Source organism: Mercenaria mercenaria, chromosome 9 (genome assembly GCF_021730395.1).
Source record: "Mercenaria mercenaria strain notata chromosome 9, MADL_Memer_1, whole genome shotgun sequence".
Taxonomy (NCBI): domain Eukaryota; kingdom Metazoa; phylum Mollusca; class Bivalvia; order Venerida; family Veneridae; genus Mercenaria; species Mercenaria mercenaria.
In genome coordinates, this window is record NC_069369.1 from 26,403,113 (window position 1) to 26,475,201 (window position 72,089).

General features: G+C 36.1%; 2 protein-coding genes across 5 annotated transcripts; both read left to right on the plus strand.

The window, feature by feature from the left end:
• Positions 1-1,934: 1,934 nt before the first annotated feature.
• LOC123547837 (zinc finger protein 37-like) lies at positions 1,935-49,395 on the plus strand. 4 transcript variants are annotated; one of them, XR_008372358.1, is made up of 5 exons: positions 1,935-2,074; positions 7,535-7,665; positions 19,095-19,669; positions 41,851-43,018; positions 48,047-48,171. XR_008372358.1 is itself a non-coding variant. In XM_053551068.1 (4 exons), exons 2-4 carry the CDS (start codon positions 7,569-7,571, stop codon positions 49,034-49,036), a joined length of 1,662 nt encoding a protein of 553 aa, XP_053407043.1. In that variant the 5' UTR covers positions 1,935-2,074; positions 7,535-7,568; the 3' UTR covers positions 49,037-49,395. The 4 variants fall into 4 exon arrangements, 3 of the variants coding, with proteins under 3 accessions (XP_053407043.1, XP_053407044.1, XP_053407042.1); XM_053551068.1 differs by lacking the exon at positions 41,851-43,018 and having other exon boundaries at positions 48,047-49,395; XM_053551069.1 differs by lacking the exon at positions 48,047-48,171 and having other exon boundaries at positions 41,851-43,182.
• An 8,316-nt stretch (positions 49,396-57,711) lies between these two features.
• Positions 57,712-65,230, plus strand: LOC123546064 (uncharacterized). The gene is made up of 3 exons (XM_053550473.1): positions 57,712-58,922; positions 61,729-61,831; positions 64,679-65,230. Exons 1-3 carry the CDS (start codon positions 57,760-57,762, stop codon positions 65,213-65,215), a joined length of 1,803 nt encoding a protein of 600 aa, XP_053406448.1. The 5' UTR covers positions 57,712-57,759; the 3' UTR covers positions 65,216-65,230.
• The last annotated feature ends 6,859 nt before the right edge of the window (positions 65,231-72,089 follow it).

The window sequence follows — 72,089 nt, forward strand, 5'->3', positions numbered from 1 at the left end:
TCTTGATGATCTATAGGTCATGTTCAAATCTGGGTCAAGTGGGGTCAAAATCTAGGTCACCGGGTCAAATCAAAGGAAAAGCTTGTTAACACTCTAGAGGCCACATTTATGACTGTATCTTTATGAAACTTAGTCAGAATGTTAATCTTGATGATCTTTAGGTCAAATTCGAATCTGGGTCATGTGGGGTCAAAAACTAGGTCACTGGGTCAAATCAGAGGAAAAGCTTGTTAACACTAGAGAGGCCACATTTATGACTGTATCTTCATGAAACTTAGTCAGAGTGTTAATCTTGATGATCTTTAGGTCAAGTTCGAATGTGGGCCATATGGGGTCAAAAACTAGGTCACCAGGTCAAATCAAAGGAAAAGTTAGTTTACACTTTAGAGGCCACATTTATGGCCATATCTTAATGAAACTACCTTGATGATCTTTAGGTCAGTAGGTCAGGTGAGTAATACAGGGCCTTCATGACCCTCTTGTTTTATTTTTAATCCCCCGTCACGATATGAATGGTCTCCGTCCATCTGTAACATTTTGTGTCTGCTCTGTATCTCCTAAACCCCTTGAAGGATTTTCATTACACTTGGGTCAAACAATCACCTCATCAAGACGATGTGCAGAACTTATGATTCATCCATGTAGGCTCAAGATCACAACTCAAGGTCAAAGGTTTGAGCCTTGCCTTCCATTTTGTGTCCGCTTTGTATCTCCTAAACCCCTTGAAGGATTTTCATGAAACTTTGGTAAAATGATCACCTTATTAAGTCGATGTGCAGAACTTATGAGTCAGAAATGTCAACTCAAGGTCAAGGTCACAACTCAAGCTCAAATGTTTGAGGCTTCCATTTTTGTCTGTTCTTCATGTTTATAGTCATTCTTTTCATTAAACCTCTACTTTTTAATGATTTAATCGCCCCATATGGTTCTGGGATGATTTGTGTATGAAAAGAATTGAAACCACTGCCTTACCCTTGCATGATCGTAAGAGGCGACTAATAGGGTCTTACCACTTGGTTTTGCTGTAACTCCGTGATTCCAGCAGGTATGCAAATTTTGATTCCATACCTCGTGTTTTTATTTCGATGTAAATGAGATGTGAAACCAAAATTTGTAGTCGTGTTTGGTGCCATATAACCTGTACTGTGTTGGTGCGCCGTAAAACCCGGATAAATAAATAATAATTTAATCTTAAACTTCAACTTAAATTAATCATGCTATTCATATTCATTTGGGGGGGGGGGGGGGGGGGGGGGGGGGGGGTTAGGAGGGGGTGTGAAAACAACTAGGGTTTTGAAGGTGATATAACTAGGATGAAACATCCAGGGGGTGTGAAACGACATAGTGTAGGATCCAGCATGGGAGCCATCTGGTTGCGTAGTTGTGAACAGGTTTTTGAACACTCATTTTTCACTTGGCATGGCAGCAGAGGTCTAAATTAAAGCTGGTTTCTGTTTAAATTTTATTGCGGATGTATTTTTGACATTTTGGTAGAGAAAATGGGAGAGGAGGTTGCATTTGGTGAAGTGAAACTCAATTTTAGTGTGATTGAATAGAACTGGGTTCAAATCCATGAGAGGGTTAGAGAAGACTGATGCCACCCTAGCAACAAATGTAACATAATGTTATATGTAAGAACAGTACTTCCAGGTCACAGCAGTGTTATTTTGATGAGACTTCACAGTAAGCAAAAATGACAAGAGAAATCTCTGTTAGAAGATAAATGGCCACTACTTTTCTCTTAATCCATTTTATATCAGTTTTATCATAACTCTTTAAAATGAGGTAAGGATTTGTTGTCTGAAATTGGTCCAGTTATATTTGGTAGCTCTTAAAAAGTCAGTTTTATATAGAATATATAGGGAATACTATTTACTGGTGACCATAAAGGACAGCAAGATTTAGTGGTGTTCAGCCTAATCTCCGTTTTTATGCTTTGCGATTTTCACAATGATTTATTTTATCGTGTAACCGCAAAGCGTCGGATCTGAAAATTGAAATTCGATAACAACAACAACAACAACAATATTTTTCAAATTTACAGATAATTAGCCTTACTACAGGCACAGTAAAAGTAATTTATTTCCTTGGCTGCTTTATAAAATTGTTAGAAGTTTATGTATTTATCATAAACATGGTGTTATACAATGTTACACAGTGACTGACTGTCCCTCTCCACTAGCACATTTGTGACTTCCGTTTGCATGTTTTTTTGCAGTTTTGTTTGTTTGCACGAGACTGATTAACTGCATTGCGAATGTCAAATGATTTAAGTTTGTTCAATTATCTTCAGTTACCCTCTAACTCTTAGGCGTAAAAGAAAAAATTGTTTGTTTCCGGTGGCCCGACCTACCCTATTTTTTTACCGCCGACCCTAAACTTTTTTAGCTGTAAAATCAGGCCGCATAGTTTTGCAAATAAGTATATTATTATTTGTATAGCTCTTTTGCATGAAAGGCTACTCCACGATGGGCGAGTGGTTTTTACGTAGTAACTTTACAAATGAGAAATTAATACATTCAGGCAAAAATTACCTGGGATTGACAGGAATTTACCCGCGAATTCGTAAATATTATCCAGAACGTCATGCTGGTAATTTTCCATTCCACTAACACGTGCGCCTCCTAATCGTTATATCTTATTACATCGCGGTTACTTTGACACAATAAACGCGCATGGTAAAATTTCATTTTTTCAATGTTAATCGCTTCAAATTTTCAATCACCGCTTGAGAACTAATACAGTTTGAGTTCTATAACAATTTTAATAAGATATCGACAGGAATGTAGGCAAATCTTTTATATAAACGTTCTGATTTCATATAATGTTTTGTAAAAATTCAAACAGCATGATCTTGATTATTTACTTCTTTCTTAAAGTAAATAAACTGGGACTTACTATGGTAATAAAATTCAGACTCTTGACCAGAATGTACAAAAAACACCAATTAAAAAATCTTAAATAATGAAAAAGCGGCAGCAATTGTAAAATACTTGGGTAAACCGATTTTGGCAAACTGATTTCTGTTTTAGCACGGCCAGAATAGGTTACTGTGACCTTGGAACGTAAATAGAATTGTGGTTTTAAATAAAGTAGTATGATGTTGTTGCGGATTTTAATAGTTTTAAGTTATTCATAGTACATGTATTTTTTGACACAACCACTTGTTAGAATATCTTTTCAAACACTAATGTATAAACATTCCTTGAGGGCAAATAAGGTCACAGAGGAAGGGCTATCCACTATCATGTTCAGGACACCATTTTACATGTCAGTTTTCGGGATATTGCACATCGCTTTTAAAAAAAGATAAAGAAAAAAACTTTTTTTATTGATTTCTTCTCGACATTTAGGAATCGAGAAGTATGATCAGAACAGGGATGTGTCACATGGCGCGAAACATGAGTAATGCCATGACAATCTCGGGCAAAACTAACCGCCTGTGATCTCACTTCAGATGCCATAATAACAGACACACTTCTTTTAGCTCTTTGAGGGGGTGTTAAGTGATGATGAAAACAAGGCTTATGTACTTAGTTTTTCATCATGAATAATTACCGATAATTATTAATGATTTTTTTTTTTTTTTCACTTTCAACACGGGTGACGTCGGGTTGGATGATGATTTATTGTTGTCCATATTTGGGGACACTTTTCAAAATTATTATTTTTCGGGATAACAGCTTGTAAGTCTTCCATATTAATTTTTTTAGAAATAAGTTCCAGTGTCTTTGAGTCATATGAAGTTATGACGTCTACAACATCACAATTTAGTGATAGAATTGGAGGGTTCACTAAAGTTTGAGCAGCTTTCCTAGATTTCAGCAGTTGGTGGACTGCTTGAAAAAGTTAGGTCGAGGCCTGCAGAGTCTTGAATGTCAGGTTTTAGATGGGATTTACGGGTTTTTTCCCTAGCCCCAAAAAATGGATGTAAAGTTACCACTTTTCGAGGGGTCTCGTCCCCCTTTTCTTAGCAAAGGGGGGCATGATTTTCCCAAAAATTCAATTTTTTCAAATTAATTTAAAAAGTTAATTTCAATCAATTTTATAAAAACTATTAAAAGCCCTAAAGAGTAGCAAATGATTCAAGGCTAATCTTAACATGTTCCCCCAAATAGTCTCTTTTCCAGAAAAATAAAATTTGGGGGGACATGATGTCCTGTAAAAATATATTTCTAGGGATTACCCTGGGTTTTCATTGTAGTATTAGTAAGACGTTGATACAACCACTTGCTGCTTTATTTATCTCAATTTGGGCATACACGGTCAAAACTCCATTGTCTAGCATTTCCAGTTAATCCAGAATTTTTGACTGGGGTAGGGGTGATGTATTAATCTCAATGCAGATCAAAGATGCATATCATATTCCTGGCCAGTGTGCTTTTACTCTTGGTTTTTTTAGTTTGTATATAAATGTTGGTTGTTGAATAATATTCAATATTAAATTTTTATTTAAAGAAGAGAATCCACAGCATGAATTCATTCAAAAGTTTTCATGTTAATCCAAACTATAAACCATGTTCTCCGCAAGAGTAAGTGCCAACTTCTCCACATGGAATTAGCGGCGGAGAATGGAATGATATAGGACACACTGGATCCTATGACCACTTGATCCGTAGATCGGATGCTCTACCTGTTGAGCTAATCGGATGGGCTACTCTGGAAATGAAAAAACAACAACAACAAAACACAAACATAAAGCATATATTTATTTCATAATATTCTATATACACTATCAATGGCATTTTATATTGCTTAAAACATCATCAAAAGTCATTGTACATTCAGGTGTAAAATCAACATAACAATAGGATGCATGTTATATAGTTTATAATCTCCCTGTTTGAAACTTAGGTGGTGTTAGGTTTAAAAAAAAGAAAAATGCCTACCTACCTACCCTATTTTTTTGGCCATGGTCACTGGAAAACAAACAATTTTTTTTAGTTAGGCCTTACATATCTCGGAAAGCTCTGTCGGAGAAGAATAGGTGTATTTTGTCCGTCTCGCTCTAGCTAAGATACATTTCTGTCCATGTTGACAGCCGTTTAACTGTTGATGAAACTGGTTTTCTGAGTGGATGACCTATACAAAAAAATGATTGTGTGACCTTTCTTGCGTCATGGCCAGAAAAGAACTAATGTTTGTCAGTTTAACTTAGATAATAATAAGCTTTTTCTTTTTTTTTGAGCAGACCAACTGATTAGCCATTCTTGGGCATGTCGGGGGAGCAATTTGTCACCAAGTACTGACAGCTCTGTTTTTTTAGCTCACCTGTGCTTTGAAGGTGCTCAAGTGAGCTTTTGTGATCGCCCTGTGTCCGTCGTTGTCAGTCATCAACTATTTGACTGTTAACACTCTAGAGGTCACAATTTCGGCCCAGTCTTAATGAAAACTGTGGTCATAATGTTACCTTCATAAAATCTTGGATGAGTTTTGATATTGGGTCTTCTGGGGTCCAAAAAACTAGGTCGACCGGGGATATCAAAGGAAAAGTTTGTAACAACTCCAGCAAATCACATTTTTGGCTCTCTAAAGACCCTTGGTCAGTATGTCACTCAAGAAAATCTTTGAAGAGTTCGGTATGTGCGGTCATCTGAGGGTCAAAAACTAGGTCACAGTGTCAAATCAAAGGAAAAGTTTGTTAACACTTAGAGGTCCAAAATTTTGGCCTGTCTTCTAATGAAACTTGGTCAGAATGTTACCCTCTATAAAACCTTGGACGAGTTAGTTATTGGCGTCATCTGGGGTCAAAAAAACTAGGTCACAGGGTAAATCAAAGAAAAGTCTTGTTAACACTCTAGAGGTCCACAATTTTGGCCAGTCTTATTGAAACTTGGTCAATTGTGACCCTCATTAAAATCTTGGACAGTTCGATTTGGGTGTCAACTGGGTTGATGAACTGTTTAGGTGTACAAGGTCATTCAAAGGTAAAAAGTTTGTTAACATGTAGGAGGCCACATTTATCACTGTATCTTCATGAAACTTGGTCAGAATGTTATCAGTTGATTTCCAAGTCCAGTTTGATCTGGGTCATGTTGGGTCAAAAAAACTGATACCGGGTCAAATCAAAGGAAAAAAAATAAAAAAAAGGGGCCTTTTTTTTTTTTTAGTTAACACTCTAGAGGCCACATTATTGACCGTATCTTTATGAAACTTGGTCAGAATGTTAATCTTTATGATCTGTAAATTATGTTCAAATTTGGGTCAGGTGGGTTCAAAAACTAGGTTACTGGGTCAAATCAAAGGAGTATCTTGTTAACACTCTAGAGGCCACATTTGTGACTGTATCTTCATGAAACTTAGTCAGAATGTTAATCTTGATATTATTTAGGTCAAGTTTGAATCTTGGTCATGTGGGGTCAAAAACTAGGTCACCGGGTCAAATCAAAGGAAAAGCTTGTTAACACTCTAGAGGCCACTTTTATGATTGTATCTTCATGAAACTTTTTCAGAATGTTAATCTTAATTGATCTTTAGGTCAGGTTCGGATCGGGTCATATGGGGTCCAATAACTAGGTCACCTGTAAAATCAAAGGAAAAGTTTAAACATCAATGAGGCCAAATTTATGACCATATCTTAATGAAACTATCTTGATGATCTTGAATTTATTATGCTTGATGATCTAGAATTTATTATGCTAGCGTTTATGTTACACACCCCCGTTCTTGTTTCAAAATTTTGGAAAAACACATACATTGGACTCACTATAATACTCATTGAAAATCAGTTCAAGATCTGTTTACAATTGGCCATTTGCGGCTCGCGTAACAATTACTTCACAGTATTGATCAGTGATAATTGGCTTGGAATAAAAAAATAACAAACAAACCATTTTGATTGCAATTTATTTAAACAGCATGCTGAAAGAAAATGTTTTCTAATTGTCAGAATGTTTGTCTCTGTAAAATATAGGTCAAAATTAGACTTTGTTACCTGAGATCTTAAACTAAGTAACTGTGTTCAAATCATAGAAAAACTTTGTTAACACTCAAGAGGCCACATTTTCTACTCTATCTTCATAAAATTTTGTCATAAGGTTTGTCAAGTTTGAAACTTGATTATCTTTGTCAAAAACTAGACATAGAAAGACATTGTTAACATTCAAAAGGTCAAATTGTTGATAATAATTCTTTGTCAGATGTCAGTCTGTATGAAATCGAGGTCAAGTTCAGAGGTGGGGTACCTGAGGTCAGAAACTATGTCACTAGGTCAAATCAATGAAAAACTTGGTTGATGAACTACCTGATTTACATGAAACATGGTCAAAGTGTTTGTCTAGAGCTGTGAAATCTGGGCTGAATTAAATACCAGTATTAGGTTATCTAGGGTAAGAATTAGGTCAGATGAGCAATAAAGGGCCTTCAGGGCTCTCTTGTTAATACAGTTCAGATGCTGTCCAGTTTCACAGTATACCTTATTTATTTAAAATAGCCTTAATATCATGTAACTTAAACCTAGGCAATAGTTAATATTGTTCTAAAAAGGCCTAGCCATTATTACAATATTTTAGTTACCTTTTTGCATATTTTACAGCTCTACATGATACTGTGAATGTAACTTAAACACCATGGAGACCTACCTCACTCTACTGTATGTTACACTGGAGCAGGAGTTAGCTCTCAAAGATTTCTTCAGCGAGAAGGGATGGACTTATTGTAAACCAGGTACCATTGATTCCATTAATTTGCTTACCGTCTATATTAGCGTATAAGACGCATGTTTTGGGGTTCATATATTCGTTTCCTAAAGGGATGCGTCTTATAAAGCGCATACTACAAGGATAAATTAAGTGAAAAAAATTGTAAGAAGTCACGAGTTTACAGCTCAGGGCATCTCATTTCGCGTTGCAGACATGTACTTTCGTTTTTCCGGCAGCCATTGCGATATAGCAGTGCTATAAACTTGACGGAACCACGTACCGTATTGCGGGCTCCGCTATAAAAGAGGTTATTATTTACCTATTTTACGATTTGATAGATTATATCGAAAGTTTATTTTATTTATATATGTATTTTTTGCCGATTCTGCAACCCGCTTCTTACGTTTTGCGTCAGCCTTCATCAGCATTGCATTCGGTTTAAAATCTAAAGGGACACGCAACGTGTTTCAGTCCTCAATACGATCTATATTTACTTACTTTACGATTTGGTGTAGTTTAATATCTGAAGTATTTTTCATTACAATGTATTTTTTTTTTCTATTTAAATCAAAATTTCTTTCAGAAAATCTGACGAATTAGCTTTACTTAAATGGGAAATGACTGATATATTGAGCAAAGAATTACTTTTGCACCCGCCGCAATACAGAGAGTTATTAAAAAGATAATTATCCTATTGCATATGATACGGTACCTATAATTGTTGCAATTGTAAACTGTTAAAACGCACCCATTATAAATCATCTGACACGGTGGCTAACAAAAATAGTTAAATAAACACGTGTATAGAAATAGATGTATCTTAAACACTGATTGTGTTAAATTGGCGATCTTTCATAGAATAGTCGGCTGCAATATTTTAATTCTGCCTTAGTCAAAATGAAGGTACAGTAGAGATGGTTAGCTGCTCGGACTGGAATCTGATTGGATAACATTTCATCTGCAAAGTGGGCATATCCATATGTGATGACAATTGTGTCAGTTTTACTGCCTTAAATAAAGGACATGTATCCTAATCTCGCCACCTTTTTGCTATCTTATCAGTATCAATCGATGAGTTATTGTCAGTCTTAATCGCCGGAATACCACAATGAAACGCAAAAAGAATTCTTATGATTGTGACATTTAATCTTAAATTTGTGGAATATGCAAAAGCAATTTCAAAAACCGCACTGCGAAAGAGAATTCGGTATCTGTGACAGAAAATAATTGTTGAGAGACTGGCGAAATAAAGAAAGCAAAAATGTTAAACGTGATTCTAGATCTGTGAAAAAAATGAGATCTGTGAATTCGCCGTTTATGATGATATTGTGGGAAAGATGAAAGGACTGGATATAGATCACGCGCAACAATGGATATATTGTTACACGTGCTGCCACGATCCTTTTCGTGCGTTACAAAACTTGCAAAGGAAAATGGATATACAGGAATTTAAAGCTCAGAGTGGTTGTGCTCGCGATTCATGAAAAGACATGATCTGGTATGAGACAGAAAACCCACATTCGCGCAGTAAATTTGCCAACGATTAGACAATAGGTTGACTCTTTCCTAAGTTGTGATTGATTTGAGAAAGGGACTGATTTTGGTTGGGTGTGTGCTATAGGAAATATGGGATGCCAAACGCGTGTTTCATATGCCGGGCAATCGAACAGTTGATTATAAAGGGACTAAATCAGTTAACTGTGAAACGTCGAGGCAGTGAAAAGCCCATTTTACGGTAGTGGTTATCGTGTCTGGCCGTGACGGATCAAAGCTGAAACCCGCAGTAGTTGTTTAAGCGTAAAACCAGGCCGAAAGAAAAGTTTACGTCTGACATCGTGGTGTTTTGTGCAGGAGAAAGGATTGGGTAGATGAATGTTGTTTTAGAAATGCTTTGGAAGAAGTTTGGTTCACGTCCTGGCGCTTGTTGAATCATAATTACATTGTTAGTGTGGGACTATGTTTAGGGCGCATCTTCTTGAAAAAAAAGTGAAGAAATAAATTGAAAATCGCGTCGCTCATATCAGTGTGTGATCCCAGGCGGAGGTACTTTGTGTTACAACCTTTGGATGTATGTTTGACCAACCGTTTTCCCCCCCAGTGAACATGAGAAACAAAAGGAATGGAATGATGGTTAATGGCGGAACAGAAGCAGCTTTACGAAGGCTGGCAATCGTAAGCGTCCAGATTCTTGCATTAGTGTTGCCAGTGAGGTGATAGATTCGTGGAATGAAATTCCCGTGAAATGGTAATCAAATCCTTCCTCAAATGTGGAATCTCGAACTCAATGGACGGTACACAAGATGATGAACTATTCAGTGACTTAGTGCGCAGACGCGAAAGAAGCCAGGATTGCTGGTACAGATGATATCGTGATGATGAATGTGGATGATCAGTGGATATATGAGGAAAACATTACAATGTGAAACAATTTGAGGAATTATTTGGTGATAGCGATGATGAGGAATTTGAGGTGTTTTGATGATGTGATGTCAGATTTGATGCATGAAAATAACTGTGATTAACGGTGATGACGTTATCAAATTCATTGATTTTATGACTGTTCGTGGTTGTTAATGTCATTTAAATTTGCAATAATGTGATATGAAAAACTGATGAAATGAATGGGATGTTAAAATTTTGTTGAAGATATAAAGCGTCGATAAACTTATATGTCAGTTTGTTTGCAAATAATATAAGTCGTACACACATGCTTTAGAATTATATGATTTATTTTGTGTGTTTTTGAAATTATGTGATAAATTAATGCATTATTCCGGTAGTTACCGTTGATGTCACATAAAATTTAAAATATGTAATATGCTTTGTTTGTTGTTTGCTTTTTCGAACGTGCGTTATTACTGTGGTGGGAGGAGAATGTGGTGGACGGTTTTTTATGCCTCATTAATTTTCTCTTTGTATTGTGCCAGCGCATGTTTGAATGCAAAATCCTAAACATGTCTGGAGATCCTTTGAAAGCAATTTAAAATTGCGTATCCTCGAATCATTGCAAGAAAACATATTATTTTTCTAAACATTCTGTGTTATGTTTATGGAAACATGGGCCGAACATTCTCGTTTCTAGCATTTATGAGGTATAATGGTCGATTATCGTCAAATTTCTAGACGTATTTCTCCCGTTGCGGTGAAAATTTTTGTGCATATTATCACCAATGAAAGTGGATTTTGGGAATACTTTATATTATTCAAACATATATATGAAACAGATTTTCAAGTTCCTTCAAAAATAAAATCGGCGAAAATCGTCAATTTTCCGCCGTTTTCTAGACGTCATTTCGCCGTTTGAAGTTATTTACATTGCTTTTTTAAACGCACGAATTGATTTCAAAATAATTTATTTTATTTAACATAATATAAAACAAGTCTGCAAGTTCTTTAAAAATAAAATCGGCGAATATTGTAAAAATTTCGGCCTTTCTTTAAACCTTTTTCCGCTGTTACTAATTCTTTAAATTCCCGCATTTTTACAATAAATTGTCCATTTTCTATTGCAAATCATAGAATGTGGGGAAAATAATGCAAATTTTTGATGTAGTCTGTATAAAAATATGACTGCGTCTTATACGAGGGTCAGTGCAAAACCTCCCCGATCGATAGTCCAATATCAGGATGCGTCTTATAAGCGAGGGCGCCTTATACGCGAGTATATACGGTATTTCTTTGCCTTCTGTCTGTAAAAAAGTTTGTAACAGTTTTTAACTGCAAAGGTAGCTGAAAAGTTGCAATATGCACTTCTCTGTTACTGAAACAAATCACTATGTCTCCCTGATTTTGTGCTGTCTATCTGTCACATTTTTTTCTCAGACCTCTGAAATTGGCTTGTTTAAATAGAACCTGTTGGCCTGATGCAAAGTTCGAAAACCTGGTTTTTGTGGAATTTCCATATTTCTTGTTTTATGGGTGTTTTGTTAAATGAGTTTTTGTTGGACTTCTGGTACTTTGAAATAAAAAGCAGTATTTTGTTTCATGTAATGAGTTTTTAGCTCGACTTTTCGAATAAAATGTAGAGCTGTTGCACTCGCCCCGGCGTCGGTGTTGGTTAAAGTTTTTGATAAAGTCAAATATCTCTGTTACTATCAAAGCTATTGACTTGAAACTTAAAATAGTTATTTACCATCAAAGTCTACACCAGGAGAAACAATCCCCCTAACTCCGGTTTGAATTTTGACAGAATTATGCCCCTTTTAACTTAGAAATTGTGTTGAAATTTTTGATAAAGTCAAATATATCTGTTATTATTAAAGCTTTTGACTTAAACTCAAAATAGTTATTTACTATCAAAATCTGCACCAGGAGACACAATTCCTATAACTGGTTTGAATTTTGACAGAATTTTGCCCCTTTTTAACTTAGAATTTTTAGCTCACCTGTCACAAAGTGACAAGGTGAGCTTTTTTTGATCGCGCGTGTCCGTCGTCCGTCGTCCGTCCGTCCGTTTCGTCCGTAAACTTTTGCTTGTGACCACTCTAGAGGTCACTTTTTCATGGGATCTTTATGAAAGTTGGTCAGAATGTTCATCTTGATGAAATTTTTAGGTCAAGTTCGAAAAATGGGTCACGTGCCTTCAAAAACTAGGTCAGTAGGTCTAAAAATAGAAAAACCTTGTGACCTCTCTAGAGGGCCATATATATCACAGATCTTCATGAAAATTGGTCAGAATGTTCACCTTGATGATATCTAGGTCAAGTTCGAAACTGGGTTACGTGGGGGCAAAAAACTAGGTCAGTAGGTCTAAAAATAGAAAAACCTTTGACCTTTTCTAGAGGCCAAATTTTTCATGAGATCTTCATGAATATGGTCAGAATGTTCACCTTGATGATATCTAGGTCAGGTTCGAAACTGGGTCACGTGGGGTCAAAAACTAGGTCATTAGGTCTAAAAATAGTAAAACCTTGTGACCTCTCTAGAGGCCATATTTTTCAATGGATCTTCATAAAAATTGTTCAGAATGTTCACCTCGATGATTCTAGGTCAAGTTCGAAACTGGGTCACGTGGGTTTAAAAACTAGGTCGTAGATCTAAAAATAGAAAAACCTTGTGACCTCTCTAGAGGCCATATTTTTCATGAGATCTTCATGAATATTGGTCAGAATGTTCACCTTGATGATATCTAGGTCAAGTTTGAAACTGGGTCACGTGGGGTCAAAAACTAGGTCAGTAGATCTAAAAATAGAAAAACCTTGTGACCTCTCTAGAGGACATATTTTTCATAAGATCTTCATGAATATTGGTCAGAAAGCTTGATGATATCTAGGTCAAGTTTGAAACTGGGTCATGTGGGGTCAAAAACTAGGTCAGTAGGTCTAAAAATAGAAAAACCTTGTGACCTCTCTAGAGGCCATATTTCTCAATGGATCTTCATGAAAATTGGTCAGAATGTTCACCTTGATAATATCTAGGTCAAGTTCGAAACTGGGTCACTTGTGGTCAAAAACTAGGTCAGTAGGTCTAAAAATAGAAAAACCTTGTGACCTCTCTAGAGATCATATTTTTCAATGGATCTTCATGAAAATTGGTCAGAATGTTTACCTTGATGATATCTAGGTTAAGTTCGAAACTGGGTCACGTGGGGTTAAAAACTAGGTCAGTAGATCTAAAAATAGAAAAACCTTGTGACCTCTCTAGAGGCAATATTTTTCATGAGATCTTCATGAATGTTGGTCAGAATGTTCACCTTGATGATATCTAGGTCAGGTTCGAAACTGGGTCACGTGGGGTCAAAAACTAGGTCAGTAGATCTAAAAAATAAAAAACCTTGTGACCTCTCTAGAGGGCCAAATTTTTCATGAGATCTTCATGAATGTTGGTCAGAATGTTCACCTTGATGATATCTAGGTCAGGTTCGAAACTGGGTCACCGTGGGGTCAAAAACTAGGTCAGTAGGTCAAAAAATAGAAAAACCTTGTGACCTCTCTAGAGGCCATATTTCTCAATGGATCTTCATGAAAATTGTTGAGAATGTTCAGTTTGATGATATCTAGAACAGGTTCATAACTGGGTCATGTGCGGTCAAAAACTAGGTCAGTAGATTGAAAAATAGAAAAACCTTGTGACCTCTCTAGAGGCCATATTTTTTACAAGATCTTCATGAAAATTTGTGAGAATGTGCATCTTGATGATATCTAGGTCAAGTTTAAAAGTGGGTCATGTGCCTTCAAAAACTAGGTCATTAGGTCAAATAATAGAAAAACCTTGTGACCTCTCTAGAGGCCATATTTTTCAATGGATTTTCATGAAAATTGGTCAGAATTTTTTATCTTGATGATATCTAGGTCACGTGCTCAAAAACTAGGTCACTATGTCAAATAATAGAAATAACGACGTCATACTCAGTTCAACACTGAGTCATGTGGGGATAGGTGAGCGATTCAGGACCATCATGGTCCTCTTGTTAGTTAAAGTTTTTGATAAAATCAAATATCTCTGTTACTATCAAAGCTTTTGACTTGAAACTTAAAATACTTATTCACCATCAAAGTCTACACCAGGAGAAACAATCCCCATAACTCTTATTTGAATTTTGACAGAATTATGCCCCTTTTTAACTTAGATTTTTTTGTTAAAATTTTTGATAAAGTCAGATATCTCTGTTACTATTTAAACTTTTGACTTGAAACTTGAAATAGTTATTTACTATCAAAGTCTACACCAGGAGACATAATTCTCATAACTATAATTTGAATTTTAACAGAGTTATGCCCCTTTTTAACTTGGATTTTTTTTTTTTACTGGCAAAGCTCAAATTCAGAGTCAAGCACTGAGAAAAGTCAAGCGTGCTGTCTTGTGGACAGCTCTTGTTCATTGAAGAATTTCCATCATAAAAAATGTTAGGTAAAAGAATGCATTTCCAGCTGCATGAAATGTGATGTTTCCTTTTGAAATATCTGAAAATAAAGTAAACACAATACAGTCGACATTGTATTAAGAGACCACCCAAGGGACTGCTAAGAAGTGGTCTCTTAATGGAATGGTCTCTTAATGAATTTCAGTCAGATGAAAAGAAAAGTTAAATGTGTTCCGCCGAGAACTTTACCTCCGGAACTTTTGTAGAATGGGGAATCTAAGAAAATATATAGAAGAAAGATCAATCCTCTTTTCCAGCAAGTTTTATTTTATTATTTTCCTTCATAAGAAAGTTGGCAGAATGATCTCCTACATATTAAAATATATGTATGTCTGATAATAAACATAAACATATTTTGAATATACATATAATCCAACAGAAATTACTACTGATTTCTAGAATTAAATTTGCATGATATTTGCATAAGCAAAGTCACTAAGGTTACCCTTGTTATTTCATGATCTAATTATAAATAAGCAAAATATAAAATGAGACGGATAATTAAGACTTTAGTTAACAAATGTTTGAACTGTAATTTTGTACCAAATCATTCACTTAACAATATTACCTTATAGATAATGAAATATTGTCAAAATTCAAGATATAAAGTTCTTTCAGGAACTTTCAAGTTAACATACCATTATTACATAAATCTCAAGAAATCATAAAATGATATCTAGAAAAATATATATTCACTATCCATGAAATGACATATTAACCAAATTCAAGATATTTAAAGTTCAATCAGGAACTTTAAATTTATGTACAAACAACTTATTTACACCTATTGCTTCTAACAAAAATGGTCAGAGCAATGTCAGATAACAACTTAATTTAATTTTCATTCTGACTTCTAATTTTAATTATTTTTCAAATATCAAAAACTCAAAGAGATACATAAGAACTCACTTACCTAAGAAAATATATAGAAGAAAGATCAATCCTCTTTTCAGCAAGTTTTATTTTATTATTTTCCTTCATAAGAAAGTTGGCAGAATGATGTCTGCCTGCTGGAAAAGGGATCTTTTGAGGGTTCCTCTCGTTGGCCATTGGTCCTCGGATCTTGACCAATCCAAACGCAAAATTTCACATAATTTACATAAGGCGGAGATGTTAAATCTTTAGTTAAGTAGTAGAAAAAACTGTGAAAATCTTTAAGATGTTGTACATGTCAAGCCAGACAAACTATCACCTATGTTTTTAGAACAATACAGCTTAACATTTGCTAAAACAGCAAACATTTGATCACTTCCTTTGAAAGTAAGGGAAGTGTTAAGTGGCTTCATACCTAGCTACAGATGTCAGGATATTGAGACTTCTTAGTGTGATTACAAAAATTTAGCAAAGTAGTGCTTTTCTAAAAGATTACATTCCTGACTGTGGGAATATTAAGAAATATTAAAAATGTAAAATATTTGTGGCCAGAAAGTAATATAGATCAAAGTTCAGAAACAAAGTATTTTACTAATAATAAATGAAAAATAAAATATAAGAAATTTACACAAAAATCACAGCATAACAAATGTAACTGTATTTATTATGAACATACATGTATGGTTTCAAAATATGTTTTAACATCCTGAACACTTTTCCAAGTCCACAAACCATGAAAAGTATGGCAATATTGTTTGTCAGTTTGACTGATACAAAGGTTAATTGCATTCAGTCACGTGCAAAACGTACTCGCTAATTACACAGATGAAGAAATGCCCGGTAGAATTTTGATACCCGGTCGCTTAATAGATACTTTTGTCGAATATTTTACCTGTCGGGACCAGATTTATGTGGTCGCTAGTCGTTTAGTTAAATTAGTAAAAAAGTTGTTTAATAGAATGAATTTATATACTGAAAACGTTCGGGAGGGATTTTGACTGGTCGTTTAATACAAAAATCGCTTAATAGAGGTGGTCGCATGTACAATGTTGACTGTATCAAAATTTTCAAATGAAGCAAAAATTGTTGGTTTTATTGATCACATACAGGTCTATTTTAGAACAATCAAACCTTATGCTATTTTCATAGACAAGTTAAAAGATGATAAAAGTTATCTGATATATATATATATTCTTAATAACTTCTTGCTAATTTTTTAGTGCAAAGATCTTGCTATAACTTGTAGCATCTATAGGCCTGTATGAAACTAAGTTTTCACTCTAAGTCTTAATTTGTTAACTGTCCTGGTTTCTTGGATTTCGGCAACAAGATTTTGGCAGATTAGGCCATGACATAAGTAAAAAAAAAACTTACCAAAATGAACTAACCACAGAATTTTGTTTAAAATTGGTTGTTTAATTACAAAATGCGAAATGATTCCTGCAGAAAATGAATTGAATACATGAAGTTTTCTTTACCTAATAGGTTTTGCTAATTATTCCATAATACTCGACATAAAATAAGAACATGTACCATTCTTTGTATTTTATTTATCACATTGTTATACTGTTAAATGTTTTAAGAACATATAACACATTATGACGAACAAATGACTTAAAATACTTGATTTCTAACTTAATATATTCTACATCTGCTAAGGTAAATGCATCAATAGATCTGAGAAAACATTGAAAAGTTAAGTTGGCATGTTTTTGGCCGCTCTATCTTCAAGCGAGAGGAGACCAGACGCAAGCATGAGACAACACGCGATGCGATGACCCCTAAAAACCGCAGACGGCACCCAGCACACGGACCACACCCGAATGTATGACAGCAGACCTCAGCTCACCACGGCTCCGCACCAAAACGATGCCACGAAGCAAGTCAAGAGCTGCTACCAAACACTCAGTGCTAGAACGCTGTCTGATATATGTCTGTGCTAAAACAAGAATGACAATATTGGCATTATTGTCCACGAAAATGGCACGCGTTAAATATTCATGAGACAGCCCAATTCTTCAGCTAGTAAAACTAAAATATGGACTGACCGGGCCTACCACACAAAACACCAACTGATGCACCCCAGACACACTTCACCTTGCAAGAAGCAACGCAACATAGGCACCACACAACATTATAGTGAAGCATTACAGACAACGGAATGCAACCAGGGCCTCACCAGTACCATTGTGATGCATTACAGACACTTCATATCGCAAGAAACAACGCAACATAGGCATTACCAACACTATAGTGAAGCACTACGGACAACGGAATGCAACTTGGGCCTCACCAGTACCATAGTGATACATTACAGACACAACCTAGGTTTCGCCAATACTGTAATTATTCACTATAGAAGCTTCACTACGCAAAAAAGCAAAGCAACCTAGGCATCACCAGAACCTATAGTGGTGCACTACAACCACTTCACAAGCAAGCAACGCAACGCAATGCAATCTAGGACTCACCAGTACTATAAGGACGAAATCCTAGTGACCCAAAGCAACTTCAGGTCAACCAACCTTAAATAGCTAGGTGCATCTTTTGCAATGAACAACCTTTGGTGCACTGTTTAGACAATAATGCCCTTGTGATAGGCCCGATAAAGGCAAACATAGTTTCATCAAACTGATTGGACCGTGTCCATAACTGACAGACGACAACGCTAATTAAACTGAACTGTTCCGAATAAAATTCATCACACCAAACTCATAGATATATCTCTAGTTCGGCATCAGCCATATAAATCCCCACAAAACAAACACCCAACCGGTTATTGTTTAGCAATCTAATTAACTCGATATCTCGCCTGATCCCCTCAATTCAACATTATTTGAGCGACAGTCCTAACATTTAAGGTATAATTACCGATTCAAGTTCATGTAATTTCTTTTCCTATATATTCTTTTACAGAAAATGTCTTAAACATTAATTTAATTTCCGATATCCTAAAAAAGCACACAGTTCCAGTTAAAAACATTCTAACGAATGCTGTTATTTATCAACACAATACACCTGAATTCCATAAATCGGGAACTATCCAAAAGTTAATTTCCAGGAAGTATCTAGGGTACTTTGAAGTTCCTTCGACTTGGCTTCTATCACAGAACATTCATTCGTAACTTCTTTGAGTATGATTATAATTGGGATATTGGAGACTTCACAGTGTACGTTGCACTAACAGCTCACTGACATCTTCAATAAATGCCATATAAGAAATCGGTACCCTGAAAGTATAATACAAAACGCAGCAAATCTGACACAAATTTCTCCAAAATGTCAGGTCTTTCACCAAAAACTAAGTTAACCATAGAAAATTACTGCATTAGCAACTTTAGGGGTGTGGCGGGAGGGTAAGTTTATCTTTACTGAACGACATGTAGAAGAACAGTAGATTCTGTCAGTCAGTGTATAATAACGGTCTAATCGCCCTTTCAGACGCAATGTGAGAAATCTACACGGGCTTTTTGCTTTTATATCGAACAACTGGCTGTGTTCTCGGCTCGCTGAACATGCACATCAGTACTGTATTGATAAAACGAGAACCAGTTCAACTGAATAATAAAGGCTGATAAATCCCGAATCCTTAGCAACTAACAATCATTTTAAGTCTCGAGGAATAAATGAAATTATTTTAAAGAAATAATTTATATTATTGATTATGTTGTGAGAGAGGACTTCAATATATGATTTGGCAAGTGAATGTATCATTTCAGATCTTGGTGTAATGACAGATAAAGCGGGTCCATTTCAAAACCCACAAGCCATTAGAACAAAAAGTGGAGGGATAATCACATATTCTGAACTGTCAGATAATTATGAACCTGCGAAAACAAGGTCAAATAAAGTAGTTACCAAGAAAAGAAGTACAAAAGTCAACATATCTTCATCTGTACCTGACATTGTCAAAGTTGAAGTTTCTACTGAAGAAGATGATTTTCCCAGTCAGTCAGAGGATGTCGAAAATGAAGTTGGGGAAGACACAACTGAGAACGATGATGGTGACAATGACGATGATTTTGCCGATGTTATGAATAGTACTGATGACAGAGAGGAAAATGATACAGGTGTAGCTGCAGTCTCTAATTCTCCAAAGAAACGTGGAAGACCTGTCAGAAAAACTCCCAAAGCTTCACTCAAGAAAAGCAACAAAGATTCTGGTGGAAGCGTTACTCCAGGGACTAGTTCAGGTGATCAGGAAGAAGTTTCAGCATCGGGTCGTAAAAGAAGGAGAGTGGCAGCTAAGGCAGATGCAACAATCGCATCAATTATATCAGAGGAAAAAGAAGAGGTATATTTTTGTTAGCTCATATGAGCAAATAGTGCTCAAGTAGAGCTATTGTGCTTGTCTGGTCTATTGGGTTCATTAAAACTCAAATCACAATTTTAGCCAAAGTCTTAAAGATTAAACATTTCTATTTAGACATTTTGTTGAAACATCCTAACTGGTAAAAGATAGGAAAATCAGACTACAAAATAGGTACAGCCATTTGAATAATATCCATCTACTAAGCCATTTGAATAATATCCATCTACTAAAAGGCAGCCATTTTGGAAACAGTGACGTCATATGGTCATTTCCAGATATGGTACACATAGTAAAATTATTTTACATCTATACAGTAAAATGTCTTATTATGCCCCTGGCATGTAGTGATTGAACTGTCCATCCATTTGTCAGCCCATACCATTTTGCCTACAGCTTGCATTAGTGACCTGATTTAATTCATACTAACACTCAATAAAACTTGTGGCAAGACCTACGAACTGACCTAATATAGATGCCCTTGACCTTCATATGACCATCACTTTTAACATTAAAACCTTAAAAAAAAAACATTTTGATTAACCTGATTTTATCGTTTTGCCAACAGCCCACATTAATGACCAGATTTAGTGTATTCTTACACTCAGCAGACTTTGTAGCAAGACCAATAAACTGACCAGTATATAGCTGACCTTGACCTTCATATGATCGTCACCTTTAAACATAAAACCTCAACAAAAAACATTTTTGGTCGTACACCTGGGTGCATGATTTTGTGTTTTGATGATGCAGCTCCATGGTCAATATATAATTGTACCATTCTAGTAATCAAAATTATACATGTATTTTGACTTGACAGTTGGCATCAGATCAGTAACTTAAGTTTAAGTTGAGAAATTGAAATTAAACTTGGCCAAGTAGGGTATAATAAGATCAAGGTCAGGCTTGTATACTCAGCCAGTGGAGCAGAGCTCGAGGTCACAGTTTCTTAAGTAAATAAAAAGTTTCTGCTTAATAACTTTAGTTTGAATTGATGTATTGAAGCTAGACTTGGTCTAAGGTAACTTGTAGTAAGGCCAAGGTAAGGATTATGTATAGAGCAAATGGAGTCAAGGTCACTGTTACTTCAAATGGAAAAGAAACTCTGTGCAGTAATTTTTATTTTCATTTAGTTACTAAAACTAAACTTGGCCTATAGGTCACTTACTGAAAACCCAAGGAAGGGCTTTTAATTGGACTCAGCAGGGTCAAGTTCAAGGTTTGCATAACTTAGTTAATCTAAATACTTTGAAAATTCCACCGTGGCATGGGGTTCAAGGTGTTGGTCGATTTACATTTGTGAATGTAGAAAGTTTGGAGGGCAGTGGACAGGTACTGGTCCTTATCTGATAATCATCATCTAGCTTCAGTGTTTTTCTATCATTCCACACTTTTCTTCAGATGACATCTCCTCTAAAACTACTGGTCAGAATCGCAGTAAACTTGGCCAGTAGTATCCTGGCATGATCCCTGTAACAGCATTATTCAAATGCCTCAGCTTGACTCTTTTTAGGGGCCACCAGAGCTAAAAGAAAAACTTTAATCAACTTCTTCTCACAGACCACTCGATGGATCTTCATCAAACTTGGTCTGTAGCATCATTCGATGGATCTTCATCAAACTTGGTCTGTAGCATCATTAAACGGTCCTTTCCCAACTTCATTCAAATGGGGGTGCTTTACCTCTTAGGGGCTGCTACATACCTTTAAATGACTTCTCATGAACCACTGGATTGATTTTCATCAAACTTGATAATTATCTTCTCCCAATTTTATTCAACTGGGAGCACTTGGCCCCTTTCATGTGCTAAAACTAAATATACTTTTGCACATTAACAGCTTGATGGCACTTCACCAAACTTGATCTGTAGCATCATTGTAAGGTCCTCTCCTAAACTTATTCAAATGGGGGAACTCGGCACCTTTTTAGGGGCCAAATATAGAAAAACATTTTAGCAGTAATTATTGTTCTCTTGAACCTCTTGATGTGTAACATGATTATAAGGTTCTCACCTAATTTTATGCAAATGGGGGCACTAGGAACCTTTAGGGGCTGCTAGAGGTTAAAAAGAACCATTTTAAAGAGATCTCCACAATAACCTCGGCCTGCTCCAGTTGTCTGTGTCTGTTTTTTCCACCCAATTTTAAAGACTGAAGAACCATGTGGAGTTGAAGCGTGTGTCATCTGTCTAATTAGAAATGTATTAACTTCTACTGCCTTAGGTATTTGTGACCCCTGGATCATAGTCCCCCTCCAAAGTTTCACACTGTTTAGCCTGTTTAGTCTGTGAAATTCAGATGAGTGTTCTTTGGCCATCATGTCCCTTTTGTTTATAGCTCCACTATTCGGAGAATAGGGGTGCTATTCTACTCACCCCGGCGTCTGCATGAGCTTTCTTGGTTAAAGTTTTTCGGCAACCTTTTTTTTTTGGTTACTATTGCTTATACCTTACTGTAACGTCACATTAACATTGTTCAGCAAACAAAGTATTGCAGGGGCTGGGCCCATTATACCCAAGGTCAAGGTCACCAACTTGGCAAGTTGTTATACCTGGAATTACGTTCATGTTAAATTTTTACGAAAGCTTTGTTTATAGACATATCTTAGGTACTTTAAAAGATAATGACTTTAAATTAAAACCATTTCTTTATTTCCATCATCTGCATGTGTGGTTACAATCCCCATAATTCTAATTGTATTTTTGACAGAATTATGCCCCTTTCGAAGTAGAAGTCTCATATTGAGACATAAATTCATTTTACTGTCAAATCGCCGAATAGTGGAGAGCACTGTCTTGCGGACAACTCTTGTTTATTTTTATGATAAGCAAAGAGTCATTAAGGTCAGGGCCAAATTTACAAATGATAGATTTTATTTTCAGAACATAGAGAACGATGTTTTTGGTTTAAATCTATTAGTTACGAATGGCTATCACCAAGCCTATAATATGAAGATTGTATTTTGGGTCCCTGTGACTAAAAAAGAAAAGAAAACAATCTGCTCAATAAATCCTAGTAGGAATTTGGTTTTGTACCAGAACTTGGTATGTAGGTAGCTTGAAATGACAAAAAGGTTAGGGTAGGGGTGTAATGATACGCTAGTCTCACAATACAAAAAAGAATACATATCGTAATACAGATGCAACGATACAGTACGTATGTACCGTATCTAAGCATTCATTTGACAAAATGACAAAAAAAGTTCCAACACTTGGAAAGTACTTGAAATTTTGCTTTAAATTTAAAGAAACTGTTATAAATGATACATTTCTTTAGTTACTATATATATATATCTTTATCACTGATTGTATGCAGTGTGCGACATTAACTTTTTAACACGGGCTACGGACTTCCAATTTTTTGTAGCCCGACAGAATTTTTCGTAGCCCCACTAATTTTTGTACCCCCCGACAACAAAGTTGTAAGGGGGGGTATACTGGTTTCAGGTTGTCTGTCTGTCTGTCTGTCCGTCTGTCCGTAGACGCAATCTTGTGCGCACCATCTCTCCTTATCCCCTTGACAGAATTTAATGAAACTTCACACAAGTGATCAGTACCAACAGTAGTTGTGCATGGGGCATGTTAGGTTCTTTTAGAAAAAAAAATTTGCAGAGTTATGGGACTTTGTTTTTTTTGTTACTACATGTATACTGTATACATAGACACAATCTTGTGCGCACCATCTCTCCTTATCCCCTTGACACAATTTAATGAAACTTCACACAAGTGATCAGTACCAACAGTAGTTGTGCATGGGGCATGTTAGGTTCTTTCAGAAAAAAAATTTGCAGAGTTATGGGACTTTGTTTTTTTGTTACTATACTATATACATAGACACAAATTTGTGCGCACCATCTCTCCTCATCCCCTTGACACAATTTAAATGATAACTATCACACAAGTGATTCAGTAACAACTAGTAGTTGTGCATGGGGCATGTTAGGTTCTTTCAGCGACAAAAGTTGCAGAGTTATGGGACTTTGTTTCTTGTTAACATACTATGTACATACAGTCTGCATATGCAATCTTGTGCGTGCCTAATCTACCAAACCCTTACACACAATTTAATGAAACTTCACACAAGTGATCAGTACCAACCCTAGTTGTGCATGGTGCATGTTACATTCTTTTAGATAAATATTCTGTATAGTTATGGGACTTTGTTTTTTGTTTCTATACTGTATACATACAGTCTGTATACATACAGTCCACATAATTATGCAGTCTTGTGTGCTTTAAATTGCAATGTACTGTGTCAGTGCATGCTGGGGGTACATTCATCACCTTTAGTGATAGCTCTAGTTCGCTCAAGAATGAACAAGACTTTCATTCTAGTAATATTTAATTTCTTTCAATATACTGCTGTAGGTTGGTGAATATTGATATATTTCAGAAATTTGTATGAGTTTTTCAGAGTTGATTTCGAAATCTGAAACAGTGTTCACAAAATCGTGCAGAAAGTCAAAGACACAGAGTCATGAAAAGAGATCTAAACTGCTTTGTAGACAAAAAATAGCTTGGCAGTAGACTGACCAGGGGTCTCGCTAGGCCCATTATTTTTTTGGGAGAAGTCAATTCTCCCTCAAACTGATTTAAGGAGAAGTGGGGAGACTTTAGGGAGAAGTTGGAAGACTCCATTAATTTTTATATTTCTACCTCGACGCTGTGAATTGATTCAATGACCATTCATTTTCTTAGTTACATCATTTTACCATGTATACACAGCGATTATTGTTTCAATACAAATTTCTGAAAAATAAAAATGTTTTCTGTTCAAGACGGTGCTGAATCTAACACCCCAATTTTTTTGTTGCTATATCGTGTAATATATAAATGCAGGATGAAAAGGGGTTTATCATTTATACCGAGTCACCACTTGTGTGAACAGTTTCTCATTCGAATAAAACTGAAAGTAAACTGTGTCAGACCTAGAAATACATACCGGTATTCAAATCAATTCATCCATCAAAGTTAGTTTTATGAAGTTAATACTTTACATGCCGTTCTTTTACCATGGATACCAAATAATTGTGTCTATAATTCCAATTAATTGCATATGTAATTGACAATTTCTTTAGAAAACGACTCGCACGTGTTGGCAATTAAATGCTAAGTGTCAAAGACGTAACCGCGGCGCTGATTGGCCTATTATTACAATTGCCGCTGGGGAAACCGACAATTTGATTTGCTTTCAAACTTCTCGCGAAAATCTCACAAGTACCTGAAGTAGGCGGAGCTTAAATTATGCTATCGGTGAGTGTGTATGTGTATTCAACGCACATTATGACATGGTGCAAATTGCCAAAAGATTAGCGAGTGCGCATCCAAAAAAATTTCAGGCGTCTTGAATTTGCTTTGAGATTGGATTTGAGCGAAGTTTGAAGCTTCAAAGCAACTATTTTGCTCCCACGTTTGCAATGATCTTTTTGGTAAATTTATTCCTCAGAACTTTTCATAGCCCGTTGGGCTACGGTCTGCCGATTTTCTGTCGCCCGAGCCGATTTTTCGTAGCCATTGGCGATCGGGCTACCGTTAATGTCGCACACTGTGTATGAAAGTTTTCATTCAACATTTCTACTTTTCACTGTATCGTTAAACAGGCCTACGATACAATATGCGTATCGCCAGACTAAGGTATTGTGATACGGTGAATTTCGATATATCATTACACCCTTAGGTTAGGGGATTTTTTTGTGGCCACTAGAGTGAAGGTCATTAACCTTGTATTCTAAGACTATTTAGTTATCTGGACAGTACACATGTATAGATTCATGTGTTTCCCAAAATATGGTCTACTTGAAGTCTTGAAGATTTATGGTATATCATTCAAACAAAGAAGTTAAACATTTTCAAATAGATAGATGTAAAAAGAGAAGTGGTATTTAGTACTGCTGCTAATGTACAGAGCATGGTTTCATTGTAGGAAAGGAATCATCATAAATAAGAAAAAATACTATAATTATAAAAAAAATTTGGCATGAAATTCTTCAACATTTAATAAGATTTGTTTTCCAAGAATAATGAAGGGCTGAAAATGTTTGTTGCAAATCGGAATTATATAAGATATGTATGTATTCTGTCAGGATGGTCTCATCATAAAACCACAGGAAAAATTGACATTTTATGTCACATAAAAAGTTATTCCACTTTCGATGTATTACATAGCATATATTTACAGTATATCTAATTTCCATATTGGCTGAGGCAATCAAAATCTCATTTAACTTGTGGAGCTGCTCTTACAGAACTATTGTTAATAATGTAATGCAAATGTTTTCAAGTATAAATGAAATGTTAGTGTAAGTTAAGAATAAATGGCAAACGTCTTTCTTGACTATTGACTGGCTTTTTGCCAACGTTGCTTAGGCACCATGTAACCGGTATAAGTAGTGTCAACTGATCAAAATTTCATATTATAGCATGTTTCATATACAGAGAGAATTTAAGATGGGTATGTTTTGACATGATAAGCTTGGCAGTATTTTATAAACAAAACTGGCTCTATACAATTTAGTTTATAATTAGGAGGAAAATTTACGTCCATCTCGAGTTAACACAGTACTAAATCTGCCCACTCAATTATTGTGGATCATTTGCAGTATGAACAAATGAAACGATTTTCAGAGTATCAACAAGGATTTACAGTTTGTGATATGTGACAGAAAGCTTGAAATGTACACAACTTCCATATGGTGAATACTAGACAGTCTTTTGCATCCTGTTTTAAAACACATTTGTGGGAATGATATTAGTGTAAATGATACTAAGGACAAATGCTGGGATAGATGGTTTCCTATGACCAATGTATGATATCAGTCGTCGTAAATACAAAACTACAAAGAAGTATGATTGATGTATACATCATCTAACAGAGGATGTATTTACATTTTAGACTGAGCTGAAACCTTTGGTGCTGGTGAAAAATAAAGTAATACAGCCGGAAAAGAGGCCACCACCTGGAGTCAAACAAAAGTGCACCATGTGTCCAAGAGAATTCACATTCCAGTTTAATTTAGACAGGCACTACAAACTTGCTCATGATCCTGATAATCCTCCAAAGCAAAAACCTAAATACCATGGCCCAAAGCAACAATGTGACATCTGTGGTAGTGTTTTCAGTCGTTCAGATATACTTCTGGACCATAAGAGGCATATACACCAGGGAGTACGTAGAGTAAGGTCTGTACAAAGGTGTACATGTGATGTTTGTGGAACGACGTTTAAAAGAAGAACTCACTTAAAGGAACATATTCTTGTGCAACATTCTGGATCACGCTTGCCACATGCTTGTAATTTGTGTGAACAGAGTTTTGTCCGTTACAGATTGCTAGAGGCGCACATGAATAGGGTCCATCTAAAAGTGAAACCTTTTGGATGTTCATTCTGTAATGGAAAATTTATTAGTCAGGCTTCAGCAGAAAGGCATATGAAGATGAAAATATGTCAGTCAGATAGGGCAAAAAGATTTAAATGTATACAATGTGAAAAGAAGTTTTCAGATTCCCAAGGTTTAGAGATGCACATGACAGCTATACATTTTGGTGGAGCTTACAGTTGTGTATGTGGAGAAATTGTAAAATGGTCCAGTAGCGTTGCCAAGCACAAAAGAAGATGTAAAGCATACCAAGAGTATGTAGCAGCTAATGGAGAGGCTGAAGATAAATTATGTAACATTATTGAAGTGTCCTATGATGATGTATTGTTAAAAAACACTGATGAACATAATTCTGAAGATATACCTAATGTTTCTAGTAATGAAAATGAAAAGTTAGCTGAGCAAGATTGTCATAGTACTGCAACAACAGATATACCTAATGTTTCTAGTAACGAAAATGAAAAGTTAGCTGAGCAAGATTGTCATAGTTCTGCAACAACAGATATACCTAATGTTTCTAGTAATGAAAATGAAATGTTAGCTGAGCTAGATTGTCAAACTGACGTGCAACCTTCATGTAACTAAAAGCCTGATGATTTTATTAGCTCACCTGTCACATAGTGACAAGGTGAGCTTTTGTGATCACACTTCGTCCGACGTCAGTCCGTCCGTCTCATGCATCCGTGCGTCAACAATTTCTTGTCTGCACAATAGTGGTTTCATTTATGATTTTATTTTAAACAAACTTGCACACAACTTGTATCACCATAAGATCTCGGTTCCTTTCTTGAACTGGCCAGATCCCATTACAGGTTCCAGAGTTATGGCCCCTGAAAGGGCCAAAATTAGCTATTTTGAGCTTGTCTGCACAATAGCAGCTATATTTATAATTTGATTTTTACCAAACTGGCACACAACTTGTATCACCATAAGATCTCGGTTCCTTTCTTGAACTGGTCAGATTCCATTATGGGTTCCAGACTTATGGCCCCTGAAATGGCCAGAATTAGCTATTTTGACCTTGTCTGCACAATAGCAGCTTCATTTATTATTTTATTTTAACCAAACTTGCACACAACTTGTATCACCATATGATTTTGGGTCCTTTCTTGAACTGGCCAGATTCCTTTATGGGTTCCAGAGTGATGGCCCCTGAAAGGGCCAGAATTAACTATTTTGACCTTGTCTGCACAATAGCAGCTTCATTTATGATTTGAATTTAATCAAACTTGCACTAAAACTTGTGTCACCATAAGATCTCGGTTCCTTCCTTGAACCGGCCAGATCCCCTAATGGATTCCAGAGTTATGGCCCCTGAAAGGGCCAAAATTAGCTATTTTGACCTTGTCTGCACAATAGCAGCTTCATTTATGATTTGATTTTAACCAAACTTGCACAAAACTTGTATCACCACAAGATCTTGGTTCCTTTGTTGAACTGGCCAGATTCCTTCATGGGTTTCAGGGTTATGGCCCCTTAAAGGTCTAAAATTGGCTATTTTGGCTTTTGCAGCCATATAGAGACTTCATTTATGGTTTTATTTGATACAAACTTCCAAAATATCTTCAACAACAATAAATCTTGGATTCCATGACAAATCAGGTCCATTCATAGGTTCCAGAGTTATTTTATATCTGATTACCTCCCCTGATTGTAATCAAAATGGATTTATATCAGTAAGTACTTATAGGACTTATTTGAAATTTCATTATTGTCATAAGTTGGACTGAGCCAATGAGGGTAGATAACTATGGACTGATTTTATGTCAAATTACCTCCCTTTATTTCAAATTAAAATGGGTATATCTCCGTAACTAATGAAGATACTGATCTGAAATTTCATTTATGTCAACAGATTTATTTGGCAGGCCCTCCTTTTGTTAACTTACAATCATTTTTTTTTAATTACTTCCCTTTTACGTTACTATAAATAGCTTGTTTTTAGTAACTTTTTTATTATTAGCCATAGGGAAAAACCGAGACCACTTTTCTGTGATACAACATGGATGGTACCTCCAAGTTTTAGGTGTATTTTGACATATCTGTACCTTGTAAGAATTTTTTTTTTCTTTTTGGTTTAATTTCTTCCCTTTCTTGTTCCTGTCCTTTGGACTTAGATATTTTTTCTGAGGACCTTCTTGTCCTCAAGTGCAATGATAACAGGTGAGCGATATAGGGCCATCATGGCCCTCTTGTTATTTGTTCACAATTCCTGTTTTATATTGTTTAGGACTTTTATTACCTCACCTGAGCACAAAGTACTCAAGGTGAGCTATGGTGACCAGTCATTGTCCCGCGTGCAACGTATCTCATCGTCAACATTTGCCTTGTGAACACTCAGTAGGCCAGATCAAAGAAAGCTTGTGAACACTATAGAGGCCACAGTTTTACTCAATCTTTATGAAACTTGGTCAGAATGTTTATCTTGATGATCTCTAGGTAATGTTTGAATCTGGGTCATGTGGGTCAAAAAGTAGGTCACCTGGTCAAAGCAAAGGAAAACCTTGTGAACACTCCCGAGGCCTCAGTTGTCACTCTATCTTTATGAAACTTAGAATGTTTGTCTTGGTGATCTCTAGGTCAAGTTTAAAACTAGGTCACATGGTATAAAAAACTAGGCCAGAACAGAGGAAAATCTTGTTAACACTCTAGAGTCCACAGTTTAAGTTTGAAACGCATGAGAATTTGTCAGAATGTTTGTCTTGTAGACCTTTAGGTCAAGTTTGAATTTGGGTCATGTTGGGTGAAAAACTAGGTCATCAGGTCAAATCAAAGGAAAAACTTGATATCACTGCAGAGGCCATGTTTATGACCGTATCTTCATGAAACTTGGTCAAAATGTTTCTCTTTATGATCTCTAGCCCAATTTCAAATCTGGGTCATCCGGGATCAAAAACTAAGTCTCCTGTTTTAATCAAAGAAAAACACTGTTTATGCAATAGGGGCTGCATTTTTCATTTGATGTGCATGAAACTTTGTCAGAATGTTTGTCTACATGAAATCTTGGATAAAATTTTATCCTGGTCATGGGGAGTCAAAAACTAGGTCATCAGGTCAAATCAAAGAATAAGGTTGTTTGCACTCAAGGGGCCACATTTTTAGCTCACCTGAGCACAAAGTGCTCAAAGTTGAGCTTTTGTGATTGCCCTGTGTCCATCATCCGTCAGTCTTCTGTCGTCAACAATTTGACTGTTAACACTCTAGAGGTCACAGTTTTGGCCCAGTTTTAATGAAACTTGGTCAGAATGTTACTCTCAATAAAATCTTGGACGAGTTCGATATTGGATTATCTGGGGTCAAAAAACTAGGTCACCAGGTCAGATCAAAGGAAAAGCTTGTGAACACTACAGGCCACATTTATGACTGTATCTTCATGAAACTTTGTCAGAATGTTAATCTTGATGAACATAAGGTCAGGTTCAAATCGGGGTTAGGTGGGGTCAAAAACTAGGTCACCAGGTCAGATCAAAGGAAAATTTTGTTAACTCTCTAGAGGCCACATTTATGACTGCATCTTCATGAAACTTGATCAGAATATTAACCTTGATGATCTTTAGGTCAAGTTCAAATCTAGGTCAAGTGGATTCAGAAACTAGGTCACCAGGTTAAATCAAATGTAAGGCTTGTTAACACTCTAGAGGCCACATTTATGACCATACCATAATGAAACTTGGTCAGAATTTTAATCTTGATGATCTCTAGTTCAAGTTTAAATCTGTGTCAGGTGGAGTCAAAACTAGGTCACCAGGTCAAATCAAAGGAAAAGCTAGTTAACACTCTAGAGGCCACATTCATGACCATATCTTAATGAAACTTGGTCAGAATGTTAACCTTGATGATCTTTAGGTCAACTTTAAATGTGGGTCAGATGGGGTCTCAAACTAGGTCTCCAGATCAAATCAAAGCAAAAGCTTGTTAACACTCAGAGGCCACATTTATGACTGTATCTTCATGAAACTTGATCAAAATGTTAACCTTGATGATCTTTAGGTCAGTTCGAATTTGGATCTTGTGGAATGTGACCTACTGACCTGCTTTTTATGCCCCCGAAGGGAGGCATATAGTTTTTGAACTGTCTGTCTGTCAGTCTGTCTGCAATTTTCGTGTCCAGTCCATATCTTTGATCATGGATGGATTTTCAAATAACTTGGCATGAATGTGTACCAAAGTAAGATGATGTGTCGCACGCAAGACCCAGGTCCGTAGCTCAAAGGTCAAGGTCACACTTAGACGTTGAAGGATAGTGCATTGATGGGCGTGTCCGGACTTTGTCATTGATGGATGGATTTTCAAATAACTTGGCATGAATGTGTATCACAGTAAGATGACGTGTCGCGTGCAAGACCCAGGTCCGTAGCTCAAAGGTCAAGGTCACACTTAGACGTTAAAGGATAGTGCCTTGATGGGTGTGTCCGGTCCATATCTTTGTCATCCATGGATGGATGGGCGTGTCCGGTCCATATCTTTGTCACCCATGGATGGATTTTCAAATAACTTGACATGAATGTGTACCACAGTAAGACGACATGTTGCACGCAGGACCCAGGTCCGTAGCTCAAAGGTCAAGGTCACACTAAGACGTTAAAGGATAGTGCATTGATGGGCGTGTCCGGTCCATATCTTTGTCATCCATGGATGGATTTTCAAATAACTTGTCATAAATGTGTACCACAGTAAGATGATGTGTCGCACGCAAGACCCAGGTCCGTAGCTCAAAGGTCAAGGTCACAGACGTTAAAGGATAGTGCATTGATGGGCGTGTCCGGTCCATATCTTTGTCATCGATGGATGGATTTTCAAATAACTTGGCATGAATGTGTACCACAGTAAGACGACGTGTCGCGCGCAAAACCCAGGTCCGTAGCTCAAAGGTCAAGGTCACACTTAGACGTTAAAGGATAGTGCATTGATGGGCATGTCCGGTCCATATCTTTGTCATCCATGGATGGATTTTCAAATAACTTGGCATGAATGTGTACCACAGTAAGACGACGTGTCGCGCGCAAGACCCATTGCGGTAGCTCGAAGGTCAAGTTCACACTTACACGTTAAAGGTCATTTTTCATGATAGTGCATTGATGGGCGTGTCCGGTCCATATCTTTGTCATTCATACATGGACTACGCATGAATGTGTGGCACAGTTAGACGACGTGTCGCGCGCAAGACCTAGCTCCATAGGTCAAAGGTCCTAAACTCTAACATCGGCCATAACTATTCATTCAAAGTGCCATCGGGGGCATGTGTCATCCTATGGAGACAGCTCTTGTTTGTTTTTTAAAATACAGCTTTGAAATTTGGATGACATGTACAGTTTTGCACACTGATTTTAAAACTTGACTTCAGTGATCATGAATTTGACCTACTGACCTACTTTCTTCAGGTGAGTGATACAGGGCCTTTAGGGCCCTCTTGTTAATTCTATTTTCATAAACTTGGTTAGAATGTTTTTAGCCCACCATCATCAGATGGTGGGCTATTCAAATCACTCTGCGTCCGTGGTCCGGCGTCCTTCCGTCCGTCCGTCCGTCCTTCCGTTAACAATTTCTCGTTATCGCATCTCCTCAGAAACTACCAGGGGGATTTTGACCAAACTTTGTCAGAATGATGTATTGGTACCCTAGTTGTGTCCCCCTGAAAATCAAACTGGTTCAACAAATTTTTAGTAAGTTATGGCCCTTTGTTTATTTCTATAATTTACATAGATTTATATAGGGAAAAACTTTGAAAATCTTCTTGCCCAAAACCACAGAGCCTAGGGCTTTGATATTTGGTATGAAGCATCATCTAGTGGTCCTCTACCAAGATGATTGAAATTATTTCCCTGGGGTCTAATATGGCCCCGCCCCGGGGGTCACATGGTTTATATAGACTTATATAGGGAAAAACTTTGAAAAATCTCTTGTCCAAAACCACAGGGCTTAGGGCATTGATATTTTGTATGTGACATCATCTGGTGGTCTTCTACTAAGATTGTTCAAATTATCCCCCTAGGGTCAAGTATAGCCCCGCCCCGGGGGTCACATGGTTTACATAGACTTATATAGGGAAAAACTTTGAAAATCTTCTTGTCCAAACCACAAAGCCTAGGGCTTTGATACTGGTTATTTAGCATCATCTAGTGGTTCTCTACCAAGTTTGTTCAAATTATCCCCCTAGGGTCAAAAAAGGCCCCGCCCTGGGGGTCACATGGTTCATTATAGACTTATATAGGGAAAAGCTTTTAAAATGTTCTTGTCAATAACTACAACATTCAAATTTGGACCACGTATGTATTTTTGAGTGGCAAGATGAACCTTGACATGAGTTGACCTTGATTTTGACCTAGTGACCTACTTTCACATTTCTGTAGCTACAGCCTTTAAATTTGGACCACATGTATATTTTTGAGTGGCAAGATGAACCTTGACATGAGTTGACCTTGATTTTGACCTAGTGACCTACTTTCACATTTCTGTAGCTACAGCCTTCAAATTTTCACCACCTGCATAGTTTTGTGCACTGGAAAAAACTTTGACCTTGATTTTGACCTAGTGACCTACTTTAACATTTTTGAAGGTACAGGCGTCAGATTTGGACCATATGCATAGTTCTGTGTTTCAAAATGAAATTTGATATTGATTTTGACCTAGCGACCTACTTTCACATTTCTCAAGCTACAGCCTTCAAATTTGGACCACATGCATAGTTTTGTGTACCAAAAAAAACTTTGACCTTCACATTGACCTAGTGACCTACTTTCACATTTTTGAAGGTACAGGCTTCAAATTTGGACCACATGCATAGTTTTGTATTCCGAAATAAAATTTGACCTTGATTTTGACCTAATGACCTACTTTTACATTTCTCAAGCTACAGCCTTCAAATTTGGACCACTTGCATATTTTTGTGTACTGAAATGAACTTTGACCTTTACATTGACCTAGTGACCTACTTTCACATTTTTAAGGTACAGGCTTCAAATTTGGACCACATGCATAGTTTTGTATTCCGAAATAAAATTTGACCTTGATTTTGACCTAGTGACCTACTTTCACATTTCTCAAGCTATAGCCTTCAAATTTGGACCACATGCATAGTTTTGTGTACCGAAATGAACTTTGACCTTTACATTGACCTAGTGACCTACATTCACATTTTTGAAGGTACTGGCTTCAAATTTGGACCACATGCATAGTTTTGTATTCTGAAATAAAATTTGACATTGATTTTGACCTAGTGACCTACTTTTACATTTCTCAAGCTACAGCCTTCAAATTTGGACCACTTGCATAGTTTTGTGTACTGAAATGAACTTGACCTTAAGATTGACCTAGTGACCTACTTTCACATTTCTGTAGCTACAGGCTTCAAATTTAGACTACATGCATAAGATTGTGTACCGAAACAAACTTTGACCTTGACATTGACCTAGTGACATACTTTCACATTTCTCAAGCTACAGCTTTCAAATTCGGACCACATGCACAGTGTTGTGTACGGAAATGAAATTTGACCTTGAGCTAGTCAATAAGTCTTGAAATTTGGAGCACTCAAAAATGGCACATTGGTGGGCGCCAAGATCACTCTGTGATCTCTTGTTTTTTTTATTATAAAGTCTTGGATGATTTCAAATCTGGGTCATATGGGGTCAAAACTAGGTCACTAGGTCAGATCAAAGGAAAAGCTTGTATATACTCCAGAGGCCACATTTTTGCTTCAATCTTCATGAAACTGTCGGAATGTTTGTTTTTTACGGAATCTTGGACAAGCACGATTCTGGGTCATGTGGGGTCAAAATCTAGGTCAAATCAAAGCAAATCCTTGTTCATACTCAAGTGGCCACATTTTTGGTCCAATCTTAATGAAAATTGGTCAGAATATTTGTCTCCATGAAATAACTAAGTCAAGCATGTTTACACTTTTATGGTGTTTTTCTCAGGTGAGCGACCTAGGGTCATCTTGGCCATCTTATTGGTATAAATCTTATCTTTTATTCACTTTAGTTGATTTAGTCTAAGTTAGGCAGTTAGTGTATGTAGATGGTCCAGCATCAGTTTTCCCTAGTTCTACTTGAATAATTATCCTCTTGTCTGAAACTGTTTGTCATAGGTAAGTAGTAACCTGGCATTGATCTGTTTCAAACATGATTGATTGCTTGGTGCATTAAAGAGCTGCCAGTGCTAAAAACAGAAATAATTATTTTTAAATATTTTCTTTGAAACTTTATTGTGCAAACTTATACCAGCCATGATCTGAGGCATATTTTTAGCTCATCTGATTTTTTGAAAAAAAAAAATGATGAGTTATTGTCATCACTTGATCAGCGTCGGCGTTGCCTGCTTAAGTTTTATGTTTAGTTCAGTTTTTCTCCTAAACCATCAAAGCTATTGCTTTGAAACTTGCAACATTTGTTCACCATCATAAGTTGACCCTGTACAGCAAGAAACATAACTCCATCCTGCTTTTTGCAAGATTTATGGCCCCTTTTGTACTTAGAAAATATCAGATTTCTTGGTTAAGTTTTATGTTTAGGTCAGCTTTTCTCCTAAGCTATCAAAGCTATTGCTTTGAAACTTGCAACACTTGTTCACCATCATAAGCTGACCCTGTACATCAAGAAACATAACTCCATCCTGCTTTTTGCAAGAATTATTGTCCCTTTTAGACTTAGAAAATCATTTTCTTGGTTAAGTTTTATGTTTAGGTCAGCTTTTCTCCTAAACTATCAGAGCTGTTGCTTTAAAACTTGCAACACGTGTTCACCATCTTAAGCTGACCCTGTACATCAAGAAACATAACTCCATCCTGCTTTTTGCAAGATGCATGGCCCCTTTTGGACTTAGAAAATATCAGATTTCTTGGTTAAGTTTTATGTTTAGGTCAACTTTTTCTCTTAAACTATCAAAGCTATTGCTTTGAAACTTGCAACAGTTGTTCACCATCATAAGCTGACCCTGTACATCAAGAAACATAGCTCCATCCTGCTTTTTTTCAAGAATTATTGCCCCTTTTGGACTTAGAAAATCAGTTTTCTTGGTTGAGTAATATGTTTAAGTCAGCTGTTCTCATAAACTATCAAAGCTATTGCTTTAAAACTTACAACACTTGTGTACCATCATAAGCTGACCATGTACAGCAAGAAACATAACTCCATCCTGCTTTTTGCAAGAATTATTGCCCCTTTTAGACTTAGAAAATCAGTTTTCTTGGTTAAGTTTTATGTTTAGGTCAGTTTTTCTCCTAAACTATCAGAGCTGTTGCTTTAAAACTTGCAACACGTGTTCCCCATCTTAAGCTGACCCTGTACAGCAAGAAACATAACTCCATCCTGCTTTTTGCAAGATGTATGGCCCCTTTTGGACTTAGAAAATATCAGATTTCTTGGTTAAGTTTTATGTTTAGGTCAACTTTTTCTCTTAAACTATCAAAGCTATTGCTTTGAAACTTGCAACAGTTGTTCACCATCATAAGCTGACCCTGTACATCAAGAAACATAGCTCCATCCTGCTTTTTTTCAAGAATTATTGCCCCTTTTGGACTTAGAAAATCAGTTTTCTTGGTTGAGTAATATGTTTAAGTCAGCTGTTCTCATAAACTATCAAAGCTATTGCTTTAAAACTTGCAACACTTGTGTACCATCATAAGCTGACCATGTACAGCAAGAAACATAACTCTGTCCTGCTTTTTGCAAGACTTATGGTCCCTTTTGGACTTAGAAAATATCAGATTTATTGGTTAAGTTTTATGTTTAGGTCAGCTTTTCTCTTAAACTATTCAAGCTATTGCTTTGAAACTTGCAACAGTTGTTCACCATCATAAGCTGACTATGTACATCAAGAAACATAACTGCTTTTTGCAAGAATTATGGCTCATTTTGGACTTAGAAAATCATTGGTAGGACAATTTTTTTATTATACAAAAAAAATTCAAGTGAAACTGTGCACTTCGGATATTGTTTGGGATTTCAAATGGTAAGACCAGAATTATGGTCCTTAACTTAGTGAAAAATGTGCATAAAGAACCTGAAAGATTGTGTTGCATATATCTCAAAAAGCGTTTGACCTAGAGTCACGAAACTTTACAGAAATGTTGTTCACCTGGCAATGTTGTGCATTCGTTTTAATGGGATTTCAGTGAGCAAGACTAGTAATATGACCCTCCAATTTGTCAAAAAATATACATAAAAGCCTGAAGTTTATGTTGCACATATCTTAAAAAGTATTTGACCTAGAATTATGAAACCTTAAAGGAATGTTACTTACATGATGTTTTACACCTGGTGTGTTATCTAGGCTCCCCCACTTAAATTTATTTTTGTTTTGTTTTACACTCAGATTCTTAATGATGTTTTGGCATTCATGACACCCCCAACATACCACTTTCGAATGTTGTTATTATGATGCCCCCCTTCGAAGAAGGAGGGGTATATTGTTTTGCAGATGTCGGTATGTCTGTCTGTCAGTCGGTCTGTATGTAGACCAGTCCGTTTCCGGATGATAACTCAAGATCGCTTGGGCCTAGGATCATGAAAGTTGATAGGAAGTTTGATCATCACCTTCAGATGACCCCTGTTGATTTTGAGGTCTGTATATCAAAGGTCAAGGTCACAGTGACCCTGAACAGTTAAACGGTTTCCGGATGATAACTCAAGAACGCTTGGGCCTAGGATCATGAAAGTTGATAGGGAGGTTGGTCAGGACCAGCAGATGACCCCTGTTGATTTTGAGGTCAGTATGTCGAAGTTCAAGGTCACAGTGACCCGGAACAATTAAATGGTTTCCGGATGGTAACTCAAGATTGCTTGGGCCTAGGATCTTGAAAGTTGATAGGAATGTTGTTCATGACCAGCAGATGACCCCTATTGATTTTGAAGTCATTAGGTCAAAGGTCAAGGTAACAGTGACCAGGAACGGTAAAACGGTTTCAGGGCGATATCTCAAGAACGCTTAGGCCTAGGATCAGGAAAATTGATAAGGAGATTGTTCATGACCAGCAGATGACCCCTAGTGATTTTGAGGTCATTTAGTCAGAGTTCAAGGTCAGGTTGGCCAGGAACAGTTAAACAGTTTCTGGACAATAACTTGAGAATGCTTGGGCCAAGGGTCATGAAAGATGATAGAGAGGTTCATCATGACCAGCAGATGACCCCTATTGATTTTGAGGTCAATAGGTCAATGTCACATTGAACCAGAACAGTAGAACTTTTGTTTACAGTGAGCAAATAATTTCTGTTCCTTGTGCAATTACTGAATGCATCAAGGGGGGCATTTCGTGTTCGACGAGCTCTTGTTTTTGTTGTTTTTCTTCCAGTTTCATTATTGTCTCTTGCATTGGTAATATCTTGGTCTGTAGCTTCATTATAAGGTCCTCCTCCAAATTATACAAATGGGGGCAGTCTTCATTTTTAGGGGCGCTAGACTTAAAAATAGAAATGCTTTCATAAGATTTCTTCTCATGAAATGCTTCATGGATCTTCATCAAACTTGATTTGTAGCATTATAAGGCTCTTTACCAAAAATTTTATGCCGCCAAAGGTGGACATATAAAAATCACACCATCCGTCCATCCATGTGTGTCAGTGCATCCATTTAATTCTTGTCTGGGCTGTAACTCTTTCATTCATCAGGGATTTTGAAATTACTAGGCATAAATGTTCACCATAATAAGACGACGTGTCATGCGCAAGACCCGTAGCTCCAAGATCATGGTCACACTTAGAGATCAACGGTTATCATGGTCTGTTTCGTGTGTGATCCATAACTCTGCCATCCATGAAGGGATTTTCAAATAACTTGGCATAAATGTTTACCATAATGAGACGTTGTGTCATGCGCAAAATCTAGACCCCTACCTCCAAGGTCAAGGTCACACTTAGAAGTCAAAGGTTAACAGGGTCTGTTTCGTGTCCGGTCCATAACTCTGCCATTCATCAAGGGATTTTGAAATTACTTGGCATAAATGTTCCTCATAATGAGACGACATGTCATGCACAAGGTGTCATGCAGAAGACCTAGACCCCTAGCTTAAAGGTCAAAGTCACACTGAGAAGTTTTAGTCTAGGTCAAGGTCATGAAATGATGTGTGATTTTTAGCTCAACTGAGCACAAAGTGCTCAAAGGTGAGCTTTAGTGATCGCCCTGTGTCCATCGTCAGTCGTCCATCGTCAGTCGTCCGTCGTCAACAGTTTGACTCTTAACACTCTAGAGGTCACAATTTTGGCCCGAACTTGATGAAACTTGGTCAGAATGTTACCCTCAATAAAATCTTGGATGAGTTCAGTATTGGGTCATCTGGGGTCAAAAACTAGGTCACCAGGACAAATCAAAGGAAAAGCTTGTTAACACTCTAGATGTCACAATTTTGGCCCAATCTTAATGAAACTTGGACAGAATGTTACCCTCATTATAGTCTTGGATGAGTTTGATATTGGGTCATCTGGGGTCAAAAATTAGGTCACCAGGTCAGATCAAAGAAAAAGCTTGTTAACACTGTACAGGCCAGATTTATGACTGTATCTTCATGAAACTTGGACAGAATGTTAATCTTGATGATTTCAAGGTCAAGTTTTAATCTTGGTCATGTAGAGTCAAAAACTAGGTCACCAGGTCAAATCAAAGGAAAAGCTAGTTTACACTGTAGAGGCCACATTTATGACCATATCTTAATGCAACTTAGTCAGAATGTTAATCTTGATGATCTATAAGTAAAGTTCAAATCTGGGTCAGGTGGGGTCCAAAACTAGGTCACTAGGTCAAATCAAAGGAAAAGCTTGTTATCACTCTAGAGGCCACATTTATGACTGTATTTTCATGAAACTTAGTTAGAATGTTAATCTTGGTGATCTTTAGGTCAAGTTTGAATCTGGGTCATGTCTGGTGGTCAAAAACTAGGTCACTGGGTCAAATTGAAGGAAAAGCTATTTTACATTTTAGAGGCCTCATTTATGATCATATCTTAATGAAACTTGGTCGGAATGTTAATCTTGATGATCTTTAGGTCAATAGGTGAGGTGAGTGATACAGGGCCTTCATGGCCCTCTTGCTTACGCATACAAGATAAAACTAGAAATATCTTTAAACAACTTCTAATGAGTAGCTAGATAGATTTTCGTCAGACTTTGTATGTACGATCATTATAAGGTCCTCTCTCAAATTTGTTCAAAAGGGGGAAGTTGGCCCCATTTAGGGGTTGCTATGGCTTCAAGTAAAAATACCTTTTAATGACTACTTATCATGAATCAGTCAATGGATCTTCATCAAATCAATCTGTAGCATTAATACAACTTCACAAGGTCTTCACATAGATATTTTCAGTTTGGGGTGTTTGGTTCCTTAAAGGTCAAATGGTTAAGGCCTTCTTCAGGTGAGCAACTAAGGCCAAGTTTAAAGAACTCCAAAGTAATGGGAACTCCTTAACTCAGAATACCTTGATTACCTTGGAATTATAACTTTGAATTATCAAAGAAAGATTTTGATGGGGTAGTTACCATTGTAAATTTCTGTTTTGTTTTGGACACAAAAATGTTTTAAAGTTTCAGTTTTGACTTCATTTGAAGATGGGTTGTAATAAAACTTCCAGGATATCTTAGAAACATTAATGAGACACATCATGATCAAACCAACATAGTCATGATAGTGGCATCATTTCTTAATATTTCTTAATATTAGCGAAAATAGAACCATAGCAAATTTTACCCCATCTGCATTTTAAAAAAAAATGTTGATTTAAAAAAATATCTTAGGACAGGGTACATTTTTGACTATCATAATTATAGACATTTTAAAAGATATCTCAGAGATTCAAAAAAATATACTTCTAGCCCCAAGAAATATCTTATTGTTACCCTGCAAATTTCTTAAATGGACTGGTCCATCATTTAATTTGGCAGTACCACTTATTTCGCAAAGGGATGTTCTCTGAAAATTTACAGACTGAAGAGTGAACAGTGCAGACCATGATCTAAGTATCTATATTTAATATGACTGAAACACATATTTCTCTATAGCGTAGAGATGGACGAAAGTTTTTATTGCCGCGTGTTTGATTCCTGAAGTGGGCATCTTTTTTTTTCTTCTTGATTTGGCATTTTTAAGATAGACTAGAAACAAAAACTTATTTTAAAATGTTAATAATTTGTCAAAACTTTTTTAGCAAAAAAATCTGGATGTCAGTGCCTTTAAATGTGTTAAATAATACAGTAACTGTCTAAATAATTGTTATGAAAATATTTTGATAGACATTATACTATTAATAGACATGCAATATCATGTATTATCAGTAACACTGTATTTTACTGGACTGCAGACACTTGCCTTTTTCAAGCCCAGAATAGTTGTTAATTACAAAGGAAAAATACATTTTGGAAGTAAAAAAAAAGATATGATTGCCAGTAAATAAATGTATTATTTAGAGTTATTATTAACCTTTTAACATTTTCAGTGAAAACCCCTTCGAATTATATATGGTATTGCCCAAATTGAATGATAGACCAGTCCATTTTAGAAATTTAGCAGGATAAGGGTTAAAGTAAAAACAGGTTCAGGAGATCAAGTATAAACCTGCTGAATTTTATAGGAAGACTTATGTTACTCATATGTTTTATTCAAGAATTTACAGGTTCATGTAAGTCATGTAAATAGTATTGTGTGAAGTACATAAATATATGAAATAAACTTGTTTCATTTATGAAGTAGCCTCCTCCTTTACCCCTTATCCACCAATTATGATTAAAAGCAAAAATGATGTCTTAAGCTTGTAGATAAGTGGAGAGTACCAGTGCAAGGAAAATAAAGGTGAATTCATTTACATTGTAGAATGCGGCAAAGTCAATGCTGATGAAGAAACCTGAAGTTTCCAAACCGGAAAGAAAAGAGGCCCCTAAAGGAGAAAAACTGAAATGCAGTCTTTGTCCCAAGGAGTACATACATCATTTTAATTTAAACAGACATTATAAGATAGCACATGACCCAGATAATCCTCCAATGCCAAAGGTACATCATCGTAAGAACGAAGATACAAATTACCAATGTGACATATGTGGTGCGGTATTGCGTCGTGCAGATACTCTAAAAGACCATAAGTTGCTAGTACACGAAGGTATTCGGAGGAAGAAAAAAACTGTTTATAAACAGGAAGTGAGCACATGCGATATTTGTGGAAGTCGCCACACAACAAGGTCGGGCCTGAAAGAACACATTCTAGTTAAACATTCAAATAAGACATTGCCACATGCATGTAACATGTGCGAAAAGAGTTTCATTCGTTACCGGTATCTTGAAACACACATTAACAGGGATCATTTAGGAACCAAACCGTTCGAATGTTCATTTTGCCAGAAAAGGTTTTACAGTGAAAATTCATCCAAACATCATATGGATTCGAAAATATGCCAACCAGATAGGGTACAGCCATTTAAATGCATTCAGTGTGACAAGAGATACGCTGATCAGAGAGGGCTTGAAACACACATGGTAGCAATGCATTTTGGTGGTGCTTACAGTTGTGTGTGTGGAGAGGTTGTTAGGTGGGAAGGCAGTGTTGCAAAGCACAAAAGAAAATGTAAACTTTACCAAGAATATGCATCAGTAAATGGTGAAAAGTTAGATAAAGTGTGTAATGTCATTGAAGTTCCATATGAAGAGGTATTAGCAGAAAACACTAATGAAAGTGAATCATCTGAACAATAAGGAGAAAAAGCAGCAGGCATATCTGAATAGGGGTTATGATAATTCTATGCCACAAATGCTGCATGGTATAAATTTGGAAGGTGCCATTGGTTCTTAGCAAGTGTTTACTCTATAACATAAACATCAGTGGAATTTTGACAAGTACATTGGTGCAGATAAGATGCAAAACTGAATAATGATATCCAGTAAGGTTGATGGTATTTCATAGCAAAAAGTAATGTCAAATTTTACAGAACTGGGACAGTGGGTTTCTTGGGATGCCATTAGTAGTATTTCCTCAGGATCTTTGTGCCTGGTATTTTTATATGATTCACCTGTTTGTTAAGTATATGAAGTTTAAGCTGTGTTTTGAACATGTTCACACATATGTTTTGTTTGAATATGATTAATTAGGGCCTTCATGGCCATGTGGTTAAGGTGATTTTAATAACTTGGACTGTACTGAAGGTTCAAAATCTTGCTTGAGTTGTACAATTTATTCATGTGTGGAAGCCATTCAGCTAGCTTTCAGAATGTTGTTCATTCTACCCAGATGTGTGTGCATTCATGCCCAGAGAGTATGGTCTTCATCAGCCATCAAAATCTTAAATGTCACTATATGACCCAAAATTTTGTCAATATAATGTTATTACTCGGCAAAACATGAATTTGAATGGTCTCTCATGTATTTACTTCAAACTTTGGATGTAGGTAGGTCAAATCAAAGGAAAAGCTAGTGAAACACTAGAGACCACATTTATGACATATGAAACTTGGTCAGAATGTTAATCTTAATGATCTTAAGGTTAAGTTCTAATCTGGGTCAGGTGGGATCAGAAACTAGGTCAACAGGTCAAACCAAAAGTAATACTTGTTAACACTCTAGAAGCCACATTTATGATGTATCTTCATGAAACTTAGTCAGAATGTCAATCTTGATGATCTTTAGGTCAAGTTCGAATCTAGGTCATGTGGGGTCAGAAACCACATTTATGACCATACCTTAATGAAACTTGGTCAGAATAATAATCTTGATGATCTTTAGGTCAATAGGTCAGGTGAGCGATACAGGGCCTTCATGGCCCTCTTGTTATTTGAAACTTGGAATATAGGCAGATGGTGATGACAATATGCAGACTGCAACAATCTACAATACAACCCCTTTCCCTTAATTAACTGCACCCCACCCCTCCAAAAAAATACATTCTGGGTTTAGCCCGTTAATATCCTGTCACCACCTATAAACACATACACCCTGCTTCCCCACCCCTTGTCTGGCATCCGTCTTCATGCGTCGTGCGTTATGCATCAACATTTGCCGTGTTAACACTCTAGAAGCCACATTTGTGACCCGGGGCCTCCGTGGTCGCTGACTTCAAATCACTTGCCCCTCATCGATGTGGGTTTGAGCCTCACTCGGGGTGTTGAATTCTTCATGAGAGGAAGCCATCCAGCTGGCTTACGGAAGGTCAGTGGTTCTACTCAGGTGCCCAGTTGTGATGAAATAATGCATGGAGGGGCACCTGGGGTCTTCCTCCACCATTAAAGCTGGAAAGTCATCACCTATCATGTGTCGGTGCTACATTAAATCCAACAGAAAAAAAAACATTTGTGACCCAATCTTTATGAAACTTAGTCAGAATGTTTGTCTTGATGAATTCTAGGTCAAGTTTGAAGTGGGGTCAAAAATTACGTCACTAGGCCAGATCAAAGGAAAATCTTGTTAACACTCTAGAGTCCACAGTTTAAGTTTGAAAGTTATAAGAATTTGTCAGAATATTTGTCTTGATGACTTCTAGGTCAAGTTCGAATCTGTGTCATGTCTGGTCAGAAACTAGGTCACCCGGTCAAATCAAAAGAAAAGCTTGTTAACACTCTAGAGGCCACATTTGTAACCCAATCTTTATGAAACTTCGTCAGAATGTTTTTCTTCATGAATTCTAGGTCGGGTTTGAATCCGGATAATGTGGGGTCAGAAACTAGGTTATCCAGTCAAATCAAAGGAAAAGCTTGTTAACATTCTAGAGGCAATATTTGTGACCCAGTCTTTATGAAACTTGGTCAGAATGTTTGTCTGCATGATCACTAAGTCAAGTTCGAATCTTGGTCTTGTGGGGTCAAAAACGAGGTCACCCGATCAAATCAAAAGGACAAGCTTGTTAACACTCTAGAGGCAACAGTTGTGACCCAGTCTTTATGAAACGTTGAAATTGGGTCATGTGTGGTCAAAAATTAGGTCACTAGGACAAATCAAAGGAAAATCTTGTTTACACTCTAGAGTCCACAGTTAATAACGTTTTAAACTCATGAGAATTGGTCAGATTCTCAGAATGTTTGTCTTGATGACCTCTAGGTCAAGTTTGAATCTGGGTTATTTGGGTCAAAAACTAGGTCAGTAGGCCAGATCAACTCTGGTGAGCGATATAGGGCCATCATGGCCCTCTTGTTACATTATGCTTCCGTCCTCATCTGATTATGATATAATCCTTTTGGCGTATATTGCCCTGCTTCGCAGAACTGTTGTACCCAATATATGTAGGAAGGATTCTAAACTCAACAGCAAAATAAGTAAAAGTTGGTTAGGACTTGAGTAAGAAGTTTTCCGTTAAGTTATGGATGCTCATTTGATAACCATTTCTCCGACAGGACAGTCAAGTTTTCATAGAAACACATAGATACAACATGCTTTAAGCAATCTTCCAGAAATTCACTGAAAGCGAATTTATTTATATAAATAGTCATACTGTTCTGTCCATGTAAAGTTTTATAATTAGAAAGATTGTACAAGCAAGACTGGAAAGACTCTATACTACACAAAATTGCTATATGAAACATTTTTATGCCCCCGGCATCTATTGATGCGGGAGGCATATAGTGATTGCCCTGTCCGTCCGTTCGTTCTTCTGTTCGTCCGTCCGTACGAGGTTAACCAAATGGGACCGTTTCGTCTAGCATCAATACCCCTTACTAGAATGACTTGATACTAATGCAGATGTAACCTGTGACCATTCCTTCGTCTTCAAACATCACCTGACCTCAGTTTGACCTTGACCTTGAACTTGACCTCGTTTTGGACTTAGGTTGCTTTGTATCGACAAGGATGCCACCGGGGGCATAAAGCGTTTATTGAACGCAGCTTCTTGTTTGTTTGTTTATTTCGATATTGACAACATGGTAACAGTGACATTATTCATGATATGTTATTAAAATTTATCAGCAAGGCAAAAAAATAATGAAATTCATGAAATATGCTTATGTAATGAACCATGTCAGTACATCAATATCAGGGATAACACAACAAAGGGAAGAAATCCGTTGTTTCCATTGTGGTCCCTGTTAGTGATGTTCTGACATGGAGAGGCATGAAACAAGATTTTAATAAAAATAAATATTTAAATTAAGATACTATTGTTCTATAAAATATGTAAAGTTCCATGTTTAATTAAAGACTTAAGATATTTAATTAGTAATTGCACTTAATTTAAAACATTGATGTAATTATATCAAGGACATATATGCAATCTGACATCAAAAATAGCATTTTATTCTTGATTGAATGCTACATTTTATGGAATATAACGCTTACACAAACTGTATGCATTATGTATAAGATATTAGATCTTTTTTTATTAATTTTATATTGCTTCTGTATTTTATAGTCTTCCCGATTCTGTTGCATGCCGCATACATACATCAAAACTGTTAAGTTCCAAGATGAAAAATATGGTATTACTGCAGCTGTAGCCAGACACTCACACACACTCTTGTTTACATTTAAGAAATAAAATAAAGCAGAACCATGTATTAGCATATCGAAACAATATGAAAAGTTAAAGGGAAGCACTTTTTCATGATGCCAGATAAAACAAGAGCACCGCCTTGCGGGTGCTGACGCTCATCTGATTTTTTTTTGTGTAATAGAAATATTGTCCTACCCATGATTTTCTAAGTCTAAAAAGGGCCATCATTCTTGCAAAAAGCAGGATAGAGTTATGTTTCTTGATGTACAGTGTCCACTTATGATGGTGAAAAACTGTTGCAAGTTTTAAAGCAATAGCTTTGATAGTTTATGAGAAAAGTTGACTTAAACATAATACTCAACCAAGAAAATGATTTTCTAAGTCCAAAAGGGGCAATAGTTATTGCAAAAAGCAGGATGGAGTTATGTTGCTTGCTGTACAGGGTCAGCTTATGATGGTGAACAAGTGTTGCAAGTTTCAAAGCAATAGCTTTGATAGTTTAAGAGAAAAAGTTGACCTAAACATAAAACTTAACCAAGAAATCTGATATTTTCTAAGTCCAAAATGGGCCATAAATCTTGCAAAAAGCAGGACGGAGTTATGTTTCTTGCTGTACAGGGTCAACTTATGATGGTGAACAAGTGTTGCAAGTTTTAAAGCAATAGCTTTGATAGTTTAGGATAAAAGCTGACCTAAACATAAAACTTAACCAAGAAAACTGATTTTCTAAGTCCAAAAGGGGCAATAAATCTTGCAAAAAGCAAGATGGAGTTATGTTTCTTGATGTACAGGGTCTGCTTATGATGGTGAACAAGTATTCCAAGTTTCAAAGCAATAGCTTTGATAGTTTAGGAGAAATGTTGACCTAAACATAAAACTTAACCAAGAAATCTGATATTTTCTAAGTACAAAAGGGGCCATAAATCTTGCAAAAAGCAAAATGGAGTTATGTTTCTTGCTATACAGGGTCAGCTTATGATGGTGAACAAGTATTCCAAGTTTCAAAGCAATAGCTTTGATAGTTTAGGAGAAAAGCTGACCTAAACATAAAACTTAACCAGGCAACGCCGACGCCGACAACCACTCAAGTGATGACAATAATTCATCATTTTTTTTTCAAAAAATCAGATGAGCTAATAAGTAGAAGAGGCATCAATGCACAGTGTGTAGACATCTAATGAGTCATTTCACGCGCCAAATAATCAAAAGATTTGTGAATTAAGTATGTCATAATTTCGTTATGTAACATCTTCTATATAAAATAGTCTAAATAGTGGCTCAAATATATTAGCTTTCGTTCTCAGCACCTGTATAGTGCCAAATAATGTCAATGTGACATCAGATTTACATGTTTGAATGGAAATGTGCATGGATTTTTCATATTAAAAACATGACAAAACTTAGATCATCCTATTGATTTTCAAAACTATGGTTCTTTTTTGTATGAAATAACATCTCGGTCTGAAAGGTTATTTATAATGGCACAGTATAGTAACATTTAGTTGCTTTTTAGTTTGTGATTGTTACATCTTTGTTTCTTGTAGAAATCGCTGAAGAACTTAGCATTGTTTATATAGAATAGATACGTTGTTTTATCATTGCAGAAAGAGGATGCAAGTCCGTTTATTGACAAGCAGTATCTTCGATCTCTCCTAACAGAAGCGCTAAGGTCATCAAAATCTGGAAAAGAATCATCAAAGACAGATTTTTCTGTGTGTCCTAAGTGTGAAAAACGTGTACGAAACACAAACATGAGGCGGCACCTTTTCTCTCATCTGGATCTTCCTTACAGATGTACACGCTGTTCAGGTTACTTCAAGTCTCAAGATGAACTAGAAAGACATCGGGAAGAGAAACATGTTGGGGAATTCATATGTAGTTACTGTGGTGTGAAGTACCGCTTTAAAAACTCCCTGACAGAACATATCCAAACAAGACATGAAGGTACAGCAAAAATGTATCAGTGTACTGTGTGTGGAGTGAAGATGTGCCGCAAAAGTCACATGGATGATCACATGAATATTCATAATAATGTAAATCCATATAGTTGTAAGAGTTGTAGTAAATCTTACAAAAACAAGAGCGCATACAAAAGACACATGAAAGATTGCGGATCCGGAATCAAGTATGTTTGCAGTGAATGTGGACAGATTTACAAGTCTTCAACAGGTTTGCAAGATCATCTTAAAAGATGTCACGATGATACAAACAGTCATATGTTTCCTTGTGTATGTGGTGGTAGCTTTAGAACGAGATCAGCAAGATGTAGACATAGGATTCATTGTGAAAAGTATCAAAGAGAAAAGGGCAGTAACCCAGACTTAGTTCAACAAAATATCACAATATTACGTGTTACAAGCACACCTAATGAAGAAGCTATAAAAGAGGATAATGATGTAGTGTCACAAACAGAACAAGATAGCCATGAACATAGCGCTAATGGACAAAAAGTGTGCTATAATCTTGTTGAAGTAGATCCTGATGAGGCAAATGAAATAAATGGTCTTGAAGAAGGGGAGATCATTATTGATAGTGAGACTTTCAATGAATTTTCAGAAAAAAGGAACAGTTTTGATGAAATGTATGAAAAATAGATGTTAAGATCTCATAAATTTTTATATGGTTATTTTGGAAACTTAAGACTGTGTTAGGAGTATAACACTACAATCGTACATGTTTGCCTTTCTGACATAATACAGTTTCGATTTTTCAGAACTCATTTCTAAAGGCAAATGGTTTAAAGAAGTTTTTAGAAGGGACCTCCGGTCATATATGCTACAAATCGAGGTCAGTTGTTGAAATTGCTACCCTCATGAAAATGTTTGATTGCCAACTTTTGTAGATGGGGAGATGATCGGACATCAGATGTTAGAGCATGAATTCAAGATTGTACTTGTTATTGAAATCCTATAATCACTTACTATGTATATCTTTAAATAAAACAATAACTTTATAGTGCTGATTTATTTTCCCTCTCACGGAAGTACGTATGAGTTACCCTCTGAACAATGTACTTTCCCGTTTATTTTATTTGCACTAAGTGGCAGGGGCCAGTTTCGCATTTGGCCCGGGTACGTTTTTTAAATAAAATAGACATATGTACTTTACAGGCATATATATTCAACTGGTTATTTATGATGTTTATAGAACTAAGGATTCCTGCGTACGAGTAATTATTGTGTAAAATAAATATGTGCATGTATCGATTTTCCTAGCTCCATGTAGACGGCCGGGTCTAAAACTTTACCTGAGGTAACGGAAGTCAGACGAATTGGAAACGGTCCTCCATCCATCCAGCTTCAGCTCAAATTTGCGGAAAAAGTAAACGGTTTCTTCCCACCATTATTTTCGTCTGGCCACATGCTTTAAAAATATGCATGTGTTTTAGGTCAGTCATTTGCAGATAATACGGTACAGGTCGAGCAAGGAGTGCATTTTGGGCCATTTTTGTCTAAAAATTTAGTGTCCTGAAACCTGCGTTTTACTCGTTTTTATCATAGAAGCAACAGAATAGGCAGACTGAAAATGTCACATAATGAAGTGCTATGTCTATGCGAGACATTCGCTCAACAATTGCCTTGAATTTGTCGAAATTGGATTTTTTATGATTTTTTTCGCACTGATATCAGCGCAGAGTTGTGGAGTTTTCAAATTTACTGTCCCTTGCCCCCATAAACAAGAAGATTGAATTTCAATCATATAATGACTGTCGAAAGCTTTGCTCCATTATCTGGTTTGGAAAGGCGGATCTATCGGTATATACCGGTATTATATTAATATAGTCTAACATTGTTTTTTTTTTCTTTGAATCAAAACGTGTAGACTCTGCATCTATTCCAGGTAACCACAATTATTCATTCAAGACCATTTTGTCAGATAAAAGATATGTGACAACCATAAACATATGTTAACACATTGTCAGATAGTCCAAATAATAGGATGTTTTAGGACAACGTGATAACTTTTGACTGTCGCTGTCCCTACTATAAAATAACAGTTCATAGAATAAGTCATCCCGGTAAGCCAAATAAGTATGGCTAATTGTAAGTTTACCTCCTTTTACCTTAAACAGTTCTAATAAATGCTGAACGGCATAGGGAAATTGAATCAAATGAACGATGTAAAACTATGGTGATCATTACAAAGTAAAGAATGGAGCATATTACACACTACTTTCGTTACAAATACACTGTCCTGTATAAAAATAAATATAGTGCCCTAGATTTTTATTTATAAATAGATACTGAATTTCCTCTGACTATTTTTAGAAATTCACTGTGCGTAGTATAATTATTTTACATGCGTCGGGATGATTCTGGAATGTTAATCTCGGCTGTGTCATTCGTGGTCTGCCCTTGAACATTCTAGATCAACCAATCAAATAGTATATAAACTGAACAAAGTCTATAGGATATTAATTCATAACAAGTTACAGTAACGTTATAACAGCTTATAAACAGAAGATAATGGGAAGATTTATGCAACCTGTTATATTATTGCCAGCCGGTCGCGGACAATCATGCCGCCATTCGTCTATAGAGGGCCTGCTTGCTGGCTTATTGGGCGGCTTATGCTCGCATAGCTTACTTGAAAATCAGTGTAGGAGGGGATGGCCAGTGCTCGAGCCTAGATTAAGTTACTCCGCTGTAAAGCAACCATGGATCCACGTGCTTGACATGGCTGGCTTCAGACCTGAAGAAATAAATGTTAAAGTAAAAGACAATTTGGTATCTGTACACGCTAAACATGAAGAAGTTGACGGCGAAGACGTTGACATTACAGAAAAGAAACGATCTGTGCACGTACCGGAAGGTGTAAACGTGACGAAAATCGCATGTTTTGTAGATCTCGGAGGAAAGTTAGTAATCAAAGCGCCTTTCTCTACAGCAAAACTCTATGACGGAAGAAATAAGTGTGAGTTAAAGGTGGAGTCGACAGAGGGTAACACCGAACAAAAACTGGACGAGTCTCAGCGTGAACAGCAGTGTGATTCAATGGAAGTTTCAGAAAAGAGTAGCACAGAACCATTCCACGACGAACTAAACCGAGAAAAAGATAATAATGAACTGCAGCAGCTGAGTACAGATTGTCCGAAAAGCATGGAACCTGCGGACAAAGAAACTGAAGACTGTCGGCAAATAAACGTCGCCGACGATATGCTACATTATCCGCTTGAAACGAACATCGAAGGTCATCTGACCAGTGACTGCACAGATACGTCTGTCAGTCCGGTGCCTTTGATAGAGAAGACTGAGAACGGCATTGATAACGGAGAACAAGATGTTGGAACAGATATTTTTCTTGATAAGGGTGAACCTTTGGAATATTTAATGGATAAAACTGATATTGTAGAAAAAAATGGCCAGAAATACTTCTGTGCAAAAATAAATTTGAAAACTTTCCTCGCAACAGCATTCGTGTACTTTGCGAAGATAAAACCCTTTCTGTTGATGCAACACGTGAATGGGATGATTCTGGTGTCAAGGGGTACCAGGAATTTCACCGACAGTATAAGCTTCCAAACAATTCCTTGGAGGCCGAAGCTAGGGCTTTTGTTAGCGGTAACGGAAGGTACTTTACCGTGAACGTTCCAATAAAAGAAGAATGTAGCACAGAGAAACCAGCAGAGTAAAACAATTAACATTACTATACATATAAGGCTATGCTAAATACTTGTATTAATGTATTAATGAGTTGTTATGTATGACAGTTTCTTGTGAGCACTTGTGTAATATTTGATATATGTGACATATAGCTGTGAACATTTTGCGTTAATGGTCTCTACAGCAATTTAAGATTGTAATGATATCTTCGATCAATTTTTGTTGTATAAGCAGGTTAGGTGGTATCTGACAAATCTAGATGTATAAATCATGTACAATATACTTGTTCATTGAATCAAACTGAATCATGTACTTGATGTTCATTGAATCATAATAGCTTGTAAAAACATGAATGATTATACTTACATATGAATTAGATAAACAAAATGAGCGAAAATAATTGTAATATAAATGAACTTTAATTCTTTTATAAAAATTTGTGTAACCTTTTGTCTTACAAAACGGACGAATATTTATTTTGAAATAAAATCATTTCAAACAGGAGATCTACTCGAGTTGTATTTTTAAAGAAAAAAAATGATGCAACGCCCTTTTCACAGAAATATATTTTTAGTGAAAACTTTCTATCGTACCCATTGTGTTAGATCACTTCTGTAATAAACGGAAACTTGCTTTATCCAAAAGAAGCCCATTTTCACTATACTGCGCATTTAAGGGTATCATAGTCGGCCCTTACTGCTCTTTTTTTAGTATGGACCAATATATTCATACTAACAGAAAAACTGACATTCGGTAAACAAATGTAACTCCCTACTAAGACTAGAAACTATTTTGTTGGAAAGTTGGACCTCTGTATGTGGTATAAAGAGGTTGGAAACTGCGATCTGTATTTAGAAACAAGCAAATGTTTGTATGCAGTAAACGACTGAACGTTTGAGCTCTGTTTCATGTATAAAGTAACAAGTGATAGGTGAAACTTCCATATTGTCAAAAAAGAAACGTAATCTTTAAAACATTTGAGGAAGTTTTGAGATTAACAAGTTGTAGCTTTACAGTCAAACTGAGTTATTATTGAAACAATAATGAAATCTACACGTGCATGTTACAGTACTATTTTGTAACCTAAACCTCCCTCCACGTACATGTACCGCCCCTTTTGGTATAGCGCCCACATCGTGTGTCGTGATAAAGTTAGTTTAGTAGTAGTTCCGTGTATGACAGTCAGGGGTTAAAAGGTTTCCTTGATAACCTCTTGGCGATTGTTACCGTCAGGAGTGTGTCGAGAATGGTGAGTGTAAGTTGTAGAATTTGTTTCATAAACGACTTGAAATAAACTAGATTAACTAAACGGGGCAGACACATTTTTTATGTTAAATACAAAGATATTTGAGAACCATAAAGAAGGATGAGTAATGGACAATGAGAAATACTTCCTTAAAGGTGGATAATCAGATTTTGGCCATGTAACGGATTTGTTCGAAACTTTAGCATCTGATCATTTACACTCATTTGTGTTCACTTAACACTTAATACAAATTAGATTTTCACTGGAGGTATTTTTAAAATTTCATTTTCCTATCCTGGTTGCCTAACCAAGATATAGTTGTTTTTTCATAAGTATAAATTTGATAAACATACTTTGCCTAAGGAAATGTATAAACATTAGACATATTGTAATATATTTTTAAAATATTTGCATAAAAAATTATGTATTTAGATGGAATTCATTAGAAACGCAAGTTTGAAAAATTATTATTACCTCCCTTTGCCTATCTTGGTTGCGCAACCAAGATAGATTGGAAATAAATTAATTCAGAAGCTACACACAGCTTTAAACTTGCATTTTGGTTCAGATTGTTCAATAGTTGATATGTCTATCAAATGCAAATGTAAAACTAGACATTGTATCGAAATAAAAAGAAATTATACCCAGCTTTTTATATACTTTCATATTAAAGGGGAGTAATTACAAAATTTTATAAAAATAATAATAATATATAAAATATACATTTCAAATAGGAATCTAACTCTATGTAATCGGTTTTGTTCCTTAAATAATTCTCTACCAGAATATACAAAAAGTAAAAAATGTCATTAAATGTTGATTAAATGTGATTGACCACCTTTAAAATTTTAACAACCCCTCAAAATCACTCTAGTCTTTCCATTTTAAATTGAGCTTTTGGTCATCAAATTTGGTGTACCATTTGTTATATAGAAAGGACCGTGAAACAAAGTCGAACAGATGTAATTGTGTAAACAAGGTAACATTACACTTAAGTCAGCTTTCATTTATTTTCTCACTAACCATCTCTTTTGCGCGATAAAATGCATCATCAGTTGTTCTAGCGAAACATCTGATAATTAGTCAAATACCTTACTGTACCAAGAAATGTTACCAGTCTTTGTTTTCACATGTAACTATTATTAGAACTTTTCTAAATCATCTATTGATATAAACAAAGCCTCAATAGAATACAAGAAAAGTTTTGGTTAAGTTGAAGAATAAATCGATGCTTTGCTTTTTAGTATAGGTGCTGTACATGCACCACAGGCACTTAGCGTGTGGCCTGGACTCCCCCCCCCCCCCCCCCCCCCCCCCCCCCACACACACACCACCACCACACACACACAAGGCCCCTTCTCTACTACCCTGATACAAAAACTGCACAGTCCTGTAAAATCTGTTGTTTATACCATATAGTTGCATGAAATTATATAGTTCTGTAATAGAAAAATTCATATCCTATATACCCAGGTACCAGGTACTAAAAGAAATACATATATAGTACTCTGGTATATAGGATATGTTTTTTTTTCTCACAGAACTTTATTATTTCGTGTAACTATATGGTATAAACAACAGATTTTACAAGACTGTACAGTTTTTGTACCAGGGTAGTAGAGAAGGGGCCTTGGAGGTCGGACAAGGGGGTGTTCTTGGCCACACGCTGAGTGCATGTGGATCGGTATCCAGACGACAGTTGTTTTCATGTAATGAATTTGTGACAATATACATGTATTTACATTTTAAACGACCATATGCAAATATTGGTATCGTAATTTGTAACAGCATCAGAGATAGACCTTAACACTGAATTTCCTGATTTAAGGAAGGAAGAAAACTTGTTTTTTTCAAAACTTTAAAATTTGAAAATGCTGCTGGTGTGAAAATGTCTGTAACATCAATTATGGTTTTGCAAGCAGTGTTTCCCAAGTAATAAATGCTCTTAGCTGGCAAAGTGAAGAAGAACGCTGACTCACACTTTTCTTATTTTATACCGTTTAAAATGAAGCTAGTCCCCTGTCCCCTCCCCAATAAAATAATTGGATACTTACTTTATGTTGGTATTTGAGGATTCTACAACAATTCAAGGGCAATTACTAAAGTAAGATTAGATATCCTGACAAAAGTTGCATGGACACAACTGCCCTACAGTGACCTATCTGTATAAATTTCATCAAGATCCATCATTAGGTTACTTTGTTATAATGGAATAAGACACATATCGGGGAAATTACACGTAGTTACTGCGGTGTGAATTATCGATTTAAAAACTCCCTGACAAAACATACCCAAACAAGACATGGAAGTACAGCAAAAAATGTATCAATGTATAGTTTGTGGAGTGAAGATGTGCTGCAAAAGTCACATGGATGATCACATGAATATCCATAATGATGTAAATCCATATAGTTGTAACAGTTTAGTAAATCGTACAAAAACAAGAGCGCATACATAAGACGCATGAAAGATTACGGATCCAGAATCAAGTACATGTGTTTGCAGGAAATGATGACTATTTGATAAACGACATTGTGTCTGAAATCATTAGTCCTCCACCTCTGATTCATGTGGGGAAGTTGGCTTTTACATGCGGAGAACAGGCTTGTGCTGGTACAAAATCCAGGAACACTGGTTAGGTTAACTGCCCGCCGTTACATGACTGAAATACTGTTGAAAAACGGCGTTGAACCCAAAACAAACAAAAAAGATTTACAAGTCTTCAACAGGTTTGAAAGCTCACATTAAAAGATGTCACGATGATACAAACAGTTATATGTTTCCTTGTGTATGTGGTGGTAGCTTTAGAACGAGGTCAGCAAGATGTAGACATAGGATTCATTGTGAAAAGTATCAAAGAGAAATAGGCCGTAACTTGGACTTGGTTAAAAAAAATATCACGATATTACGTGTTACGTGTTCCAAGCACATCTAATAAAGAAGAAGATAAAGAGGGTAATAATATGTCACCAACAGAACAAAAAAGCAATAAACATAGGGCTAATGGACAAAAAGTGTGCTATAATCTTGTTGAAGTAGATCCTGATGAGGCAAATGAAATAGATGGTCTTGAAGAAGGGGAGATCATTATTGATAGTGAGACTTTCAATGAATTTTCAGAAAAAGGAACAGTTTTGATGAAATGTATGAAAAATAGATGTTAAGATCTCATAAATGTTTATATGGTTATTTTGGAAACTTATGACTATGTTAGGAGTATAACACTACAATCGTACACGTTGGCTTTTCTGATACAATACAGGGTAAATGTTTAGCACACCAGAGCACGAAGTGCTCAAGGTGAGCTATTGGATCGTCATTGTCCGTCGTCATCTGTCGTGCGTTAACATTTGCCTTGTTAACACTCTAGAGGCCACATTTATGATTCTATCTTCATGAAACTTGGTCAGAATTTTTATGTTGATGATCTTTAGGCCACCCTCATGAAAATGTTTGATTGCCAACTTTTGTAGATGGGGAGATGATCGGACATCAGATATTACAGTATGAATTCAAGATTGTACTTGTTATTGAAATCCTATAATCTCTTACTATGTATATCTTTAGATAAAACAATAATTTTATAGTGCTCATTTATTTTCCCTCTCACGGAAGTACTTATGAGTTACCCTCTGAACAATGTACTTTCCCGTTTATTTTATTTGCACTTAACAAGAAGATTGAATTTCAATCATATAATGACTGTCGAAAGTTTTGCTCCATTATCTGGTTTGGAAAGGCGGATCTATCGGTATATACCGGTATTATATTAGTATAGTCTAACATGATGAAATTGTTTTTTTTTTCTTTGAATCAAAACGTGTAGACTGCATCTATTCCAGGTAACCACAATTATTCATTCAAGACCATTCTGTCAGATAAAAGATATGTGACAACCATAAACATATGTTAACACATTGTCAGATAGTCCAAATAATAGGATGTCTTGGGACAACGTGATAACTTTTGACTGTCGCTGTCCCTACTATAAAATAACAGATCATAGAATAAGTCATCCCGGTAAGCCAAATAAGTATGGCTAATTGTAAGTTTACCTCCTTTTACCTTAAACAGTTCTAATAAATGCTGAACGGCATAGGGAAATTGAATCAAATGAACGATGTAAAACTATGGTGATCATTACAAAGTAAAAAATGGAGCACATTACACACTACTTTCATTACAAATACACTGTCCTGTATAAAAATAAATATAGTGTCCTAGATTTTTATTTATAAATAGATACTGAATTTCCTCTGACTATTTTTAGAAATTCTTTGTGCGTAGTATAATTATTTTACATGCGTCGGGATGATTCTGGAATGTTAATCTCGGCTGTGTCATTCGTGGTCTGCCCTTGAACATTCTAGATCAACCAATCAAATAGTATATAAACTGAACAAAGTCTATAGGATATTAATTCATAACAAGTTACAGTAACGTTATAACAGCTTATAAACAGAAGATAATGGGAAGATTTATGCAACCTGTTATATTATTGCCAGCCGGTCGCGGACAATCATGCCGCCATTCGTCTATAGAGGGCCTGCTTGCTGGCTTATTGGGCGGCTTATGCTCGCATAGCTTACTTGAAAATCAGTGTAGGAGGGGATGGCCAGTGCTCGAGCCTAGATTAAGTTACTCCGCTCTAAAGCAACCATGGATCCACGTGCTTGACATGGCTGGCTTCAGACCTGAAGAAATAAATGTTAAAGTAAAAGACAATTTGGTATCTGTACACGCTAAACATGAAGAAGTTGACGGCGAAGACGTTGACATTACAGAAAAGAAACGATCCGTGCACGTACCGGAAGGTGTAAACGTGACGAAAATCGCATGTTTTGTAGATCGTGGAGGAAAGTTAGTAATCAAAGCGCCTTTCTCTACAGCAAAACTCTATGACGGAAGAAATAAGTGTGAGTTAAAGGTGGAGTCGACAGAGGGTAACACCGAACAAAAACTGGACGAGTCTCAGCGTGAACAGCAGTGTGATTCAATGGAAGTTTCAGAAAAGAGTAGCACAGAACCATTCCACGACGAACTAAACCGAGAAAAAGATAATAATGAACTGCAGCAGCTGAGTACAGATTGTCCGAAAAGCATGGAACCTGCGGACAAAGAAACTGAAGACTGTCGGCAAATTAACGTCGCCGACGATATGCTACATTATCCGCTTGAAACGAACATCGAAGGTCATCTGACCAGTGACTGCACAGATACGTCTGTCAGTCCGGTGCCTTTGATAGAGAAGACTGAGGACGGCATTGATAACGGAGAACAAGATGTTGGAACAGATATTTTTCTTGATAAGGGCGAACCTTTGGAATATTTAATGGATAAAACAGATATTGTAGAAAAAAATGGCCAGAAATACTTCTGTGCAAAAATAAATTTTGAAAACTTTCCTCGCAACAGCATTCATGTACTTTGCGAAGATAAAACCCTTTCTGTTGATGCAACACGTGAATGGGATGATTCTGGTGTCAAGGGGTACCAGGAATTTCACCGACAGTATAAGCTTCCAAACAATTCCTTGGAGGCCGAAGCAAGGGCTTTTGTTAGCGGTAACGGAAGGTACTTTACCGTGAACGTTCCAATAAAAGAAGAATGTAGCACAGAGAAACCAGCAGAGTAAAACAATTAACATTACTATACATATAAGGCTATGCTAAATACTTGTATTAATGTATTAATGAGTTGTTTTGTATGACAGTTTCTTGTGAGCACTTGTGTAATATTTCATATATATGTGACATATAGCTGTGAACATTTCGCGTTAATGGTCTCTACAGCAATTTAAGATTGTAATGATATCTTCGATCAATTTTTGTTGTATAAGCAGGTTAGGTGGTATCTGACAAATCTAGATGTATAAATCATGTACAATATACTTGTTCATTGAATCAAACTGAATCATGTACTTGATGTTCATTGAATCATAATAGCTTGTAAAAACATGAATGATTATACTTACGTATGAATTAGATAAAAAAAATGAGCGAAAATAATTGTAATATAAATGAACTTTAATTCTTTTATAAAAAATTGTGTAACCTTTTGTCTTACAAAACGGACGAATATTTATTTTGAAATAAAATCATTTCAAACAGGAGATCTACTCGAGTTGTATTTTTAAAGAAAAAAAATGATGCAACGCCCTTTTCACAGAAATATATTTTTAGTGAAAACTTTCTATCGTACCCATTGTGTTAGATCACTTCTGTAATAAACGGAAACTTGCTTTATCCAAAAGAAGCCCATTTTCATTATACTGCGCATTTAAGGGTATCATAGTCGGCGCTTATTGCTCTCTTTCTAGTATGGACCAATATATTCATACTAACAGAAAAACTGACATTCGGCAAACAAATGTAACTCCCTACTAAGACTAGAAACTATTCTGTTGGAAAGTTGGACCTCTGTATGTGGTATAAAGAGGTTGGAAACTGGCGATCTGTATTTAGAAACAAGCGACTGTTTGTATGCAGTAAACGACTGAACGTTTGAGCTCTGTTTCATGTATATAATATAGTAACAAGTGATAGGTGAAACTTCCATATTGTCAAAAAAGAAACGTAATCTTTAAAACATTTGAGAAAGTTTTGAGATTAACAAGTTGTAGCTTTACAGTCGAACTGAGTTATTATTGAAACAATAATGAAATCTACACGTGCATGTTACAGTACTATTTTGTAACCTAAACCTCCCTCCACGTACATGTACCGCCCCTTTTGGTATAGCGCCCACATCGTGTTTCGTGATAAAGTTAGTTTAGTAGTAGTTCCGTGTATGACAGTCGGGGGTTAAAAGGTTTCCTTGATAACCTCTTGGCGATTGTTACCGTCAGGAGTGTGTCGAGAATGGCGAGTGTAAGTTGTAGAAATTGTTTCATAAACGACTTGAAATAAACTAGATTAACTAAACGGGGCAGACACATTTTTTATGTTAAATAGAAAGATATTTGAGAACCATAAAGAAGGATGAGTAATGACATGGAGAAATTCCTTAAAGGTGGATAATCAGATTTTGGCCATGTAACGGATTTGTTCGAAACTTTAGCATCTGATCATTTACACTCATTTGTGTTCACTTAACACTTAATACAAATTAGATTTTCACTGGAGGTATTTTTAAAATTTCATTTTCCTATCCTGGTTGCCTAACCAAGATATAGTTGTTTTTTCATAAGTATAAATTTGATAAACATACTTTGCCTAAGGAAATGTATAAACATTAGACATATTGTAATATATTTTTAAAATATTTGCATAAAAAATTATGTATTTAGATGGAATTCATTAGAAACGCAAGTTTGAAAAATTATTATTACCTCCCTTTGCCTATCTTGGTTGCGCAACCAAGATAGATTGGAAATAAATTAATTCAGAAGCTACACACAGCTTTAAACTTGCATTTTGGTTCAGATTGTTCAATAGTTGATATGTCTATCAAATGCAAATGTAAAACTAGACATTGTATCGAAATAAAAAGAAATTATACCCAGCTTTTTATATACTTTCATATTAAAGGGGAGTAATTACAAAATTTTATAAAAATAATAATAATATATAAAATATACATTTCAAATAGGAATCTAACTCTATGTAATCGGTTTTGTTCCTTAAATAATTCTCTACCAGAATATACAAAAAGTAAAAAATGTCATTAAATGTTGATTAAATGTGATTGACCACCTTTAAAATTTTAACAACCCCTCAAAATCACTCTAGTCTTTCCATTTTAAATTGAGCTTTTGGTCATCAAATTTGGTGTACCATTTGTTATATAGAAAGGACCGTGAAACAAAGTCGAACAGATGTAATTGTGTAAACAAGGTAACATTACACTTAAGTCAGCTTTCATTTATTTTCTCACTAACCATCTCTTTTGCGCGATAAAATGCATCATCAGTTGTTCTAGCGAAACATCTGATAATTAGTCAAATACCTTACTGTACCAAGAAATGTTACCAGTCTTTGTTTTCACATGTAACTATTATTAGAACTTTTCTAAATCATCTATTGATATAAACAAAGCCTCAATAGAATACAAGAAAAGTTTTGGTTAAGTTGAAGAATAAATCGATGCTTTGCTTTTTAGTATAGGTGCTGTACATGCACCACAGGCACTTAGCGTGTGGCCTGGACTCCCCCCCCCCCCCCACCCCCCCCCCCCCCACACACACACCACCACCACACACACACAAGGCCCCTTCTCTACTACCCTGATACAAAAACTGCACAGTCCTGTAAAATCTGTTGTTTATACCATATAGTTGCATGAAATTATATAGTTCTGTAATAGAAAAATTCATATCCTATATACCCAGGTACCAGGTACTAAAAGAAATACATATATAGTACTCTGGTATATAGGATATGTTTTTTTTTCTCACAGAACTTTATTATTTCGTGTAACTATATGGTATAAACAACAGATTTTACAAGACTGTACAGTTTTTGTACCAGGGTAGTAGAGAAGGGGCCTTGGAGGTCGGACAAGGGGGTGTTCTTGGCCACACGCTGAGTGCATGTGGATCGGTATCCAGACGACAGTTGTTTTCATGTAATGAATTTGTGACAATATACATGTATTTACATTTTAAACGACCATATGCAAATATTGGTATCGTAATTTGTAACAGCATCAGAGATAGACCTTAACACTGAATTTCCTGATTTAAGGAAGGAAGAAAACTTGTTTTTTCAAAACTTTAAAATTTGAAAATGCTGCTGGTGTGAAAATGTCTGTAACATCAATTATGGTTTTGCAAGCAGTGTTTCCCAAGTAATAAATGCTCTTAGCTGGCAAAGTGAAGAAGAACGCTGACTCACACTTTTCTTATTTTATACCGTTTAAAATGAAGCTAGTCCCCTGTCCCCTCCCCAATAAAATAATTGGATACTTACTTTATGTTGGTATTTGAGGATTCTACAACAATTCAAGGGCAATTACTAAAGTAAGATTAGATATCCTGACAAAAGTTGCATGGACACAACTGCCCTACAGTGACCTATCTGTATAAATTTCATCAAGATCCATCATTAGGTTACTTTGTTATAATGGAATAAGACACATATCGGGGAAATTACACGTAGTTACTGCGGTGTGAATTATCGATTTAAAAACTCCCTGACAAAACATACCCAAACAAGACATGGAAGTACAGCAAAAAATGTATCAATGTATAGTTTGTGGAGTGAAGATGTGCTGCAAAAGTCACATGGATGATCACATGAATATCCATAATGATGTAAATCCATATAGTTGTAACAGTTTAGTAAATCGTACAAAAACAAGAGCGCATACATAAGACGCATGAAAGATTACGGATCCAGAATCAAGTACATGTGTTTGCAGGAAATGATGACTATTTGATAAACGACATTGTGTCTGAAATCATTAGTCCTCCACCTCTGATTCATGTGGGGAAGTTGGCTTTTACATGCGGAGAACAGGCTTGTGCTGGTACAAAATCCAGGAACACTGGTTAGGTTAACTGCCCGCCGTTACATGACTGAAATACTGTTGAAAAACGGCGTTGAACCCAAAACAAACAAAAAAGATTTACAAGTCTTCAACAGGTTTGAAAGCTCACATTAAAAGATGTCACGATGATACAAACAGTTATATGTTTCCTTGTGTATGTGTGGTAGCTTTAGAACGAGGTCAGCAAGATGTAGACATAGGATTCATTGTGAAAAGTATCAAAGAGAAATAGGCCGTAACTTGGACTTGGTTAAAAAAAATATCACGATATTACGTGTTACGTGTTCCAAGCACATCTAATAAAGAAGAAGATAAAGAGGGTAATAATATGTCACCAACAGAACAAAAAAGCAATAAACATAGGCTAATGGACAAAAAGTGTGCTATAATCTTGTTGAAGTAGATCCTGATGAGGCAAATGAAATAGATGGTCTTGAAGAAGGGGAGATCATTATTGATAGTGAGACTTTCAATGAATTTTCAGAAAAAGGAACAGTTTTGATGAAATGTATGAAAAATAGATGTTAAGATCTCATAAATGTTTATATGGTTATTTTGGAAACTTATGACTATGTTAGGAGTATAACACTACAATCGTACACGTTGGCTTTTCTGATACAATACAGGGTAAATGTTTAGCACACCAGAGCACGAAGTGCTCAAGGTGAGCTATTGGATCGTCATTGTCCGTCGTCATCTGTCGTGCGTTAACATTTGCCTTGTTAACACTCTAGAGGCCACATTTATGATTCTATCTTCATGAAACTTGGTCAGAATTTTTATGTTGATGATCTTTAGGCCACCCTCATGAAAATGTTTGATTGCCAACTTTTGTAGATGGGAGATGATCGGACATCAGATATTACAGTATGAATTCAAGATTGTACTTGTTATTGAAATCCTATAATCTCTTACTATGTATATCTTTAGATAAAACAATAATTTTATAGTGCTCATTTATTTTCCCTCTCACGGAAGTACTTATGAGTTACCCTCTGAACAATGTACTTTCCCGTTTATTTTATTGCACTTAACAAGAAGATTGAATTTCAATCATATAATGACTGTCGAAAGTTTTGCTCCATTATCTGTTTGGAAAGGCGGATCTATCGGTATATACCGGTATTATATTAGTATAGTCTAACATGATGAAATTGTTTTTTTTTTCTTTGAATCAAAACGTGTAGACTGCATCTATTCCAGGTAACCACAATTATTCATTCAGACCATTCTGTCAGATAAAAGATATGTGACAACCATAAACATATGTTAACACATTGTCAGATAGTCCAAATAATAGGATGTCTTGGACAACGTGATAACTTTTGACTGTCGCTGTCCCTACTATAAAATAACAGATCATAGAATAAGTCATCCCGGTAAGCCAAATAAGTATGGCTAATTGTAAGTTTACCTCCTTTTACCTTAAACAGTTCTAATAAATGCTGAACGGCATAGGGAAATTGAATCAAATGAACGATGTAAAACTATGGTGATCATTACAAAGTAAAAAATGGAGCACATTACACACTACTTTCATTACAAATACACTGTCCTGTATAAAAATAAATATAGTGTCCTAGATTTTTATTTATAAAAAGATACTGAATTTCCTCTGACTATTTTTAGAAATTCTTTGTGCGTAGTATAATTATTTTACATGCGTCGGGATGATTCTGGAATGTTAATCTCGGCTGTGTCATTCGTGGTCTGCCCTTGAACATTCTAGATCAACCAATCAAATAGTATATAAACTGAACAAAGTCTATAGATATTAATTCATAACAAGTTACAGTAACGTTATAACAGCTTATAAACAGAAGATAATGGAAGATTTATGCAACCTGTTTATATTATTGCAGCCGGTCGCGGACAATCATGCCGCCATTCGTCTATAGAGGGCCTGCTTGCTGGCTTATTGGGCGGCTTATGCTCGCATAGCTTACTTGAAAATCAGTGTAGGAGGATGGCCAGTGCTCGAGCCTAGATTAAGTTACTCCGCTCTAAAGCAACCATGGATCCACGTGCTTGACATGGCTGGCTTCAGACCTGAAGAAATAAATGTTAAAGTAAAAGACAATTTGGTATCTGTACACGCTAAACATGAAGAAGTTGACGGCGAAGACGTTGACATTACAGAAAAGAAACGATCCGTGCACGTACCGGAAGGTGTAAACGTGACGAAAATCGCATGTTTTGTAGATCGTGGAGGAAAGTTAGTAATCAAAGCGCCTTTCTCTACAGCAAAACTCTATGACGGAAGAAATAAGTGTGAGTTAAAGGTGGAGTCGACAGAGGGTAACACCGAACAAAAACTGGACGAGTCTCAGCGTGAACAGCAGTGTGATTCAATGGAAGTTTCAGAAAAGAGTAGCACAGAACCATTCCACGACGAACTAAACCGAGAAAAGATAATAATGAACTGCAGCAGCTGAGTACAGATTGTCCGAAAAGCATGGAACCTGCGGACAAAGAAACTGAAGACTGTCGGCAAATTAACGTCGCCGACGATATGCTACATTATCCGCTTGAAACGAACATCGAAGGTCATCTGACCAGTGACTGCACAAGAAACGTCTGTCAGTCCGTGCCTTTGATAGAGAAGACTGAGACGGCATTGATAACGGAGAACAAGATGTTGGAACAGATATTTTTCTTGATAAGGGCGAACCTTTGAATATTTAATGGATAAAAACAGATATTGTAGAAAAAAATGGCCAGAAATACTTCTGTGCAAAAATAAATTTTGAAAACTTTCCTCGCAACAGCATTCATGTACTTTGCGAAGATAAAACCCTTTCTGTTGATGCAACACGTGAATGGGATGATTCTGGTGTCAAGGGGTACCAGGAATTTCACCGACAGTATAAGCTTCCAAACAATTCCTTGGAGGCCGAAGCAAGGGCTTTTGTTAGCGGTAACGGAAGGTACTTTACCGTGAACGTTCCAATAAAAGAAGAATGTAGCACAGAGAAACCAGCAGAGTAAAACAATTAACATTACTATACATATAAGGCTATGCTAAATACTTGTATTAATGTATTAATGAGTTGTTTTGTATGACAGTTTCTTGTGAGCACTTGTGTAATATTTCATATATATGTGACATATAGCTGTGAACATTTCGCGTTAATGGTCTCTACAGCAATTTAAGATTGTAATGATATCTTCGATCAATTTTTGTTGTATAAGCAGGTTAGGTGGTATCTGACAAATCTAGATGTATAAATCATGTACAATATACTTGTTCATTGAATCAAACTGAATCATGTACTTGATGTTCATTGAATCATAATAGCTTGTAAAAAACATGAATGATTATACTTACTATGAATTAGATAAAAAAAATGAGCGAAAATAATTGTAATATAAATGAACTTTAATTCTTTTATAAAAAATTGTGTAACCTTTTGTCTTACAAACGGACGAATATTTATTTTGAAATAAAATCATTTCAAACAGGAGATCTACTCGAGTTGTATTTTTAAAGAAAAAAATGATGCAACGCCCTTTTCACAGAAATATATTTTTAGTGAAAACTTTCTATCGTACCCATTGTGTTAGATCACTTCTGTAATAAACGGAAACTGCTTTATCCAAAGAAGCCCATTTTCATTATACTGCGCATTTAAGGGTATCATAGTCGGCGCTTATTGCTCTCTTTCTAGTATGGACCAATATATTCATACTAACAGAAAAACTGACATTCGGCAAACAAATGTAACTCCCTACTAAGACTAGAAACTATTCTGTTGGAAAGTTGGACCTCTGTATGTGGTATAAAGAGGTTGGAAACTGGCGATCTGTATTTAGAAACAAGCGACTGTTTGTATGCAGTAAACGACTGAACGTTTGAGCTCTGTTTCATGTATATAATATAGTAACAAGTGATAGGTGAAACTTCCATATTGTCAAAAAGAAACGTAATCTTTAAAACATTTGAGAAAGTTTGAGATTAACAAGTTGTAGCTTTACAGTCAAACTGAGTTATTATTGAAACAATAATGAAATCTACACGTGCATGTTACAGTACTATTTTGTAACCTAAACCTCCCTCCACGTACATGTGCCGCCCCTTTTGGTATAGCGCCCACATCGTGTTTCGTGATAAAGTTAGTTTAGTAGTAGTTCCGTGTATGACAGTCGGGGGTTAAAAGGTTTCCTTGATAACCTCTTGGCGATTGTTACCGTCAGGAGTGTGTCGAGAATGGCGAGTGTAAGTTGTAGAAATTGTTTCATAAACGACTTGAAATAAACTAGATTAACTAAACGGGGCAGACACATTTTTTATGTTAAATAGAAAGATATTTGAGAACCATAAAGAAGGATGAGTAATGACATGGAGAAATTCCTTAAAGGTGGATAATCAGATTTTGGCCATGTAACGGATTTGTTCGAAACTTTAGCATCTGATCATTTACACTCATTTGTGTTCACTTAACACTTAATACAAATTAGATTTTCACTGGAGGTATTTTTAAAATTTCATTTTCCTATCCTGGTTGCCTAACCAAAATAGAGTTATTTTATCATAAGTATAAATTTGATAAACATACTTTGCCTAAGGAAATGTATAAACATTAGACATATTGTAATATATTTTTAAAATATTTGCATAAAAAATTATGTATTTAGATGGAATTCATTAGAAACGCAAGTTTGAAAAATTATTATTACCTCCCTTTGCCTATCTTGGTTGCGCAACCAAGATAGATTGGAAATAAATTAATTCGGAAGCTACACACAGCTTTAAACTTGCATTTTGGTTCAGATTGTTCAATAGTTGATATGTCTATCAAATGCAAATGTAAAACTAGACATTGTATCGAAATAAAAAGAAATTATACCCAGCTTTTTATATACTTTTATATTAAAGGGGAGTAATTACAAAAGTTTATAAAAATAAATAAAAATAAACATTTCAAATAGGAATCTAACTCTATGTAATCGGTTTTGTTCCTTAAATAATTCTCTACCAGAATATACAAAAAGTAAAAAATGTCATTAAATGTTGATTAAATGTGATTGACCACCTTAAAATTTTAACAACCCCTCAAATCACTCTAGTCTTTCCATTTTAAATTGAGCTTTTGGTCATCAAATTGGTGTACCATTTGTTATATAGAAAGGACCGTGAAACAAAGTCGAACAGATGTAATTGTGTAAACAAGGTAACATTACACTAAGTCAGCTTTCATTTATTTTCTCACTAACCATCTCTTTTGCGCGATAAAATGCATCATCAGTTGTTCTAGCGAAACATCTGATAATTAGTCAAATACCTACTGTACCAAGAAATGTTACCAGTCTTTGTTTTCACATGTAACTATTATTAGAACTTTTTCTAAATCATCTATTGATATAAACAAAGCCTCATAGAATACAGAAAAGTTTTGGTTAAGTTGAAGAATAAATCGATGCTTTGCTTTTTAGTATAGGTGTGTACATCTGTACATGCACCACAGGCACTTAGCGTGTGGCCTGGACTCCCCCCCCCCCCCCACCACCCCCCCCACACACACACCACCACCACACACACACAAGGCCCCTTCTCTACTACCCTGATACAAAAACTGCACAGTCCTGTAAAATCTGTTGTTTATACCATATAGTTGCATGAATATATAGTTCGTATAAAAAATTCATATCCTATATACCCAGGTACCAGGTACTAAAAGAAATACATATATAGTACTCTGGTATATAGGATATGTTTTTTTTTCTCACAGAACTTTATTATTTCGTGTAACTATATGGTATAAACAACAGATTTTACAAGACTGTACAGTTTTTGTACCAGGGTAGTAGAGAAGGGGCCTTGGAGGTCGGACAAGGGGGTGTTCCGGCCACACGCTGAGTGCATGTGGATGGGTATCCAGACGACAGTTGTTTCATGAAATGAATTTGTGCCAATATAATGTATTTCCCTTTTTAAAACCCCCCCTATGCAAATATTGGTACTTTAATTTTGTCGCATCAGAGATAAAACCTTAACAAAATTTTCCGGGTTTTAAAGGGAAGGGGGGGAAAAAAAACTTTTTTTTTTAAAAATTTTAAAATTTAAAAAAGGCGGGTGTGAAAATGTCGAAACATAAAATTATGGTTTTGCAAGCTGTTTCCCAAGTAATAAATGCTCTTAGCTGGCAAAGTGAAGAAGAACGCTGACTCACACTTTTCTTATTTTATACCGTTTAAAATGAAGCTAGTCCCCTGTCCCCTCCCCAATAAAATAATTGGATACTTGCTTTATGTTGGTATTTGAGGATTCTACAACAGTTCAAGGGCAATTACTAAAGTTAGATTAGATATCCTGACAAAAGTTGCATGGACACAACTGCCCTACAGTGACATATATCTGTGTACATTTCATCAAGATCCATCATTAGGTTAGTTTGTTATAATGGAATAAGACACATATCGGGGAAATTACACGTAGTTACTGCGGTGTGAATTATCGATTTAAAAACTCCCTGACAAAACATACCCAAACAAGACATGGAAGTACAGCAAAAAATGTATCAATGTATAGTTTGTGGAGTGAAGATGTGCTGCAAAAGTCACATGGATGATCACATGAATATCTATACTGATGTAAATCCATATAGTTGTAACAGTTTAGTAAATCGTACAAAAACAAGAGCGCATACATAAGACGCATGAAAGATTACGGATCCGGAATCAAGTACATGTGTTTGCAGTAAATGATGACTATTTGATAAACGACATTGTGTCTGAAATCATTAGTCCTCCACCTCTGATTCATGTGGGGAAGTTGGCTTTTACATGCGGAGAACAGGCTTGTACTGGTACAGAATCCAGGAACACTGGTTAGGTTAACTGCCCGCCGTTACATGACTGAAATACTGTTGAAAAACGGCGTTGAACCCAAAACAAACAAAAAAGATTTACAAGTCTTCAACAGGTTTGAAAGCTCACATTAAAAGATGTCACGATGATACAAACAGTTATATGTTTCCTTGTGTATGTGGTGGTAGCTTTAGAACGAGGTCAGCAAGATGTAGACATAGGATTCATTGTGAAAAGTATCAAAGAGAAATAGGCCGTAACTTGGACTTGGTTAAAAACAATATCACGATATTACGTGTTACGTGTTACAAGCACATCTAATAAAGAAGAAGATAAAGAGGGTAATAATATGTCACCAACAGAACAAAAAAGCAATAAACGTAGGGCTAATGGACAAAATGTGTGCTGTAATTTGGTTGAAGTAGATCCTGATGGAGCAAATGAAATAAATAGTCTTGAAGAAGGGGAGATCATTATTGATAGTGAGACTTTCAATGAATTTTCAGAAAAAGGAACAGTTTTGATGAAATATATGAAAAATAGATGTTAAGATCTCATAAATGTTTATATGGTTATTTTGGAAACTTACGACTATGTTAGGAGTATAACACTACAATCGTACACGTTGGCTTTTCTGATACAATACAGGGTAAATGTTTAGCACACCAGAGCACGAAGTGCTCAAGGTGAGCTATTGGATCTGTCATTGTCCGTCGTCGTCTGTCGTGCGTTAACATTTGCCTTGTTAACACTCTAGAGGCCACATTTATGATTCTATCTTCATGAAACTTGGTCAGAATTTTTATGTTGATGATCTTTAGGCCAAGTTTGAAACTGGGTCATATGAGGTTGAAAATTAGGTCACTAGGCCAGATCAAAGGAAAATCTTGTTAACACTCTAGAGACCACAATGTAAGTTTGAAACTCATGAGAATCTGTCCGAATGTTGGACTTGATGACTTCTAGTTCAAGGTCTAAAGTGGGTCATTAGTTCGTTAAAAAACTAGGTCTACCTGTCAAAAACGAAAAGCTTGATAACACTCTAGAGGCCATATTTATGACCCTATGCTCATGAAACTTGGTCAGAATGTTTATCTTGGTTTTTATTCGTAATTATCTTTATGCAACGTTTGATTCCGGGGTCAAAAACTAGGCCACAAGGCCAGATCAAAGGAAAATCTTGTTAACACTCCAGATACCACATTTTTAGTTTGAAACTCATGGGAATTGGTCAGAATGTTTGACTTGATGACCTTCAGGTCAAGGTCGAATGTGGGTCATGTGGAATTAAAAATTAGGTCACCCGGTCAAATAAAAGGAAAACCTTGTTAACACTCTAGAGGCCAAATTTATGACCCTATCTTCATGAAACTTAGTCAAAATGTTTATCTTGATGCTTTTTAGACCAAGTTTGAATATTGGTCATGTGGGATTAAAAGCAAGGTCACTAGGCCAGATCAAAGGAAAATCTTGTTTACACTCTAGAGACTATATTTTATGTTTGAAACTCCTGGGAATTGGTCAGAATGTTTGTTTTGATAAAATCTAGGTCAAGGTCGAATATGGGTCATATTAGGTCAAGATCTAGGTCAGTCGGTCAAATCAAAGAAAAACCTTGTGTTTCAATATGGGCTGCATTTTCATCTGATGTGCATGAAACTTGGTCAGAAAGTTTGTCTATCTGAAATCTTAGATGAATTTTATCTGGGTCACGTGGGGGCCGAAAACTAGGTCAACAGGTCAAATCAAAGAAAAACCGTGTGTTTCAATATGGGCTGCATTTTCATCTGATGTGCATGAAACTTGGTCAGAAAGTTTGTCTATCTGAAATCTTAGATGAATTTTATCTGGGTCACGTGGGGGCCGAAAACTAGGTCAACAGGTCAAATCAAATAAAAAGCTTGTTTACACTCTAGGGGCCACATTTTTTTTTCAGTCTTCATAACTTTTGTCAAAATAATTGTTTTATGAAATCATATGGGTCAAGTGGGGTCAAAAACTAGGTCTCTAAGTCAAATAAAAGAAAATTCTTGTTAACTCTCGGGCCACATTTTTGATCCAATCTGAATGAAAATAGGTGTCCATGATATCTCGCATGGGTTAAAAATTGGGTGCAGTTAAGTGAAAAACTAGATTACTAGGCCAAATCATGTTGGTCCTCTTGTTTCAGAACTCATTTCTAAAGGCAAAAGTTTTCAGAGGGAACTTTCAGTCATATATGTGCTTCAAATCGGCGTCAGATGATATTGCTACACTCATGAGACTTTTTTCTTTTGTAAATGGGAGATGATATGACATTAAATATTGCAGCATGAATTCGAGATTGTACTTATTATTGAAATGAACAATGATTATTCCCGTTATTTATTTGCACTTATCAAGAAGATTAAATATCAATCATATAATGACTATCGAAAGTTTTGCTCTATTATCTGGTTTAGAAAGTAAGATGCATCAGTATATATTAATAGATGTATAGTCTAACTTTATGAAATTGTTTTT

What these genes read in the sequence shown, in the direction of transcription:
- LOC123546064 (XM_053550473.1), top strand. Translation starts at nt 57,760, where the DNA reads ATGGGAAGATTTATGCAACCTGTTATATTATTGCCAGCCGGTCGCGGA. An exon ending in AGCACAGAGAAACCAGCAGA is followed by an intron (nt 58,923 to 61,728) that starts GTAAAACAATTA and finishes TATAAACAACAG; the next exon opens with ATTTTACAAGACTGTACAGT. An exon ending in CGCTGAGTGCATGTGGATCG is followed by an intron (nt 61,832 to 64,678) that starts GTATCCAGACGA and finishes ATTCGTCTATAG; the next exon opens with AGGGCCTGCTTGCTGGCTTA.
- LOC123547837 (XM_053551067.1), top strand. Translation starts at nt 7,569, where the DNA reads ATGGAGACCTACCTCACTCTACTGTATGTTACACTGGAGCAGGAGTTA. An exon ending in ATGGACTTATTGTAAACCAG is followed by an intron (nt 7,666 to 19,094) that starts GTACCATTGATT and finishes GTATCATTTCAG; the next exon opens with ATCTTGGTGTAATGACAGAT. An exon ending in TATCAGAGGAAAAAGAAGAG is followed by an intron (nt 19,670 to 26,574) that starts GTATATTTTTGT and finishes TTTACATTTTAG; the next exon opens with ACTGAGCTGAAACCTTTGGT.